Source organism: Parasteatoda tepidariorum, chromosome 1 (assembly GCF_982258835.1).
Source record: "Parasteatoda tepidariorum strain Cologne lab strain chromosome 1, Ptep-v5.0, whole genome shotgun sequence".
NCBI lineage: Eukaryota > Metazoa > Arthropoda > Arachnida > Araneae > Theridiidae > Parasteatoda > Parasteatoda tepidariorum.
In genome coordinates, this window is record NC_141755.1 from 23,059,736 (window position 1) to 23,127,717 (window position 67,982).

Here is a 67,982-nt window from a genome sequence, read left to right on the forward strand (position 1 = left end):
GAATTATTTATAATAAATAATTTATGATAAATAATTAATAATTAGTTGATTAATAATCGCTTAAAGTTTATTAATAATTAATAATAATTAATTAATAATTGCTAATAATTTTTCTTTTTACCATTACAAAACTGTTAAAGCCTTCCAATTACACATTTAGAAACAATAATTTTATTTTATCATAAATATTGAGACTAATATTATGAAATGATAAATAATTTATAATAAATAATTAATAATTTTTCCTTTAAAAAAAATAAAACTATCAAACTACGCATTTTAAAAACAATAAATGTATCATATCATAAATATATTAAGACTAAATATTATATGATAAATAATTTATGATAAATAATAAATAGTTTTTCTTCTTATACACATAAAACAATTGAAGCCTTCTAATTACACATTTTAAGAACAATAATTTTATTACATCATAAATATTATGATTAATATTATGATATAATAAAAAATTAATAATTTTTTCTTCTTATAAATTTGAAACTATTAAAGCCTTCCAATGCCACATTTTAAAAAAACAATAAATTTATCATATCTTAAATACTCGTTTTATGACTAAGTATCTGATATGAATGTGTTTGAGATATGAATGAAAATTTGAAACCTAACATGAATGAAAATTTCATTTCCTGTCGCTAACCTTACAGTTAGGTATTAAAGCAAGTTCTCAATATAGATTTAAAGCAAAATAAATAAATATAGAGGATATTTTTGTAGATACGTAAAGTTATTAGAAATATATTAAATAAGTAGCCATTTCAGATTTTAACACAGAGTACCTATCAAGTCCTAATAATTATAGAACTAATGAGATGAATGCTGAAATATGAATTACTGTGATGCATGTTGATCTTTGATATTCAGAACTAATTAAAAAACTCACGTGGGTAATCATCTAGTTTAGGATAAATTAACGTGTTAAATGCCGGGATTTCACCCAAATTTTACATTTATGTGTTTTATCGATGATGCTATAAATTTTTAATTTTTTACTTTTCTGTGATTAAGGGAAAGTGATGACTGTTAGAGAACACGAGGGAACTATGAGTGAAAATAAACCCACACAGCAATTAAATTTAACTCATTTTGCTGTTTTAGGATTTGCATTGCATTGAAAATTTCAATTTTTATGAAACAAGTTGCATTTTTTGTTAAAAAAATATTACATTTTGAAATGCTCAGTTGGAATGGAATAGGACTGCAACAATTTTACATAAAACTTTATGCCTGGACACCCCTGTTGTAAACACAAATTGCCAGCAGAGATTTATTTTAAGTTTGAAATTGATTGAAAAAACATGGACAAAGAAATTTTTATTACAATTTAAAAAAAGAAATTAGATTAACTAATAAGTATCTGTGTTTACATTTTCATCATTTTTCGAAGTCAACAAAAATTGTCAGGAACGAAAAACACAAAATTCTTTTAATTAAATAATTAATTAAGAATTAAATATGATTGATTCACATCTTTTCATCATCAACACTTGTTGTCTGAGGCCAATGAAATCCTTTTCAGACTAAAAGACATATATTTATACTTGTATGAAACGTTTAATTGATAATTAAAATTGACTTAAGCTTACCAATCAGCTTTTATTTCATTTTTTTACGACAAAGAAATTTATGCTATTAAAAAGTTTTTTTTTGAAAAAAAGAATAATTTGATTTACGTCTTGAATGTGAGAATTCAAGCATGTGATTTATTCATGTATATACATACAGTGTACAAAATAAAAATTAACACCATGAATAACTTTTGATTTAATAAACGGATTTTCACACATTAGGACTCTATAATTATAGTTAAAAAGGCTAGCCTTAAACGTGTTAATTAATTAGTAACTAAATATATGCAGATCATTAGTTTTCCATGAAATAGTATCTAATTTTTCGGTTTCGGAAGTTGTGAAAATGAAACATTCGCCATGCTCATAAGCCAAATCTCATATATACTTTATCTTGTTTAAAAAATTTAAAAATTTCATACGGAGTAAGGTGTTTATAGGATGTCGAAGGCATTCGGGAAGTTTTGAAAAAGAACTGAATCTTCTTCGAATCTCCCTGAATCCTTTATATATAAGTGCAAAGGATTCAGGGAGATTCGAAGAAGATTCAGTTCTTTTTCAAAACTTCCCGAATGCCTTCGACATCCTATAAACACCTTACTCCGTATGAAATTTTATATATAAGTGCATATATATGAAAGTATTATATATAAGTGTATTTTTTTATATATAAGTGCAATTTTATACTTGTCATTGCCTTTGACCTTTTATCTGATGCTTTTACTTTTAACTGTCTGTATTCTTTATGTTTTGAGTTGTTGCTGTCCACTCTTGGACCTGTGTTCAAGCAGTCCTGGCCTATGTGCTGCTTTGTGCAGCCAACTAATTGCTGATATACGTAAGGGTTTGTATAATAATATAAGGGTCCGTTGACCTCTAGACTTAATATTTTCTTAATTTATTAGGATCCTTTGACCTTATTTAAATTCGGTGGTTCCCCTTTTTTGTGTTTTAAATGTTTAATTATCATGATCCCTTGTGGCATATTTTGAACAACTTGTAGTGTATCCCTTGCTGAAATCAAATTATCGGGCTGTTGCCATGTAACTTATAATAAACTGATCTGAATTTTAACAAATGCCACGGTGGGGCATCGCCGGGTTCCCCGACCGGCACTGATTGAGCCTGCGCCCCCTCTTCTGGGTGGGCCTGCCGTGGCGACGGTACAGATTTTTAACGCATACCCTGAATTAATAGGGTGGGTCGTTATATATATTACATACATATATAAGTGCAAAAGTTAAGTGGTAAAAAAAACACTTTTATCTAATAACTTTTGATCCAATAATCGGATTTTCACATACTAAGTCTCAAACTTTACAGAGGTTACCTTAAATTTGCTTATTAATGTATGAATACGATATTTTAAGTTACGAAATCAAACACAAAAACGTGTTTCTCTGAATAAACAAGCCTTTTGGTTTTCAATGGATTCGAATTTCCTACTCTCAAAATAAGAGGTCCTATATTTGAGTCCCAATAGTAGGCAGGAGAGCGACTGAAAGTTTTGGCCCTTTAATGTTAATTTCTTTTTGCGCATTTCCTTACATCTCGACAGCTTGATAAATGAATTACGAAATTTTTGCACCGCAATTAAAAAATTCGTTTATGATATCTGCAGATAAATGAACATTGTCTTGATTAGTAGTTTCTTCGATTGAAAAATTATTTCTGAAATTTAAGCGAAACTCATTCTTTTTATAAAATAATTCTATAAAGAGAAATCATTTGGAATTAAAATTCAGTTAAAGTTAGGTACTTCAAAAGTTGAGATTATAAATTTTTAACCACCGTTAAAAACCTTCTACTTCAAAAAATGCTTCCTCTCTCAGAATATCTAAGAATTTAGACTGAGATCCAGAAATGACGAGCAAAATGGAAAATCAACTACAGAAATAATACAGCGGAAAGCGATTGAAGTGTACTGTTTTTTGTATTTTACTCAGGAAACCAGTTATTATTTACTTCCCAAATTTCAAAATTCGTTACAAAATTCATAAAAAAATTAATAAAAAAAGAAGGAAAGAAACTTTGCTAACTAGGAAAAACTATAGAATAATGTTTTCAATATAAGCACCATTTGCAACAGCAATGAGTCATAGCCTGAGGGCAAAAGTAACAGACCCTCATGTTGTTACTTTACTTGGAATAGCCAGATATGCAGCAGAAATTATTGTTACACAATACTTTACATTATGCTGGTTTATGTTAACGAGTTATGTTCATATTTTAAACTTGAAATTTTGTTTACTGTTCATAACGCTGCAAACTGTAAGTTTTTATCCTCGTCGAACTTTTTTCATTGATTTTTCAAATCGTCAATTATTTTTTAAAAAAATCACAAAAAAGCTAGTCGTAGAATTTTAAATTTTTCCAATTCATTAAAACTGAAATTTTTGAATATTAACTATACAATCATATAACTCCAGTATGAAAAATAATTTATCCACATGATCATTTTTTATTTCACAAAACTTCAATCATCAAATCACAAACTTTTAAGAAAATCAAAATTTTTTCAATAAAAATCATGAAGTTAGTTTTAGAGTTCGTTATTCGGGGTACTGAATTGGAACACAGGTTCTCACTTCCTGCGAATAAATCAACCCTTGACCGCATTTCTTCACGTATGGTTTCCAATTAATGCAAAAAATGAAGAGTTTTTTGCTACTCGGGTGACGATAGGAGCCAATGTCTACTGGACATTTGAACCACTTGGGAATTTCTCCAGTTACTGTGATTATGCAATCAAGATCATCGTCATCGCAATCATGATCTGGAGGGGTTGGCTCTGGAGGAGTTGGTTCTGGAGTTCCTTCGTTTGGAGTACTGATTTCAGGAGGTGTGGATTCAGGCAGCAAAGGGGTTGAAGCAACAGTGGTTTCACCTGGAATTCGTAAAATTGTTTCAAACATCAGAAAATAGCAATCATTATTCTTGAATATTAACGATGGAAAGTGCTACTGAAAGTGTTGTTCATTCACTCATTTCTTCGTTAAAATCAAAAGTTTCCTTTTGTTATTAAAATTAAATAAAAAATGTTTTCCTTAATTAAATATGTTTAAAAACGAATATTATACAGTGACAGCATACAGAATAGAAAGAACAGCATAAAATCTTAATATGAATATCAACAAGGGGGAAAATTGAAGAGCTACGTGGATGAAAGCCATAATGAACAGTTTTGAAAAATTGAGATTTATCTAGGAAAAACCTCAGTTTAGTCTTGGTTAACAATATAAGATTCGTTTCATACAAGATCGTTTATTTTGCAAAGTCTTTTAATTCCAAAAATATCTCAGCGGAGGAAAAATCCTCTGCTTTTGAGTGTTTTTGGAGGGTCATTGGTAGCAAACTAAAACGAAAAGAATGTGAATGTCATGATGAATACAGCTTAAATGAGTTACACATGATAATATGAAAACTTTATTTGCTTCAGAAAATGAAAATATGAAGATGGTAATCAAAGTCGACATGTTTCGAGCACTCAAAAATAGGAGCCTATTCTCAAGCCTCGCTTAACTCGAATGGGTGCTTATTATTGATCACTCGAGGCATGTCGACTTTTACTACCATCTTCATATTTTCTGAATTAAATGAAGTCTTTATATTATCAAGTATATTTTTCTGATTCAGTTTCACGGAATTAAGAATTAATTTTACGAATTAATTAAGAATTAATAGACTTAGCTCTTTGGACGATTATGGAAAAAAAAATATTGGCAAGGTATAGAATTCACTTCCTTTCGTCAGTAAATTCTCTAGCCTTAAATCATTCATCCTATTGGCTTTCAATTTATTGAGTTATAAGAAAAATAAACTTTGATAATTTTTCAAACATTGCAGAGGTTCAGTTAAAATTTATTAGTCGAATGCGGTATATGTTGGATTTTTTTTTTTTTTTGAATTTCATTAATAATCCTGTTCCTTTTTTTAAGATGAAAATGAAGTACAGCGTTTCTAAGAGAATAACCATCGCCAAGACCACCTTATTCTCCTAATCTTAAATTTGTGACTCCTTTCTGTGGGGAAAGATTAAAAATGAAATTAAAAAAAAAAAAAATTGGAAAAAAACCTTGTTAAGTTTAAAACTGCCGTTTATAAGGTCAACACAAGCATTGATGTCTCAAAGTTTTGCAAAAGTCTGCAATTCGTTTGCCGCAGATTAATGACAAGCACTTAGAACATACCATAGTTTAAATCAGAATATTTATAGTTACTTTTGAAAACAAAATGCTAAACTTCAAATTTTCAAAACAACTCAAATGTTTTTGAAAATTTTATTTTTCATTTCATATACCACCCTGTGTTTGCTACCTGGGAATGTTAAATACACCTAAATAATTGCTCTAATTTCCTTACTCTATTTTTTAAACATTTCCAAAATTAATTCAGAACTTTAAAAAAAATATTTCAAGTCAAAATATTTTTAGAAGATAGATGAATTTTCAATTTCCCAATGGGAGAATTTATTGATTTGGAAAGCTATTTAAGAAATTCTAACTATTAAGTTAGTTTTTACAATTTAAAGTTCATTTTATTAATTTAAAGCTATTAAGTTAATTTTTACAAGATCTGTGTTCTTTATACGTTTGTTTCATGCGCTTATTGATGAGTAGTTTTTTTTTAAAATTGAAATCTCTCTCAATCGCAAAAGACCATCATACCTGTTGGTCGGTTTCTCGATCCACAATTTACTTCGCTTTCGGGTCTACATTCCATCTTGATTCCATCAAACAATTCATTCTCAGGACAGGTTTGTAATGATGGTTCGAAGGATGAACAAGTATAATATTGGGCACACGCTGTTGGGTGAGGGAACAATCCAGATACTTCTGGACACACGAACACTAGATCTGCAATTAGAAAAACATTTTTTAATAGTTATTTACTAATGAAACTTGTAATATTTTGTGTGATTTTTATACTTTTTAAAAGAGGGCACAAAATAATCGAAGAGTCAAATATTAATATTGTTAATTTCGACAGTATGCCAGATTCAAAATGTTTATCGAAATAGTCAGCTGTCTGCTTCTGAAACTAGAGGTTTGAATCCTAGCAAATGATCGAAATAGCGGTAAAATAATTGTTGTTTATAAATTTAATGTTGAAGTTTCAAAAAAATATGGAAAAAAGAACGGGATAAAAATGCAGTGCTCTCCTTTTTTCTAGTCATTACTTTTTTGGAGTATTTTAATCTGTGATAAATAGATGACAGCATAACACGTTCCCGCCATTACATACATTACACTATTTTAAACGTTTCTGCAATGCCATAAACTAAATACAATGTTTTCTCCCATTTGGAATGATTTTTGAGTGGGAAATATTGTCATTGAAAGCACAAAGGAAACGATAACTAAGGAAGCGACATTGCCTAGATGGCATTGAGAATTTATTAACAAAGATAGTATCTAAAAAGCATTCAAGTATAAGAATTAATTTTTAATTCTTTTCAGCATTTTAAAAAAGAAATATAGATTTTAAGGAACACTTGGAGCTACTCTCTTGAGTTGTTATTGTTGTTTTCGTATTCCTGTTTAGGCACAGTGGTACGATTGTTCTCGTTTTCCAGTGGCGCCATCTATGGCCAAAAATTCAACTTCCGCCACACCTGTTTATAGGGCGAACCCATTCATTCATCCACCGATCGTAATTTTGACCTGAATCAGAGAACGATCGATCTCCAATCTAGTATTCCCAAAAGGAGCCGGCCAGGTGGCCGAGCGGTTAGCGTGCCTGACTGCGGAGCCAATGGCTGCGGGTTCGAATCCCGCTCTGGGCATGGATGTTTCTCTCTGTGCTGTCCTCTGTTGTGTGTGATGTGTGAATGTGGCCCACCCTATGAACGGGTTTGTGGCAGTGTGGCGTGGGTAATGTTGCTCGCCTCCGTGACTTAGGTTCACAGGTGCCCACTGGGTAACGCTAAATGAGCAACACTTCCGGCATCTTCCGAGGCGAAGAACGAGAGTTCAAGTGCCTGCCGTTATTAAAAAAAAAAAAAAAAAAAAAAAAGTATTCCCAAAGGTATTGATTTGCTATGCGAACATGAAGGACTTTGTAAAATGACAGATTTAACGTGGACGAGTCACCACTTTCTACACGGGGAGTCTTCGGCAGGTGGGGTTCGAAACCAAGAACTCTCGGACATGGGCCCAGCACCCTACCAACCAGGCTATCCCGGCCACTCTCTTGTGTAAACGGACGTTGCAAAACGTAACCGACAAAATATTTACCTTCCACCGTAGATCCCATTTCATCGGGGGTATCTTTTCCTTCTTCAAGTGTTGTTGCTTCTTCTTCTGAAAAGGAAATGCTTTCAATGTAAACAGGGTGTTCTGTAATTATCACCATTAATATATATTTTTAGAATCCTTGTAAAAATGAAATAAAAAAATATTCATCAGGAGGTGTAAAGGATCATTTAAGCGGCGAAAAATATAAAACGCTACTTTTTGCAACTGAACAATTTACATTTGATTGCTGATTAACAAAAGAAATCTTAGTATATGTTTTCTTCCAAGTATAAATTAACTCAGAAAGAAATGTTTCCTTCTTGGTTAAACTTATTTATATCTTTATTTGTATGATATTTTTTCAATAAAATTTTATAAGTGCGTTAGAAAAGTCTTAAGCTCTAGTTATACGCTAACAACGAAATAAAATCAAATATGATAATTTCAACACGTCGGGTTTTAACTCTGTTGCTCTCTAGATTGGCTTCAATGATAGTAATAAAGTTGATACTACAAGTTAAGAGATTGATAATTTTTGAACTAAATTTCAAATGCTAATTTTTTTTATTCGTCTTACTTCCTGTACATTTTCCCACTCACTTTTAATTTCAAGTTTTTAAGTTTTATGGTTCTCCCGCATTAAAACATAATGTCATGTAAATTTGAACAACTAAAACAGTGTCAGTGCCTCTGATGATTTTTTTTCAAAAGTGAGATATCTTTTGTAATTATATATTTTACAATATCTGATGAAATTGAGAATTCTTGGTTTATTTTCTTTAATAGCATACTTAGAAATGACTAAGAAAAAAAATGCTCGCATTCATTGCCTATTTTTTTCCGCATAAATGAATTTCAATATAAAAGGGTTAAAGATAGTGGAAGCTATGGTAAGTTTGGTAATTTATATAAAGAACAACATACCTTCCCCTTTGTCACAAACTGCAACCAATATCGACATACATCGTCGCCTATTCTTATCGAAATGGTGAAATGGTGGACAAGGCATGCGACGAGAAAATCCAGCCATACAAATATAAAACTTAGAACAATCTTCTATATCAGGGAAAGCACCGAATGAAGCAGGGCATTTGAACCTGGCGTAGTAAGGATCACCTGATTCGATATCTGCTAAAATAAGAAGAAAAGACATCAATAAACAATATCACATTAGTTTGACAAAAGTGCCAATGGTAACAACTACTGGGTGACCCATCGGTAGGCCTCATGAAGAGCAACTACGAGGTATTTTAATGGGTAGAAATCATGAAGACAACTATAGGTGTTTCATTGAGTATGCATCATGAGAACAGCAATGGACAATTAGTCAAATCTTCATTTCGTGACATGCCTACAGTCTGTCTATGGAAAGAACCCCCTCGTTATTCATCTGGTACAGTGGTAGTGACTATGATTACAAGGTTTAACTATTTCTAGTAGGGGTGTTAGGTCAGTATTTAAGACAAGTTTTGGCTCAAGTCGGAGGGAGAAAGGGAATCAGGGGAGAGAGAAGCTCCCCTCTTTGAAATGTGCTGTATCTTATCTCCATAGCAGCAGACAACAGCAGGCATAGTTCTTTCCATAGACAAACTATAAGTTAGCTGTTAACCGAGCTCAAAGCTAAAACGCAAATATTTTCGTCAACACCTTTGTTCTGAATGTAAACAAAAACCGGTTCCGAAGCGTGTGAAACGGTTTTTCCTTTCCTCAAAAGTACTCAAAACAAATTTCGTGTTATAATAGAACCGAAGCTGTAGACTCTCTTTCCTATCAAGATGAATTTAAGAAATATTGCTTATGATTTTTATGTCCTTTAGATTGCCAACAAGGAAAAAATGTAGATTAGTTGTTTTTAAGCATATTCTTCCTTATAGTGTAGTTATCTTTTCTTAAATAACATGTTTGTATCATTTAGTGTCCCAAACGAGGCAAATGTTTATAAAATCAACTACAGAAAAAAGAAAGTAAATAGAAAAATAAATAGTTCGCAACTATCTGTATAAGAAACTAGCTTCTTCTCGTCGAGTTTCAAAAATAGTTCTAAAGTCTATCAACAGGTGGCGATATTAATTTTAAGAAAAATCTTATAAAACGATATTTTAACAATAACCACCATTTGCGTCAACAACGTTGAACAACCTGAGGACAAAAATAGCAGTTTCCAGTGTAAATATTTCGTTTAGGAGTGTTTTAATGCGCGGCAGAATACATTTTTATACAGTCTTTTACACACAGCAGCTCCATCTGTTGACGAACTTTTTTAACTAATTTAAAATTTGGTGAGAAGAAATAATCGGTTCTCCAAATAGTTTGCAGTAAACTATATATTTCATTTCTCTTTCATTATTGATTTAAATCGTTGTACTTTTATGAAATATCCGGTCATGCAATTTCAAAATACCGCAGCTATCAAAACCAAAGATAAAAAAAAAACCCAAATATTTTATTTCGGAGCATGCTTGTTTACTATCGAAAACAACATGTATATAATATTATTACTAATAATAATTAATTATAAAACTATATCCTTAGCCCTTATAGTTAGTAAAACTATATAATAAGTCCTTAAATTTATTTTCAGTTCTAATAAGGATCTCTTATTATTTAAGCTAAGTTTTATTATTGATTTTTCACCAAATTTTTATCACAAGCTAAACAAAAAAAGTTTATTCGATAATCATGATGACAAGCGGAAGAAATCAGAAAAGATAGGGTTACAAAAATTTTAACCTTCTTGCTGATAAGCAGTTTCATCTGAAATACCTTTATCATTCACAACAAAAGCATCAACGTTTAGTTTGGATAGATAAGCGCTGATAAGAAAGAATACCACTGAAAAAAGAAAATAATACACGTGTATTTAATAGTTTAAGAATATGATACAGAAATCAGTATTATTGTAAATAATATTAAAAAAAAACATATTTCGAAGTAAGCTTGTTATTAAAAATATAAACTCGCTGGGTGCTTTACATTTACCATAATTTTAAGGGGAGAGGGGGCTAGTTTGAAATTTTTTTTACAAATTTGCCAAAAATACCCTATTAAATATTATTTTCAACTTATGAAGTATTTTTGCAACAATAATTTGGATGTTTTATTGCATTCCTGTTTGTATGTAGATGTTAAAAGTTGTTTTGTTTTTAGAAAAATGTTTGTATAAAAAGGGTTGTTTTTGTCCACAAAAGCCCTCTTACCTGAGGCTATTGTGGATAATCTTGATAGCTTCTTACAGTGGAATTTATTACAACTCAGAAAGTTGTATCTGAAACGAAAATGAAAATAATTTCGATCTAATCCTTATTGAGGAATAAATATTGACATTTATTTATTAAAATATAAATTTATAATAGAGAATTTTACTATATTAAGAAAGACATTTTGAACACAAATAAATACATTTGAAAATCATTATTCAATTTGATTAATTTGATAAATATTTTGAATTTTTTTATTTATTTCGTCGAAAAAAAAAACTGAAATGTCAATTTTAAACATGTTCTGAGCTACAATCGTGGTTGCTCTTTCAGTTTTTGGTGACAAAACTTTGGTAACTATTTTTTTCTTGAAATTTGAAAAAATGTTTTTTTTTTCTGGAAAAATGAAAGATCCATGATTAGAATAAGTATAGTCATCTTGAGTTGTGGTGGCTCAGGAGATAGAGCATTCGACTCTCAATGAGGTAAACCGGGTTTAAATCCTAGCGATGGCTGGTCAATACGAATTACCGGCTCGCACAGACCACAGTGCTGACGAAAAGTATCATCAGTGTCTGACGGATCATGGGTTAGAGTCTCCTTGCTGATAGGAGAACCGTGGGAGGTTTTCTTGGTTTTCCTCTCCATGTAACGCATTTGCGTGTTTGTTATGCAAAAAAGTCCTACATAAAGGTAAAATCTCACCCAATATTTGATCCTGTAGTTCCCTTGTCTTCTGGATTTTGTTCGAAATTACAAGGCTTGAACATTGGTAGCCGTAAACTCAAAATCGGTTCAATGACGGTTGTAAAATAAAATAAAATAAAACTATATCCATCATTCTTAGAAATTCCTCATACTCCCCAAACATATATCTAGATCCTTAAATCTACGAATTCTCTAACACTATATACTGCTTTAATATTATATATATATTTTTAAAAAAAACTTAACTAGCACAAAGTCATCAACTCTTGTTGAGTCATTGTTATCAAAACATTTCAATCTATTTATATCTGTCTAATATCATTGAGATTTGAAAATGAAAATAAAAACAAATAAATAAAGTTGCGGATTTATAAATGAATTTTTTTCACTTAAAGCAAAACCACCACCAAGTAGCTCTAAAGCCATGTGTTTGCACTAGGCTCACAAAGACATATGTTTGTTTATGCCTAATGCTGATAATTAGTAACTATGCAGAGCAAAAGTTAAAATTGATTTAAGAAAAAAGCAGCATGATTTATAACATATTATCACATTCAGTTAAAATTTGAAACTTGCTTTACATGGAGAGGAAAACCACGAAAACCACTCATTGTTAACCTGGTTGCAAGGGGACTCTAACCCTTGATCTGTCTACCACTGAGAATATTTTACGTCAGCACCGTGGTTACGTCATCTAACCAAGATACAGTTTCCCATTTCACGTCCTGCGTTGATCTTATTTCACGCAAGGTTATTTGTCTTTGTCTGTTAACCTGACAATTCTATGTACACGTCGGCGGACTCGTTTATTAAGTGCACGTGATCAGCCACTGTTGTCCATGGTGTCCATGGTGGGAGGGTATGGCGGAAATTAGGTATTCACGGTACACTCTTGACACTGTAGATGCTTTATAACCGTCGTTGAACAGTCGTATCTAAACTCGGTTCAACTCCGTAGCCTTGTAATTTAGAACTCAATCCAGAAAACAAGTGAACTCCTGTATCAAGTAATGGGAGAAAATTGCCTTCGTGGAGGACTTTTTGATTAAACTAAACCGCATTTGCGTTACATGGAGAGGAAAACCAGGAAAACTCCTCACGGTTATCCTGACAGCAAGGGGACTCTAACCCATAATCCGTCTTCAACTGAGGATATTTTACGTCAGCACTGTGGCCAGTGCAAGCCGAATGCAGAATTTGAATTGACCAGTCATCGCTGGGATTCGAACCCGGTTCACATCATTGGAAGGCGAACACTCTATCCTCTGAGCCACCACGTCTCACACATTGTAGGCACTTGACAATTCCTTAATAATGTCCGAAATAGAATGTTCCATGCGTCAAGCTTCAATTATCATTCCACGTTCAAAGTCTGTTAATTCTCGTCTTGCGGTCATAATTGCACCAAAAACATTCTTGAATGAATAACGCGAACACGAATCGAATAGTCTTGTCAGTGCACAGCCCATATATACGTTTTGTAAGCGATACTACTACTATCTATATATTTGCATGCTGCTATGCCATAACTTTTGTCATGACTCTTGTTAGTGTATATAGGTATAAATGGGTAAGTGTTCTTTTTATACATAAAGTCCTTATAACTTCAAAACTATTTGTCCGATCATCTCCTGTTTGTTCTCGCCTGATTCAGTTCAAAAAATACATTGTAAGAAATTCCTTTGTCTCGATAATTGTCGGGCATCGATGTAGAATGTTTAAATAAGAATAAGTCAAAAAGGTACTTTATATGCATAAAACCTTTTGCAACTTTTTAATTATTACTGTTATTGATAATACGGTATCATTCGATTCAACGTAAAAAAATGGAAACAATAGTTAATTTGTTTAGATCAAGGGGTTGAGTACAAAATTGTACTTGATAAGTGCAAGTATAAACTTGTACTTAATGAGTGCAAGTATAAACTTTTACTCTCTTTCTTTTTCTTCATGAAATTCTTCTAAACTATTTATGGATGAGTCTCATTCGTTTTAGCGTAACAAATTGCGTAGGAAACAATAATTCATGTGTCTAAATGGTAGTATAAAAGTGTTAAAGATCTTTTACTGTTTATGATTAACGTATAGCATTAAAACAGTAATTATAAGTTTAATAATTGGCCTTTTTAGAGATAAATATACCGCATTTTAATGATATTTCATTGTTTCTAAACTATTTTTTCTGATGATTATATTCAGAAAAGTAATAGCTATTTTACTAAGTTTATATTTTTGAATATACATAATTCTATTAATTTTTCGCCATTTATACGATTTTCTACTGGTGTTTATAATTTCAAAAAAAGTAATAATAAACTTAATAAGTTGACCTTTTTGAAGATAATGATGCGACATTTTATTGATCTTTTGCTATTTAGATCTTAGATCTTTTGCTATTAGTTTGTAAATTAAAGAGTAATAATAAACTTATAAGTTAACATTTTTAACGATAATGGTACCACATTTTATCGAATTTTCGCTTTTTACTTAAATTTCTGTCGTAATTTACAATTTAAAAGAAGCAATAATGAACTTACTAAGTTGACCTTTTTGACGATAATGACACCCCATTTTATTGATCTTTTGTTTACTTGGTCAAAAGTAATAAGAAAAATTCACACTATCTCGTAAAAATATAACATATGGCAGTGAAAATTGGGAAAAATAACGATATTTAATCAAAAAGATAAAGTATCACAGAAGTTGAAAGCCGTAATTTTCTAGCAATTTCGTTTTTATCATTTTATTATATAATTCATTGATTTTGAAATACAAAAAAATGTAACAATCCATTTTGATATGTTTGTTTTTCCCAAAATATTTGTTTTCACTTTTTAATGTTATTTCGCTATACATTTTTGATGTTTATAAATAATGTTAGTCAAGTCCATAATAATGATCTTAACTTGATTATATTAAACTTGTTCAATTTGTAATAAATCGTAATTATTCCAAATAATTGTAATTCTTTTTTATAAATATTGCAAAATTAAAAAAAAAAAAGATTGAAAAAATATTTATGAAAAATTCTCATTCGCAGCTGTAAGCTATCATTATAGTGGGAAAGCATTTATTAAAACTGAGATGGAACACTAAAGAAAAGCGGGACACAAAAACCTTCATTCTTTCAAATTTTTTCTTTTATTGAAAAAAAATTCTATTATTTTTCGTTTAATACATTCAATTTTTGTACTTTTATTTTAATTAGAACTCGAGATGTGATTTAATTTCAGTTTCGATCTAATTTAATTTCTATCAATGTGCTTGATGAACTTAAAATAACTTTTTCTCATGGCTCATTTTCTTTCAATTTTGAATTGATATATTTCATAAAAAATTGAAGATAATTGCATTGATTTGTCACCAGGAAAATAGGAAAACGTGTTTAGATTTGTACACATGTATTTTTGAAAATTTATTGACCTTTAAAAACTGAACTTTTTACTATAAAATATTGAAAACAATCATAACAAAAATGCTGAAGACCATTTAAAATATACAGATATTAACGTAAAATAATTTAAAAACTAGTTCTCTTATAATAGGTTTAATTATATCAAAAATTAAAGACATCAATTTTCTAAAGTTTTTAATTTTCTTTAAAAATGTGTCAAGTTAGATTTGTAAATATTTTGAATATACTTATCATATAATAAGACAGAACAGAAATTTTCAAACAAATGCATGTTTTTTAAAGAAGTTTCAAAAGTGCATCCCGGACCACTTTAAGAATAAACGAAAATTGGTGCTGAGAAATTTTTTAATTGGAAACCAATGAACTCTAGACTCAGGGGAGGACCGAAAAATGCGATGGTTAAATGACATAATAAAAGATTTAAAAATAATGGAACCTAGAAATCCAAGTCTAAACGCTGAAATCCAAGCCCGATGTAGGTTATAGTGACATAGAAAAAGAAGAAGAAGAAATGGAACATCATGAACTTATGGTAGATCTTCAATCTAATATATTTATTATTCATAACTGTTAAATACTATTTATATACTTTTCAAAACTAAAGGGCAAGTTAATTTCCTCTATGGTGCGTTTTGAAGTTTGAAAGATTTAAATCTGATTTAAAGCAAAGGGTCATTTTTTTTGCCACATTTTATGTTCCAAAATATTTTTGTATGAGTTAGAGAATTGGTTTCGGAATGTTTTCTACACTTCATTATTAATAGAATAAATAATAATTTGATATTCACGTATTCATTTTGAAAATTAAAGCAATGCATAAATTTAAATTTTAAACTTCGGTTTTAGTTTAATATCATATAATTTTACATAAATACAAGGTTTTTGAACTTTTTTTTTCGTCGTATGCCTGTATAGGCAGTGGGGGTGTGATAGTTCCTGTTTCTCAGTGGCGCCATCGATGGCCAGGAATTCGACTTCTGCCACGCCCTTCACACAACCACAACCCGTTTATAGGGCGGGTCACATTCACACAAAGGAGAAAGGACATAGAATACACAGAGAGAGAAAGAAACATCCATGCCTTGCCCGGGATTCGAACCCAGGACCTTTCTGATGCAAGGACAGCTCCCTGCCCCCTACACAGGCCGGTCGACTTTGAACTTTTTTTACCGCATATTATATTCTCATTTCACAGAAAAAATGATTCGTTAATACAAATTATTCGTCATGGCAGTCATTGCCCGAATCCAAACCCAGAAAACTGATCGAATGTTCTAGCCTCTGTACCATCTCGTCATACAATGCAAAAATGTTTCAAAATCAGAAAAAAAGTCAAATAACTTTTAGAATGCAACAAGATGGTACAAGAGTGAGGAAAAAACTTCGTCAAAAACTTAAAAAGTTTTATCAAAAACATCACGTGATTTCGTGACGATGTGATTGTCAAAAATAACAAAATACAGATCAAGGATTTCTGCATAATCAGAAATGATTGTTTTAATTTATGATAGAGCAAAACTTTTCCAATTAAAAAGGTATATCGATATTATTTATGATATAAATTCTATTAATAAATAGTTTTTACAGACGAAGCATTTTCATCATACTTTGAAGGTTTATTACATCAAGTACCTAATATTAAAAAAGTAAAACATCTTAAATACATTTGCATTTAATATGATAATAACATTTAGAAATAGAATATTTTAAGCACATTATTGGGTTTTCAACTAGATTCTTACCATTTCTCTTTATTTTAAATTTTAACATTCAGTTAGTCATTATATATTTTGGGCACGGATATAATGTTTTATAATATTCGAAAGCGGATGTTTTATTCTCCAACTATTTTCTTTGTTTGAGTAAGTTCATGCTAATTTTTAAATCATTAAAATGGAATATAAAGTTTAGAAAAATGTGTAAATTTGGCTCCTGTTCCTTTCGAGTTTAATCAAAGATTGTTCGTAACTTTTGTGCTGCGTTTGGAAAGAGTGTCATAACTAAAAGAACCGTTCTTGATTGGTATGCCAAGTTTAAAAAGGAGAATTTTGACATCAAAGACGCGCCTAGTTCGTGCCATCCAGTTGAGTTTGATAAAGAGTGATAAAACCAACTTTCGCACGAAAATTCACGTCTAACTGCAAAAGAATATGGAATGCTTTCTTCAATATGCAATGCTTTCATTATAGCTACCCCTCAATGCTTTGTAAGAACCATAGACCATAAAGCAAAACTATTGATAAAAACGAAAACTAAATATTGAACTAAATATTGAAAAAAAAAACGGTGGGGATTTAGTTGCCAACATATTTATAATCAACATATTATATTTATAATTTACATTAATGCACATATATAAATTATATTCAACACTATAATTTATAAATAACTATTTACTGTATCATTGGTCAAAACATGTATTTTCTTATTAAATAAAAATGTTTAAGGTTTTCTAATTTAAGTTTGTTTCATGCCATTTTTTAAATGAAAAATCTTATTTTTAAAAAACTTTTTATTTAGAGTTCTTCAAATTTTTTTTTTATGAGAAAGTTTTATTACAATAATTATACGCAACAATGTCAATACCCGACTCAGTTCTCAAACTTCTCGAGTTAAACAATTTTAGCATTCAATCTGTATTAAAAATTCGAAATAAAATGCAATAAAATTTTTGAATAAAATTTACTAAAAAATTCTATACACCTTTTGATTTTGTTAATGATTTTTAATAATGACTCATTATTGAACTAAGTATTCCAAAAGAAAAATGCATATAGTAATTCAATTTATTCAAATTGTTCAGAGAATGTAAATTTTAAATGTCTTTTTGCTTGTGTAAAGGTATATTTTAAGGTGGAACACAAGTTTCCACTTCCTGAGAGTAAATCAAGTCCTGTCCACATTTCTTCACGAATGGTTTCCAATTTATGCAAAAAATGAATAGTTTTTTGCTACTAGGATGACGATGAGAGCCGAGTTCCACTGGACATTTGAACCAACTGGGGATTTCTCCAGTTTCAGTGATTATACAATCAAGATCATCTTCATCACAATTATGGTCAGGTGGTGTTTGTTCTTCGGTTGTTGTTAACAATGGAGTAGTTATCTCAGGAGTTGTAGGTTCTGGAGTAGAGGGCTCTAACGTAGAGGGCTCTAGAGTAGAAGGCTCTGTAGTAGAGAGCTCTGGAGTAGTTGGCTTACGAGAAGTGGGTTCTGGAGTTGTAGGCTCTGAACTTAATGGCTTGGTGAAAGGAGTAGTTTCACCTGGAATGAGAATTGTTAAAAAAACAATTTTAAAGTTATTTGAAAAATTTTATTTTTTTAAACAATCTTAGGAACAACGTTTTCATAATGCCTGTTTCCTGAATTTCTAACTTCGCAATTTGAAAAGTTTTCTTCGTTTATACTTTAATCCCTTAAGGGTTCAGGGGAAGATTTGTTTGGTTTTTCGCATAGAATCATACGTTTTTTTTCTTTGTTTTTCAGTGAAGAAACATTTCTCATCAGAGAAATATAATGAGAAATAACCTAAGTGATTTCACATATAATAGCAGCCTAATGTTACGAAAATAAGCAACAAGTTTAAAAATACTCTGCCAAATTTAAACTAATAAAAGCTTAAAGACATGCATAAAAAGAAGAACAATTGGTATGTTTCGAGCACTTATTCTTAAGATGAATAACACGTAAAGGATAAAAATATAACAGGTTTGGGATAAGCAAAAGCACTATTGCTAATGGAAAAAAAACGCGGAGGTTGAAGGAGGTAAAATTTTCTCCTCGTTTTGCGACCTTCGTCCACCATCGTAATCTCTGGCTCCATGATTTTTATTGTTTTGTCTCCTAATTTTTAGTTTTCATACATTTCCAATAAATATTTCACAGGTTTTAGCAATTTTGGGCAATGGAAGGAAACAAATTGTCATTCATTAAAATTATTTTTTGTTTGAGACAAAATTTTATTTTTTGAGACAACTGCAAGTGAAATAAGATATGAAAAATGAAATAAATCTATGCCTAGTAAGAAAGTAGAGATGAAAAACGTGAAGAACCGAATTAAGGTTGAAGTTGAATTTCTTGAAAGCTGTATTTTTCTAATACATGCTAACCTGACTTCATCAATAGCAGAGTTTTCAGGGAAGAAAAAGTGTAAACGGCGCAAGAACTCTAAAATGTCCAGTAAAATCCACCTTTACAATGCATTCATAATATGCAAACCAAAGATGAAAACAAAAGAGCATACATTTAGGGGCAGTAAATTAATATTTTATAAAATTAAAAGTAAAATCTCGAAACCTGACAAATCACAATGCAAGTAGCACATGTAATAAACAAAAAGGCAGGTTTAATCGCTCTAGGAAACAGAGAGAAGTTGAAAATGATTACTGGAAACAACTTCAAGTTTCAGCCTCCAATTAAATCTACTATGATATTATAAAATTTTGTATTAAATATTTTTGTGTATTACATTTAATTCCCACAATGGCAATTTGTCTAATTTTATTAATGTTTTTTTTTCTTTCCTTAAATATTGTCTTACGACCCACCATGCGTATACGTTTTTTTAAATTTTCGATGAGGATTCTAAAATTTACTATTAGCTTCTTCCTTCTCACTCCTGTCAAAATGACGAGGTGAATTTTGGCGTCTATTTCTTGTGCCCGTGGTATTTCTGGGCAGCAGTGTTTAAAATTAACAATTATGATTTAACGTGCCAAAAATATTATTTTTACACCCGGAATGTTTATTTAGCTCACCAGATGGCAGTACCAGACTATTTCTAATGTCTCTAGAGATAGTTAGTTTATTTTAAACTAGATGTCAGCACTAATCAAAGGTAAAAGCTAAATATTTATCCAAAAAATTAAAAATGAATGCAGATATTGTACATGTACTTAATTTTATCTCCTTTTCTTGAATAAGAAATTGGCACTTTTTCAGGCTATTTTCTTCATAAGTGTGCAACCATTATCGCTGTCTTTAAAGAAAACTCTTTAGATCACTAACCAGCTGGAAAAAAATTGGGTGGGGTTTCGGGTTTTTTTTTTGAAAGATAGTGATCAGGGCATCTTAATGTTTTTAGTTAAAATATAAATTCTATTTCATTTAGATATCTCGTCTTCAGAAATCTTATTTGATTGTAAAATGTCACCATACTTGTGGGTCGGTTCCTTGATCCACAGTTCACTTCGCTTTCGGGTCTGCATTCTTTCTTGACTCCATCAAAGAGTTCTCTCTTGGGGCAAGTTTTTAATACCGGTATGAAGAAAGAGCATGCGTAGTAATTGGAACATTCAGTTGAGTGATCAAATGATCCAAACATTCTCGGGCACAAAAATGAATGATCTATAATTGGAAAATTGTTGTCTAGAATTAGTATCGTTGGTAAAAAGGGAAATAAAGTAAAAAATCTTTAAAAATAAGTATTTGAAATCTGAAAAAAAAAACAGGGAAAATTAGAAAAAAAATAATGATCCAGATTTTTAAGGTATTATACTAGAATAAAAAGTGTTGGAACTAGAGCAATATGCACTCTTTTTGGCATTTTTGTCTTTCCTTAGAATTATAAACAAAAATGAAGAAGTTTATTTAAAATAAAGTAAATTTATTTAAAAAGAAGTAAATTTAAAAAAAATTAATAGCTATTAACCTTTAAATGCAGCATTCTTATTAAACATATTTTCCGTACTTTTTTCATTATTTTGTATTAATTTAAGCCAGAAAATTCGAAAATAATGTATTTAACATTTATGGTCAGGAGATACAGCACCGGTGTTTTTTCTACGTTAAATGTAAAATTAAGTTTTTTTCTTCAAATTTGCACTTGTTTGCAGTTACTTAAATCTAAGAGAGCTATAGGAAAATTATATGAATATAGGAAAATGGAGATTGTATGAGATTACAGTTTATTGAATTTTAGATTATTGAATATAGAGATTGTACGAATTATTTGTTCAAAATACAGTTCCTAAATAGCATCAAAATGTAGATATTTTTTCTCTGTAATAATTGTCAAGAAATCGGTAGAGATTAAAAACTGTTTGAATTATCCAATACCATTTTCTTAGGGATGAAACTGAACACAAGAAAAATATTTTTATCGGGTACCTTTTTCAGTAGTTATTTTTTCATCTGGATGAGTTGTTTCCTTTCCTCCTGTAATAGGAATATTGTGTATAATTGAACACAAAAATAAGAAACTTTTCTTTACTATATAGTCTGCAACTATATGTAGTACGATAACATTATAGAACTTTATTTAAAAACAAAAACTCCTTTAATCTTATTAAAACTGTATTGTGTTGACTGTATGGTGTTGCATAATCATCGCACTTAATATACCAGGTTAGGCACAAGCTGGATTAAAAGAAATGACCGGAACTCCGACTATCTGATACCCATGGAACCAAGAGTTCTTGCGATCAAAATCGTAAGATAATGGCAGAATCTTTTCAAGTGGATTTTTAAAATGTTCAAACATAAGTATAACATTAGGTGTTCAACGCATAAACTTTAAAGCTAATTTATTCAAATTATAATTGTCATTATTTTTGTTTGTAATTATTTAATATCAGTTAAATATTTCTAAAATGTTACTGAAAACATTCATGCAGTCAGCTCTTTAATTTATTATCTATGGATAATATAACTGTAATGATATATTTACCAATCCTATGCATGGGAAAATATTGAACCACTCTTTTTTTTAAAAATTAGATTGCTTTAAAACAGATCAAATTATTAAATAAAAGTTTTAATTTAAGGCGCTTAATCCCGGCATGAGATAGCTTTGGTTCTGAGACATGGAGATATGGTAAGTCTCAATTGAATATATTTGTACGAAAGATTTATAGGAAGCAAGACATATAGGAAGACTAAGTAAAATAATTATAATAATAATAAGTGTAGTAGAAGACCGTAAAGAACGGAAATTAATAAATGTTTTTTGAACTGAGACATAAAATGCATCAATAGATTAAACTGGGCTTTCAACAGTCAAGCACTCTTAAATCCTTTCATTCGGCAAAACTCTATATCAAGCATTTTATGAGACAAAACTGGAAAGCGTTGCTCACTTCTTGTATTTCTTCAAGAAAATGGAGGAACAGCTTAGAACAGGGTATTGCCGATAAGCTCCGCAATAAAGCTGTTGCAGAATTCAGACTTGCTGTGGGCCATGATTACCTGGCGAACCACCTATGCCGCATCGGCATTTTCCCTGACCCAAATTGCCAGTTATGCTCGAATAATGAACCTATGGAAAAGAACCATGTATTAAGATGCTCGGCTCTGCGTGGGGACTCTGAGGTGAGGCGCTACTGAAGTGCCCGACATCTGTTAATCAGATAGTGACTTTTTTCTCTTACTTGTTGTTCACTGTTTTTGTAAGAGTTTGTCATTTTCTTTTGCCATTAGAAATATAAAAAAGAAAAAAAAATTAAACTGGGCTGCTCAAGTTTTCAGAAGGAATGATTTAAACCTGCTGAAGGACAAGGAGGAAGAAAACCTAAGTTCCAATAATTGACGCAGCTGAGAGAGAATTAAAACTCTAAAGGTTAAGGAACGGAGGACAATTATAAGCGTCGTTGAACAGCCAACCCAAATTTTGGGGTTACGTCCACTAATTTTCAACTCCGTAGCCTTGTAATTGTGAATCCAATCCGGAAGACAAGGGAACTCCTGAATCAAGTATTGAAAGAAATCTGCCTTAGTGAAGGACTTTTTGATGGAACTAACCCGCATTTGCGTTACATGGAGAGGAAGACAACGAGAATCATCAACTGTTAGCCTGACGGCAAAGGGACTCCTATGATCCGTCTATCACTGAGGATATATCACGTCAGCACGGTGGTCGGTCCAAGCCGGATGCGATTCATATCAACCATCCATTGCTGGGATTCGAACCTGGTTCACCTCTTGGAAGGCGAACGCTCTATTTCCTGAGTCATCGCGGCTTAATAGAGGACTATTGTCCTCCAGAGGCCCCGTACAAAGTGAATCTTCTGCATTATCTTTGCAAACTAATATTTGTCTGCGATTTCAAAGCAGTCAGACTGAGATTATAAATGTAAAAATTCAGATTAATCCGACATGCATATATATATCAAAATTTGCAAACTTAAGGTCTTTAAGAATTATGCATAAAAACTTTATATTGTTTATCTTAATGTTAAATAAGTAATAATTAATAACAATGATACTAAAAAAAAATTGAATGAATCTCTATATTGTTAAGTTTGCAATTAAGTAGCAGGAGGAAAAAAAAACTTTACTTTTTGTTTTGAAAAATTCTCTCAATTCGGGTTTTTAATTTTTATTAGAAACAAATTTAGTCATGTTAAAAAATAAGTCTCATTAATTTCTCCCCCATTTATTTGTCTGCTTTTTTAAAAAGAAAAAAGAAAACACACAGATGAAAAATAATTTGCAGAGCTGCTTTAATAATCTGCAGCCCTCGGTGCTGTGCTGGAAGGTTTCTGCTCTCAGGCTTGCAAGGTTGCTTGGAAATCTTCTTAAGGGAAATCCTTGGCTCTCACTGGGCTGTCATGCTACTAGTGATGACGGTGAAATTTAATTTTGAAACAGTCAAATAAATGTTTTTGCATACTACGAGCATATAAGTAATATATTTAAATTTAAAATAAATAAGTTCAAATACCAAAATCAAAACTAAATCCAAACATGTAGAATGTAAACAAAACAAAAGTAAACGAAACATGAATGCATAACAAGAGTTCATCAGGGGTACCCTACACGCATTTAGGCTCCATGCCTTCAGAACGAATGCATGGAGTTTAAGAAAAAGTCTTGTTAAGCATTCATGTTCCTTTTACTTTTTTTCTGTTTGATTATACATTACTGTTTTGGATTTTATTTCGATGTTGGTATTTAAACTTTATAAACTACTTATTTATTTTAAATAAATGATATTAAAAGACAAATTTTGGGCATATGCTGCTTCAGAGCTATCCTGCGTTTTCTACAGATCTGGGTTTTCTACATATCATTTCTGCAGCTTTTTATGTAATTTTGAATTTCGCAATAATATTTGTTTGAGTTATATACTTACTGAAATATCATACATTTTAATTATAAAAATATTTCTACTCATTAAGAGAAGAACATTATTCCTGCAACAGCTGTTTTGGTCCAGGGGTTATAGAGGTTAGGGTTCCACATTTTTGTGAACAACGGTACGATGGGATCGACAATGCAAGCCAACCACTTTTACTTCCTAGACAAACTTCTACCCATCCATTAGTATCCATGTGTGGATACTATATATGGGTGCCCATCTATGGACCATCCAATCCAACCCCATTTCTTCACGACAACATTTCAAAGCCTTGACGACAGATCTATGGAGGCTCGTTAAAAATGTTGTTCATTTTAAACAATATCTACTGAAATTACATCAAGTTATTTGGACAATTGCATCATGTTATATGGAAACTGCATCAAATTATATGGACAATATAGGTAGGACAATGAGTGTTGTAAAATATTAAGAGTTGAAAGCAATGAAAAGGATACCTTTTCCTTTGTCACATATGGCAACTATAAATGAAAGACATTTTCTTCTGTACTTATCGAACAGTTTGGCTCTTGGACAAGGCAAGCGTTGAGGTATTCCAGCGACGCAAAGATAGAATTTAGAACAATCTTCAACGTCAGAAAATGTTCCAAACAGCGATGGACACTGGAACTTCTTTTTCCCATTGAATGTGTTCAAGTTGGGGATTCCTAAGAATAAAATTTAAATATAATATGTACATAAAAGCTCATTTCATTTCGTTAATCTTATAAGAATCTTTTTACATTTCCATTTCTTTACAATTTTATTTACATTACAATTTTATTACAATTTTATTTAAAATTTTATTACAATTTTATTATACAAAATAAAAATAAAAATTATCACCGTTTTTACCAAATTGCGGAGAAAACCATTGAAACATTGTCTGAAAAAACGTTTTTATTTAAATTTTTTTTTGCATCAAGCATGCATACATACCACAGCTATGTTTTAAACGAATGCATAGTACATTGCATAGCACATACAAGGTACATTGAAATTTTAAATGTTGACTTCTAAAAATTAGAATTTTTAATGTTCTTGAGTGTAAAAGCTTCTTTAATGTTTATACGATCTAATTAAATATTGATAGGATTGAAGCAATATAGTAATAAGCCACACTTCTTTACAGGCTATATATTTACATCGAAATATTTCATAATATTGTTTTTAAATAAGTACTAAACAAGTTTCTGCAATTTCCTGAGAATAACAGCATAACTTGTTTTTTACTAAAAACGATCTCGGAAACAGCTTGAAAATGTGGCTCATAATCATATTGCCTAGAGTATTTTAACCTTATCGTATGCCTATTGCAAATCTTCATTTTAAGTGTATTATGTTACACGCAGGATTTTTTTAATGAGTAAAAAAACAATAATTGATAAATTAAATAATATACCTTGATCAAGTTATTTTTACTTCCATGCTTAAAAATAACTATTTTTTGGACAATTCTTCGTATAATGAAAATAATCAAGACGTAAAAATTTAAATTCACTTGGAATGAAAGCATTTCATATATGAATTATTTCATTTAAATGTAAGCCTGTTGTTAATTTAAGCCACAACCTAGTCATTATTAATTTTAAAGAGAAAAAATTAGAAACTTCTCGCTGTAACAAAAATGTGCAAAAAAATTTTCCGAATCATTCTATGCATAGCTTAAGTCTCTGATTTTAAAAAAAAATAATCAATATAAAAATCCTAAAATGTAAGTATTTTAAAAATTCTTGAGTACACATACACAAAAACACTGTTTTATATTTACATTGACAATATATTTATAAATGTGAAAAAGAAAGATTAAATAAAATGTTTTAACCCAAACCTTTTCGGCGAATAACAACTTCATCTGAGTTAGTTCCATCATTTAACACAGAGGCTTCAGTGTTTACTTTTGATAGATAAATGCCGATTAGGAGACATATTACTAAAAATAAATAAAATAAACAAATAAATAAAGGAACAGCAACACATCAAATTATATCTTTTTATTTCATATTATTTTATAACCGTCGTTGAACAGCCTATCCTATTTTGGGTTTACGACAACTAATGCTCAACTTCGTAGTCTTGTAATTTTGAACCCAATCCAGAAGACAAGGGAACTCCTGTATCAAGTATTGGAAGAAACGCATCTTCATGGAGGACTCTTTTGTGGTACTAATCCGTCTTTGCTTTACATAGAGAGGAAAACCACGAAAACCTCCCACGCATTAGCCTGACGGCTCGGGGAATCCGTCTACTACTGAGGATATTTTCCGTCAGAACTAAGGTCGGGGCGAGCAGATTGCGAAATTCATATCGACCAGCCATCGCTGGGATTGAACCTGGTTCACCTCATTATAAGACGGACGCTCTATCCCCAGAGCCACCACGACACAAATTATATCTTTGCTGGATTTTTGAGAAGACAAGAAAATGTATAGCTGGTTGAAATTTTAGAAAAAAACTTAAAAATTTAAGAATCTGAATTTCTAAATTTCTTTCACCGTGATCTACAGAAGTTTTTTTTATAATTTTCTATCTTTTTTTTGCTAATGGGTCTCATAAATTATTTTTAGCAGAATTTCTTATCTCATTCACATTGCGCATAAACAAATATTATTATAGTATTTCATTTTAACAAAGATAGTTCCATTATAAGAGTAGTACTTTATTTACGTCTCAGTAGAATTTCATGAAGGTCTAGGAAACATCTATGAGGATTATCCGAAGACATGCCATCACAATTTCGATACCTTAAAGAGAGGATGAACCCCCTCTTTGGTAGCCTGACGACCTGCGCACGAAATCAAACACGTGTCATATTGTTGTTTCTAATGAAACTTGGAGAAGCAAAGCTCGCTAGCCGTTGCTCTTGAGAATTAAGTCAGGAAGGAGCGCATTTCGTTGGATAAGAGAGCACCACTAGGGTGAAAGTGGGCCTCAGCTCAGAGCCCTCGAGATGGAAGGCATCTCATTTGTTGAAGCCACTTCCTCAATTCAGACGTAGATCTGAATGAGAAGAATTTTTTTTCCAAATCCCTTTACTTGTGATACTGTTTAGAGACCGACAACAGGACATTCGATTCCACAGATTTTGCGATCGCTTATATCGCATGTACTTAATGGGTCCTAGAAGCATCAAGAATCAAACAGCAGTCCCTCCAGACCACAGTATGCTCTAAGCATTAGGATACCACGGTCGCACGTTACGATATAACAGTTCAATGAGTACCTATACCGCACACTCTCGATCCCTTCGCAGGCTGATTAAAGTGGTCACCCTTTACTCGCTTACTAACTGCTGTCAGTTTTTGGTGTTTTTATTCTTCCTTCCCTCAAAAGTGGTTTTTTAGATTTAAATATTAATACACTAAATGTGCACACACACAATGATTTCAATTCTTTTTTTTTCTCAATGTTTCTGAAAATGCATATTTAGGAGTTTTTCTTTATGGAATACATTTTTGCATACTAAAATAATAGAAAGAGTCAAATATTTTCTGCGGAATTTTGAGGTTTATTGTCGAGCGTCATTAGGGCAGTTATTTTCTGTCCTTAATCAAAGCATTTTATTAAGCGAAAAATTATAGATTTTTTTTCGTTTTTTTTTTATTGATGACCTAACATTACTGGAGAAAAGCAAATTCATGACTCGAAAATATGCTTTAAAATTACTGTTCATGAATTAGTCATTATATCGTAAAATGCAACACAAGTTTAGGATTTGAAATAAAAAAAAATCGAATGATAAGTTCGTCAAAGTAAATGTCCTTGTATTTATGCCATATACTTATTTTTGATCAAAATATGGCCGTGAATTCATATTTTAACCTATACTTTAAACTGTATAAATTGTTCAAAACGAGAAAAATAATCTAAATTACATCGAAATAATCTGAGTAATTAGTTCCAAAACGCTTTAATTTAGTTTTTCAAAATCAAAGTGTTAAGGTATCATACTAATGCCACAATATATTCTACAGCATTGTATTCAGTAGGTTTTATATATTTTAGTTGTAATTATAAATAAAGTTCTTATATCGGATACTTCAAAAGAAAAGAACGTAAAAACTTACTAATTTGACATTTTTGTAAGCCCTGAAACCACATTTTTTAAATTTATTCTAACGTTGCCGATTCGAAAGTGAAGACATTTACATTTTATCGCGTGAAAATCAAACCATATGGCACACAGATTCAAAAATAAATATCAATATTTAATCAGAAAGATAAAACATTGTGAGACTGGAGGACTTTGAACATATATAGATTTATAATTTTATTCCATAATTAAAAAGATTCTGATTCTCATAAATTTCTTGCCATCATAATTTAATGTGTAATATAATAAAAAAAATACTTTAATTTCATTATGTATATCTGGAAATATTTATCATTGTGGAACAAATACATTGTTATACGGTTTCTAATTTCTTTTAGTAATCAAGATTTACAAAGTAAGATTTACAGGATCTTCCGCTACTATATTCTAAATGAACAATCAATACCTGATATTTAAGCCCCTCCATTGAGCTATAAGAATAAAAGACAAAGGAACTCATTTGTTTAATCATTTTGTGCCTGACGTCATAGATAAAAATACGTTCGCTTTATTTCAAATAAAGCAAAAGTGGTAGCACAAGTGTTTTATTATAACAGTTTATTTTACGGAAACAAGATAGTTATATCTACAACACATACTAATAATATATTTAAATGCACTGATAGAATTTTCTCTCTTAAAATTACGGTAAAATAACCGGTTGCAGTCTGTCCATCCGATTAGCCGTGAAGTTTACGGTAAAGAACATTTTTTACCTTTACAGTTTTGAAACCGTTAACAACAAGTATGGTTATAAAACCATGAATACAAAACTATACTGTTTTTAACCATTTACAACTAGTATGGTTTCAAAACAGTACGAAGGAAATTTAACCGGACGTAAGAGCTAGATTTCTTGTTAGTAAATGCATTGGAGAGTGCAAGAGACTGGAAACTTTTCACGTGTTGCAGAGAATGAAGGAAATATTGTGGTGTCACCGCTGTGACTCGAATTCCAATTCTGTCTGTCATGACTTTAATAGATTAGCCCTCTAGGCTATAACATGTACGCAATAGCAAAAACTAATGGGTTTTAATAGGTGGGTTTAGTTGGTGCTATAAAATTCTGGTTGTTTAACCGTATTAGAGGAAAACAGTTAATAAACATTTTTTTTTTTTGCAGTTGACAATTTGAATACCATCTTATTTATGGTTACTTGACTGTCTTATTTGAATGTGGTAAAATAAAAATTAAATAAATTGTTATTTATCCATTTTTCTGAGAAATTTTTAATAGTAGGGAAACAGGATTTAAATTAAATATACGGTGCTTTTTTAATGCAGGAGTGATAAGGAATTGCAAAAAATATCCATTTGATATGTGCAAGCATGTATCATTTCTTTGCATAGGTGTTTTTTAACCATAGATCACTTCTTACAGGTTAAGCACTATTGGATTAAGTGGGCTTTCCAAGACGATATTTTAAGATGGAAAGCAACTCGTTTGAACAAGTATCTGAAAATTTCTACATCTTCATAGGCATTGAAATACTTTTATCCTTAACTCTTTATTAGATTTAAAAATATAAAAAATCCCTCCAATAAGAAATTCTCAAAATTATTACCTATCATTTCTTTCTTTTTTTTGACTAGCAAATTTTTTAGAGGCCTTATCCCATTTAGTACTTAACAATAATATGTTATAAACTAGTCCAAGGAGGGGGAATTTTCTTTTGTGGCAAAATAAATTTTCACATATTGGAAAAGTGGAAATGAGTGGAAGGGATTACCTTTTAAAACGACTGCATTGGTATAAAAATCAATAAAAATAATTCAAGAGAAATATATCACCGTATAATGATCAGCCTCTTTTTCTAAATTATTCAGGTCTTGTTGAAAAATTCAGCAGATAGACAGATGCTTTTATGCATTGGACTTTTATCAGTTTGAAAACAAAGAAACGTGTAAAAGTATCGGTTATCAGTATAAAGGAGCAGCTTGATGTACAGTGCGGAAAATAAAAAATGGAATAGTAAGGTATACAATTTTTATACATCATTTTAAAGAATGTAGTTTTACATAACATATTACAAATTTTGAGCAAAATTGGTCAAATATTTCCTGAGAAATTTTATGTTAAAAATATGATTTTTTAAACATTTTATCGGAATTATATTTCCTAAATTGCGGCTACCCCCTATTTTTCGGAGTCGGGAATCCGAATTCTTCGAAAAAAAGGTACATTTTTTCAGAGAAAGTACGCTTTTGTAACTGATTTCGTAACTTAAAATAACATCTGCACTAATTAATTAGTTTATTTGTGGTCATCCTCTCAAACCACTGAGATTGTGTCCTAGAACGTGAAGATTCGATCATTAGATCAAAAGTTATTCATGGTGGTCCAGTTTTCTTGCGCACTGTACTGTGTGTAAAATATTTTAAATACTTCAGATTTAATAATCGGAGTGTAAAATACTAAGATGCAATCTAGAAAAAGTGGTGCCAATCACTCAGTCAAGAGAGTGGGCGAAAGTATTTCGCTCCTGATAAACCAATCTCTAATTTTTTTCACACAATTGTAAAACTCGTTTATTGAATTATATACTTTTTATAATTAAAATTTTAATATATATTTTTTATTATTAGGTAATTTCAATATTGAATTAATTTATTATTATTTAACTTATTAAAATATTTTAATTATATTTATATTATATTTATATTAAAATATTTTTACTTATAAAAATATTTTGAGTTGTAAGGTATACAAATTTAAATAGGAAAATTCCAAATTCGAATGGAATTGAGCGAATAGTTCTTAAGAAGTAGAAATTTAGAAGGTAGGGGAGTGTCGGGTACCCCGCCCAGCTGTAACCCCCCCCCCCCACTGTCAATTTCATATGTATAGAATATTTCTTCAACTCAATGGGCCATCGGACATTAATTGTTATATTAAAAAAAGATTATTTTCAAAGTTTCAAGTATTTATGCAGCTTTAACATGGTAAACTATAGTTTTGAAAATATGTTGAATACAGTAGTCATGAAATTAAGAAAAATTGGTTGAATATTTCGATTAAACTTCATTTTTATACTAAAAAAATAATTTTTTCTATACATACAGCATTAAAGTATGTAGTCTTAAGTTTAATTTGCACAAAGAATGAAGTTTATATGTAAAAAATTGTTCTAGCAATTACAAATTTACAAAAAAATTGGATTTCGGGTAGCCCCCCTCGCATGAATGTCGGGTATCACCGCCGAATTTTATTTCGTCGATAAATGTACAGTTGCAAAGATTATCATTTTATTGCTGCAAATTTGATCGTTATATGCATTTTTAACAGCAAATATATGTTTTAATATTATATGAAAGATAAATTTATATATTTAAAAATGCAAATTAAAACGAGTTTATAACAAGAGATCAATCAAATAAGTTTATATTGAAAAACAAATATTGTTATTAATTATTGTTAATTAAATTAAATTATTCTCTTTAAATATTTAATATAATTATATATATTAATATTATAATATATTAATATACATTAATAATAATGAAAAGTATGACATTTGTTGTTATTAAATGATAGAATTCCCTAAAAGTATATAAATATGTAATAAATAAAATAATTTTATGATAAAAATGATAAATGAGGTTTATCTATTGTCAATACATTGGTCATTTTCATTTACAACTGAAAAAACATTCAAAAAACATAATTTTTGTAACTGGTCGGGGCTACCCGACACATTTTGAAAAGAGCTGAAAAACATGTTTTTTTGAATTTTTATTTTTTTAAGTTAAACTATTCTTTTTTAAATATAAGCAATACTCCTTAAGTGGGTGGGGCTACCCGACTCTCCTCTAATTAAATAAATTGTTGTTGCTGTTGTTGTAATAAGCCTTTAAGGCAATGGGTGCTAGTGTTCTTGCTTATCAGTGGCGCCATCTATGGTCAAGTATTTGAATTCTGCCACACCCGTTTAAAGGGTGGACCTGTTACTACATTCATTTATTCATCCACAGATTGTAATTTTGACCTGAAGCAGAGAACGATCAGTCTCCAATTCAGTTCCCACAGAGGTATAAATTGTTAACGGAACATGGAGGACTTTGTAACCCGATAGATTTAACGTGTGCCAGTCACCATTTACTGCACGGGGAGGGGAGTCTCTGGTAAATATTTTACTTTTTTTATGTTATGCTATTATCCTTTTTCAAATTATTGAACATTAGTAGTGGTAAACACAACAAGGCTTTTTCAACCACGTTTATTAAATAAACGTAACATGAAATCCAATATTAACTTAGAATCAAGAATTAAAATCAATCAATGAAGTTATTATTAACATTGTAAATGCACGGAAGCACAACAAAGGGGAAAAAGAAATTTCAAAGCAATTTACTTGGAGAGGTTCAGTTGAGAAAAAAAATGCTTTTATAAAACTGAAAAGGATAATTTGATTTTATCATAAAAATCAAATAAACATTAGAGAAATTAATTTAAAATAGTTAAGCTTGTGAAAGAGGGTAAAGTAAAAAAAGTAATTTTACCTTGTCAAAGCTTTAATTTCTAAGAATGCAGCAAATATAATGAAACTTTTTTAAATGAAAAATCTTATCAGGAGCTAAACTATTTAGGAAGTTATGGGACTCATTTATGTCCACTCAACAGAAAAAAATATTATAAAATTAAACAGAGTGGAAAAAAAGAAACACAGAAAAATGTTAAAATCTTTGATTTTCTGCATAAAATTAATTTTAAAACTGTATAAGATAAGCTATGCTGCATACTACATGTAACACAAATTTTCACAACTGGATAACGTGAACGTATTTTCAACTAACAGCTGGCTTAGTTGCAGTAATATAAAACGCTAAAAAGGAAGTAACGTATCAATTTAGCAAGATCTGATGACTTATAAATGAATTAAATAGGTATTATTTTTAAAATACTACTCTTTATGTACAGTGCACACACACGAGAAAAGAACAAGAAAAAAACGGACCACCCTGAATAACTTTTGATCTAATGATCCGATGCTCACGTTCTAGACTCAAGCTGAAAGGCTCGAGGCAGTGATGCTAATTAACTAGTACCGACGATATTTTAATTTACGAATTCAGACACAAAAACGTACTTTCTCTCAATAAACAAACCCCCCAAATCTAGGGTGTAGCCGCAATCTGGGAATTATGGTCCCAATAGTTTGGTCAAGAGAGGGGTCCAAAGTTTGGACCCTTAGTGTCATTATTTTGATTTTTTGCTAATTTCGCCATATATCAAGAAATTTTTATGTGAATTGAAAATTTTTTGCACACGTTTATAAAATTTAATTGTCCAAACATTTAATGCTAATTTTTTTTGCAAATATGCATTATTTTTTTATTATTTTAATTTATTATAATTAAAAAAAAATTTGAATTGGAAGGCATAGAATTTTCTGCATCATATAAAAGTTTGTAATTTTACATGGTAATTTACATGGTTTGTAATTTTACATGGTAATTTACATGGTTTGTAATTTTACATGCAAAATACAAAACTTGAGCATAATTGCTTGAATGGTTCCAGAGAAATCGAATTTTAAAAAAGTCGTACAGTTCGTACAGTCGTACATATTCGATTTCTTAGGAACTTTTCAACTGATTTTGGTCGAATTTTGCATTTTGTAATTAAAATTACGTAATTTAAAATGATGCAAAAAATTGTATACCTTACAACTCAAAAGCTTTTCGATTATTACTAAACAAAATAATAAAAAATAATGAATATTTGCTAAAATTATTATTTGCATAGAATTATCTTTTGACAAACGAATTTTATAATTGTGTTTCAAAAATTTTTCAATTTGTTTAAAAAGTTTCCGAGATATAGCAAAATACGCAAAAAAAGAAATTAATATTAAGGAGTCCACGCTTTGGACCCATCTCCTGACAAAACTATTGGAACCATATTTCCCAGATTGAGGCTACCCCCTATATTTTGGGGTTTAGAAATCCAATTCCATCCAAAAAAATATATGTTTATTCAGAGAAAGTACGTTTTTGTGTCTGATTTCGTCACTTAAATTATCGCCTGTGCTTATTGATTTCATTTTATTTTATAACCGTCGTTGAACAGCCGACCCAATTTCATGGGTTTACGACTACTTACGTTTAACTCCGTAGCCTTGTAATTTTGAACCAATCCAGAAGACAAGGAAACTCCTGGATCAGTACCCCCAGAGGTATTGATTTGTTGTGGGAACATGGAGGACTTAGAGACTCGACAGATTTAACGTGCATCAGTCACCATTTACTACACGGGGAGTCTTCGGCCGGCGAGGATCGAACCCACGACCTCTTGGATATGGGCCCAGCGCCCTACCAACCAGGCTATCCCGGCCTGTGCTTATTGATTAGCATAATTGAAGTTACCCCCTCGAATCGTTAAGAATTGCGTCCTAGAACGTGAACCAATCTTTAGATCAAAAGTTATTAATTGTGCTCCATTTATTTTTTTGCGCACTGTACATACATTTAACATACAGTAAACATATAATAAATTAACAAATAAAAATTATAAATTAACAAACGTATAATAATGAATTAAGAAACATATAATTTACGTTCAGCAAACTAAACGAATACACACAAGAAAATGAAGCGGTAAAGATATTACCTGCCTGAAAATTTCACGAGCTTCAAAAATATACAAAAATGAAATGACAGTCGACATGTTTCCAGCGAGTCAAAAAATGGGTGAATATTTTTGGTGTGCTTGAAAAATGTCGACTGTAATTTCACTTTTATATATTTTTGAGGAGTCTGAAGCTTTCAGTTAGGTAATAAATAGTTAACTAGCTTGAATACATAAAAATTTTATTTGGAATTTTATTTCAATAATAAAAACTATTTAAGTCACGGGACATCAAAAATACAAGTTTTTTTGTAAATGACTTTTATACAGTTATGTATATGTATAATAATTAAATTTCTGTATCCACCCATATTAATATTCTTAAATTTGACGTGATAATGATACTTAAAACATAATGATACCTAATGTGAGTCATAATGATACCTAAACACAAAAAAAAGTTTCCTCGAGTTTTCATTAAAGCAAAATACATGCTTTTTTGGAGATAATTTTCATACAGAATTTAGCTCTTATAACATATTTGAAATGTTTTCCGCAAAAACGATTCTTTTGAAATTTGTAGCTGAAATCTTAAAAGTAATTTTTTTTCAAACACATAACAATTTTAAAATTTATAAACACAAGAAACATTATTTCTACATTAACTTTATTTTAAAAATTCAACTGTCTAATTTAAGATATAAGCACGAATTGTAACAAAAATGCAATTTCCATGTTCGCTTAAAACACGTTCTCGTGTTTGTTCGCATATAAACAGAATATAATTTTTTTAATTCAAAAACACGCAATCACTTTAGCTTTATTTAAGTTGAATTTTGTGCAAAAAATACAGTGTATCTCTTAAAATGTTTTTCACGTTATATTGTGAAAAATAAAAATTAATTTCTTAAAAATGAGTAAAAGATATGAAAGCAGAAAAGCATATCTTTGCGATGGTAAACACCTTTCAATACGCAATTTGGAAAGTTTGTATTCAACAATGGCTGACATGTTTCATTCCACACCAAGTGTTACAGCATCTGATGAAAAAATAGTTTGCTTTTCAAAATAACTTTCATGCTATCCGGGGTTGACAGCTTTGATGGAAATTCAAAAATTCGAAAATATTTCTGCATATTTTGCAAAATATGCTTCATTTTCTTGCTCATTTTTTCTGATGTCGATGCGATTGTATTGAATGCAATTTTTTATAATTACGTTCCCACATATAGTATTGCTTACTTTGCTAGCATTATCAACAGCACACTTATTATCATTATGTGGCTGCTTATAATAAGGAGAGAGAGAAAGATTTGTTCTCTTCTTTCATACATGCAATTTTGGTATTTGACTTACTGTTCAAAAGAACGATGCAAAATACCATTTGCAAATGTTTCTATACTTTTTATATTCGTATCAGTTCAAGCCTATTTTTTAATAAATACATTCCTGGTTCGAACTGAGATGGGAGATAGGTATCACAAGTACTTTTTAGATACTTTCATCCTATCGGAAACGGCAATGAAAGTATACTTATACTTCAGGTGGATAGAGATATGCTTGACGCACCAGTTAACAACAGGATTATTTACCGTTCTGTACTGCACCATTTGTTACCATTTTTCAAGAATATTATCGAGATGGCGAAAGAGATTAAAGGTTGCATTACTTTCAGATAACTTAGAAGGAATAACTCTACGCACTTTTAAGATATACTCACTTCTTCTGGACTTTGCCGAAGAGTTTCAAAGATTCTTTTCAATGCCTTCTCTTTTGTTTATAATTAACTCATCTATAACCCTTTTTACTAGCATAGCTTTTGCTCTCGGGACGAAAATTTTTTTTGCTGATCCTAAATTTGTTATACATGAGATGAGGTCGATGATATTAACCGCTGTATATTTGTTTTGCGTGATGGCTGCTGGTTCGCAAGTTACACTTCAAATTCATGAAAATAAATTGTTGTGCCGTCGTGTTCTGGAAGCTTTCAATGAAAACCTCCATCGTTTAAAGTTTGCCAGAGCGGCTATAAGGCAAATACGAACAATCACAAATATATCTAGTTTTGTTCTTTCTGCGGGAAACATTGTTCCTTTCAATGGAAGTATGACTTTTGCAATATTTGGAATCATTTTGACTTATAGTTTGCTCATACTTAATGTAAGAGGAAAAAAATAAACTTTCTTTTTATGACTCGTGTTATTTAAAAAGAAAATATTTATTATACTTAATACTCGACTTTTATGAATAAAAAGATTAAATATTCCATTGAGTTCTGATAGCTTGGAAATTACCACATAACGTTTCTTCAAGAGGTGCTGAATCCTTCTAGAATTTGTTGCAGAGTTACAAAGAATAATTTTACCATTGCCATTTTTGTTCGTAATGTACTCATCTGTGTCCTTTTATAAACTAATCCTACAGCAAAAAAAATATTAACTAACGACAGCTCTATTCAACATGCCGTCACATCAATTGCAGTTTACACTTTCTGGCTAAAGGTATCCAGAGCCCACCTAAAGAAGTTCTGTACGATGAGTACAACTAAGGACGTTCCTGGACAACGGGTGTTGAGGGGATGTTTTTCCTGGTTTAATCCCATTCCCTCAGTTACTATGGTTAGAAACACGAACTCTGGTATGCATAATGACATTCTGGACAGTAACACTTTCCCAACTGTATGGCAATATTTCGTTGAAAGCCAATTTTTGTTCCTTATGGATAACTCCCCCATTCGAGATTCTGCATTCGAGATTTCTGCATTCGAGATTCGAGATATCTTAAATTCTATCATCTTAAATTCAGCCATATTTTAACGAAATGGGCGTTCTGGATTAGTTTTTTAAGAGACCCAATTCAAATCTCATCGAGCACCTTTGAGATCAATTAAAGCACAAATTACGTTGCAAGCTGATTCGACCATTTTTATTGCCAGGACTCACTTCAACTGTGACGGACGCCTGGAAGTCAATTCCTGTGAACATCTAACAGAAACTGAAGGAAAGTCTCCCGAGCTTTTTGCAGGCTGTCACCAATGCAGAACAGGAATCAACATCATATTGATAATGCCTCAAGATTTTTCTATTCCGTACCACTGGATGACAGGAAATTTTTATCCAGAGATTGTATACATTTGTGCGATGTTTGTACATTCTCAAGTTGCAGTTAAAATGTACGAGGGATTTAAATAAAATAACGACAACAGACTTGGAATTGTTTGATCACCGTATAAGCAAAATTACATAACATTTTTTAAAAAAACTCCTTTTTATTAACTCAAATTGAAACAAGTCTTAATAATTCAAATAAATTATTATATGACATTATTTAAAGTTTACTGTCTTTTGCCAGGCCTCCGGAAGTCGTTAGATACTGTTCGTAATGTGTTGCTTGTTAATGAAAGTGGTGGATTAGTTACTGATTAGCTCATAAATGACAAGTCTGGAAATCGGATGCAATGTAAAAAATTCCGGATCAAAGTTTGGTATAAAGACCGGCACTTTGGGTGCATCATCCGTAAAATCCTTTTTTTTTACCGAAAAAATTTTGTGCACTAAATTTACGGCATTCTTATTTATTTAGAGTGATTCAACAATTTTACATTACTTTAATGGTAAAAATTCCGTTATAAATTTTTTTTGTTGTTTCGTAACATGTTCCGATAAAAATGGATTTTACAGTAAAAAGTACAAGCACTTTGAGTGCTGGTACTTTTTTACCGTAATTTGATCCGAAATTTTCTGCAGTAATTTATCGACGCTGCATCTCGAAGAGACCACTCACGATGTCAATGTAGTTTTGAGAAATGGAGGAGAAACATGTGTTGTCCCTCTACGACCCGCACAACAAATGCTTTATTCCGAGAAGGTAGCTTACACCAACACCTCCTAGAAGAAGGAAGGCCTCAGCACGGATCTATTTTGTAGTCCGATGTGACGAAGTTAACTGAGCAGTAGATGAAAAATAAGAAAGATTTCATTACGTTCGGGGTACTAAGCTGCGCTGTGGTTGAAATTACGAAATACGTCATTACGTTTGGACTACTAAAGGATATTTATGGTAACCCGTGCTGAGGGCTGCTCTTTTCTAGGAGGTGTTGGTCAACTTCCATTCTGCCACCTAACCATCAATTACCGAGAGTAAGTTTTGTTTTATAAAATGTTGTGTTTCAAACTAAATACCATATTTTGCTTAGAGATGTGAATTTTCAATTGACATATATTATATCCATTCTCAACTCTAAAGGCAATTTCGCAGTTTGGAGTTGCAGATAGGATTTCTTAATTGCCCAACCAGTTGCTCGTAATAGGGTTACCTTTTTTTGTTACTTATCTTAACTTTTGGCAAATATTATTATTCTTTCACGCGCTGTTTTTATCTCATATTTTCTCAACTATGTTTGTAAAGGAAAGAAAAGTAAATTACAGGCTCTCGAGAATTGATAGTGATTGCTTATTCGATAGATTTTTATTCAATAGTTTTACTGTCCATTTTCTGGTTGAATTTTCGGGCTATCTTGGTTGAGCACACGTAGCCAGCAATTCATTTATTAGGTCACTCAGAACTAGATTTAACAATGTTTGTTTAGTTAACGGTATATAAAAAAAGTAATAAAATATTCGAATAAAATCAAATACTTGTTAAAACAATAGTAAAGAGATCACACAATAGTTTATGTTTTCGTTATAAAAAGTACAAAATTTAATTAATTAATTAATATTAATAAATTCAAATTTATCTTCGTTATAGCGGAATCATTAAAAAACACAATTTTACATGTTTTTAAAATGATATATTTTGAGTTCTTAAAATGAAGTGATGAAGCCAAATATGGCAAATGTAGTCCATAGAAAATGCTTTTCGATTTCATTCGACAAACTGATTTTGGCTATTTTAATTTCAATTTAATGTTATTAATCTCGATTTAAGATTTTGATAAAATTTTTGTTGTTTTCACGATGTGGTTAATGTGCAGGTGGTTAATGTGTGTGTGGTTAATGTGCATAATGTGTAGGTTACGACAGATCTATATTTAAAATAGATTCTTAAAATGCATTTTAAGTTCAGTGATTATGGATCATCAAATATTAACTAAATATAGGTTCTAATACTTTAAGAGATGTTTAGAAACGAAGAAAAACATTTGGCAAGTGAACGAACTGGTAATAAAAAAATATCTATATTGAATATCAAGCGACGAAATATATACAAAATATGGACTAATTAAAAGAAGGGGGAAGAGTAGAGAAGAAAAAAAACCAGCATAATGAAATGAAAATTAATTCCTTTAATAACAAGAAATATTAAAGGACCCAGCACAAATCTTACGGAACAAATCTTGACTAAAATAGGTTCTTGTTGTTTCAGAGAAAGACATTGCACAAAGAATAAAAAATTAATTCCTTTAATATTTTATTTTATCAGTCGATGAACAGCCGACCCAATTTTAGGTTTACCACTACTGATGTTCAACTTAGTAGCTTTGAAATTCTGAACCAATCCAAAGGCAAGGAAACTTCTGGATCAGTGCCCCCCTGATGTATGATTTGTTATGGAAACATGGATGTCTTTGTGACTCGACAGATTTAACAGGCATCAGTCACTATTTACCACATGGAGAGTCTTTGACCGGCGGGGATCGAACCCACGACCTCTTGGACATGGGTTCATTGCCCTACCAACCAGGCTATCCAGGCCCCTTAATCCCTTTAATAATAAGAATTATAAAATGACCCCCTACAAATCTCATTGATCAAATCTTAATTGAAATAGGTTGTTAAAATTTAAGAAAAAGACCCCGCGCAAGGAAATAAAAATTTATTCCTTTAATAACAAGAGTCATTAAAGGAGCCCGCACAAATCTTATGGATTAAATCTTAACTGAAATAGGTTCTTGTAGTTTAAAAGAAAGACACCGAACAAGGAATAAAAAGCTAATTCTTTTAATAATAAGAATTATAAAAGGACCACGCACAAATTTAATGGATCAAGTCTTAACTAAAATAGGTTCTTACAGTTTAAGAGAAAGGAAATAAAAATCTATTCCTTTAATGACAAGAGTTATTAAAGGAACCAGCACAGATCTTATAGAAATTAATTCTCTGCCAAATTGGCTGAAAATTTAACATGTTCTTGATCGAAACATTATGAGCAAAAGTTTTCGTTGACACAAAGTCTAAAAATGAATAGTTTTCGAGATACGGAATCAATAAATAACAAATATAGGCATGAGAACTAAAATATACATAAGATATATATATACACATAAGAAATCTAAGAATCGGTCACTATGGTGTAAGATGCTTGAAGTTAGCTTGCTCACGGAATTAGACATTGGACAGTAGCGTACACATTGCGAGTGTTATATGGTTTTTAGGATATGCACGGTTTTTACATCTAAGAAGTTAATAGAATGTATCTATGACACAGAGAATAGACCAACCCAACAAAATGTAAATAATATTAATAATTGAAGATAGTTATATGCTTATGTGCAACTACTATTAATTTTTGGTAAGTGAGAACTTTCGATCAGAATGTTTTGAACTGCAATACATTAAATTTTTGCAGTCAATTTGATACAGAATTAATTTCCTTAAGATTTGTGTATTTTTTTAGAACACTTATTTGAGCTAAAGTATAAAAAATAAACTGTTCGACTGGATACTCGTTCTGAATAAAAGTTTATTTCCTTCCTCCTATTTATTTCACAGGATCTAAGAACTTCTCGAATATACTTTGCGGAAGGAAGAAAACTGATTATATTTGAAGAAAAAAGTACAAAAGAGGAAGAAGATTTCATCTTTTTTACTCTTATCATTTATTAAAATGAACTGTGGTTTTGTTAAAAAAAAATTTATGCATATTAATCATGAGCAAGTGATATTTTAAATATGTTAAAAACATTTATTTGCAGAGAAATGTATTCATTACTATTCATTAAACACATTACCACAAATTATGCTACTCACATATTTCTTTACATTGTTCATAAATATACTCTCCCATAGTAACTAAATTATTTTCAAATAAATATAATTTCCATGTAATAATAATCCTGGCTGGAATTTTAATGACCTAAAAATTGTTAAAAAATGCAAAAAGGGGGAAAAAAAGTCTTCAAAAATCAAATAATGTCCTTTAAATATTCGGCGCCATGTTTACTATTTGTGATTTTTGAAAAAAAAATATAAATAGTAATCAGCGTTTATAAGTTTGATAAGTCGTAATTAAAATAAACAATAAAACAAAATGTAACAATAAAATAAAATTCAAATACATACCTGATAAAGATAAATAAGAATTTATTATTCTTTAGTTACAATCTTTATAAAAAGTAATCTTTTAATCTTTTTGAGCTGCATAAAATGCTTTTTAATATTGTTAAAATCGAAAGAACGCCTTTTGATTAAAAGTAAATTATCCTGAAAAATTCCGATCGAAATCAAAATTTGTTTCTAGAGTATATTTGAAACAGCAAGATTCCATGCATAATTGGCAGATAATTTATAAAGGAAAAAATTAATCTGCAAGCAAATTTCCACAAAATAAAAAACACCATAGTTGATAACAATAGGACTAAAAATAAAGAAAAAATAAAAATGATCAAAAGAGTATCTATAATTCTCCATAAAGGTTAAAAAATGTATTTATCATCAACATCCTAGCCCTGATAATAGTAATGAGTAAAAACGAAAAATTTTAAAACTACATTTGAAAGGAGAAGAAAATAATTCTGCTTTGATCACAGCTTTCTGTTTTGATCAACTTTTAGGAAATGAGCAATGATTTTCTTATATAAAATTATTAACAAAATGCTTTTATATAAAATTATAATCACTATACTATTCATTCAAAAAAATGTTCTTTGCTTCTGTAGGAAATATCGACCTTCAGGAAATGAACAATAATGATTGAGGAATTATCACCACCGGAGTTAGTGAGTGGAATATTGTAAGAAAAGAAAAGCATGATTCTACCTGTAAATTATGAATTAGTAACTATTATAAATTATGGTAGTCATGAATAAGAAAAAAACTGTGCAAAAAATTTATTGAAAAGTCTTACAAAAATGACGTTTATTCTGGAAGGCTAAGACATCTCAAGAAATAATTCTTTTTAGAGAATAGCATGATATTTTTACAGCTGTTGCGAGTTCAGAAAAGTTGTTCCTGATTAAGTTATCTTAATAAATGAAAATGACGTAATGCGTGAACTTGAAGATAAGTAACAGTTTCTTAAAAAAGAAAAGCTTTTATTGCTTGATTTTTTAATGTTTAAGAAGTTGCTTTTAAGCTGCAATGTTTGGGTTCATAAAAATTTGCAAAAATTGAAAACTGTTCGTAGATTTTTGAAATCATTTTTATTTAGGTTGAAAAGTCTCGCAAAATTGGTGATTTTCAAAATTGCTCATTACCTCTTAAAATATTTAAGTCATTTTCTCCTTCGATGCTTTTTTTTTTTTTATTCATCGGGAAAATAGGTGTTATTCTAGGATTTCCTCGTTCGCGTACTTTTCAACTCGATCAACTTCAATACCGTAATCACAAATAAAAAGTTGCAAGTATTACAAAAAATTAGGTTTACATAAGCATTAATAAAAAGACAAACACAAGATAAAAAAAAAGGCAAAAAGAAGAAAAAAAAGAGAAGACTATAGTTTTGAAACTTCATGGAGACTTTTTTTTTCAGACGGAGTTTCATTCCCGACTGAGTTTTTTCGTTTATTTACGCATGCGTGAATTTTAAATGTTTTTACATAATATTAATTTTATGTATTTTTTTTTGTCTTTTCATTATTATTTTATTCGTAATTACTATCTTGGCCGGTGGTTTTAATATAAATATGAATACTGATGACGGAAATAATATTTAAAGATATTTTTTTCTCTGCTTATATGCTTTTGTAAAGCAATTGTCCAAGTAAAAATATAATTGGTTTTTCTCTTGTCAGTCAGAGTTTTTTATTACAATGAAAAATTAGAAGAAATATAATAAATGAAATCGATTCAAGTAATCTTTAGGATAGTTTTATAGCATTTAAATATCTTATTATTTGTGTCTAGCAGATTTTGTTTCATACCTGAAATATGATGAAATACACTATAAAAATTGCTAAATATTAAAATGTATCATTTTAATGCAATAATTGGGCATAATTCGAAAGCAATAATCATCATCAATTGCTCGACAGTCAAGGGTGGGCCTTGGCATTTTTAAAAAGTTTTTTTTCCAGACTAGCCTTTCTCCTGCAAGCGTTTTCAAGTTTTTAGTTTGTAAGATCAAAGGTCTTCTTCTAGGCTCCCTATCCAAATTCAGCCTGCCTCTTTTTCGTGTGCCAACTGATCTGGCATTGAAAACACTTTTTGTGTTACGGTCTTCATTCATTCCGATAACGTGGCCTGTCCATTTTATTCTTTGTCGTTTAATGAAGTTAATAATTTCAGATTGAGGTTATGAGTTGTAAAGTTCTAAATTTGTTCTTCTTAGCTGCACACCATTTTTTTGAATTCCTCCAAAAATACTTCTCAATACCTTTCTCTCAAAGGTACCCAACATAGCCTTATCCGCACAGATTATGGTCCAGGTTTCACAAGCATATGTTAAAATTGATCGTAAAAGATTTTTATATAAGGAAACTTTTGTTTTTCTATGAATTACATTAGATTTTATGTATTTTCGAATTCCATAAAAAACATTTATTGACTATACTGATTCTCTTTTGTATTTCTGTTGTAATATTGTTCCTGTGTTTCAAAAAATAATAATCAAGTTTTATTACAGCATTTTTAAAATGTTTTAGCGCATTTTTGAACAATTTTTTTTTCTAAATGCACATTTCTTTACTAAAAATCGTATTTTCTACCACTATTTCAAGCTCGGCTTACAGGAAATTAAAGCACTTAAACATTGGGTGTTTCCCCTGTAGAAATAGCAATAAGTAACACTTTTCAAGTTTTTCATATTTTCCTCGCTTTAATGCACATATAGGTTAAAGTAAAAAAAAAACATACTCATTATTATTATTGTCAAAAGTAAACAAATAGTTGACTGGATAAATAAAGACCTTGAATAATGTCTTACATCAATTACGTGTATAACTTACATAAAATACAACTAGAGATATTTTAAAAAGAATAATAGACTTCTAAAAGATCTTGGTAGAAGTATACAATGCTCTTTTAGAAGAATGCCAAAAAAATTTAATATGGCAAACACTATCATAAGTATAGAAAAAAAAATTCTTGCGCCTGTAATTTTCTATTTTTGTTTGCGTTTATTTTTTTAAAAGTTGTATAACCTTTATTAATGAATTTTTAATTGCAGAAATTTATAAAAAATAACGGTGTGTTTTTAACTGATTTATACATCATTGAAATGTAACCATATCAGCTACGCCCAGCTAATACGTGTTTAAAGTGACATATCCGTTTTTTTAAAGATCTGATTTTTATTGGTTCGTTTTTCGAAGATACGTATTTAAGATCCGGTGTAAGATCAACAAGGTTTTCTAACTTTTTATCAGTTCTGAATAAATAATCAATTCGCAAATTAACGTCAATTATTTGTTTTAAACGTTATTTTTCACCGTAGCGAACGAGGCCAGGCATTTTCAACATTGAGTAAGTTTATGTATTATTTAATATTATCGTTAAGAGTGGATGGAAAAATGTTAATAAATTAAATTGTGTTTCAAAAATATTTTTAGAACACGTTAAAAACGTTTTTTAAGCTCTTATAAATGTTTTTGTGATGCAATTGCGGTATCACAACATTGCGGAACTTTTATGAAATTAAATATTTAATACAAGTTAATTATTTATGAGCAATGCTAAAGAAAAAAGTTAATGCAACAAAACTCGAAAAAGAAAATTTTTTTAGAGAAATATTTTTTTTAATGAAAATTACGCTATTTTAATAAAAGAGGGTCTGTCAAAATGGATTGTGTCACGGGAGATTGGAATTTGAATCCAGAAAGTGAAACGAAGAACAACATTAAAAGTGTATTAAGATATTCATCATTAAGTTAGGAGGCAGTATAGAAGAATAAAATTTAATAATGATTTTATCGTACATCCCTTGCGCTTTTGTAAATTTGTTAGATGAACAGTGTTTTTATTTCATACGTGAAAGTTTTTCGACATAAAAAGCCTTAAAACAAAGATTTTTAACAGTGAAAACAGAATAGCAGATACATCAACGTCAGGGAGTTAACAAAAACATTTATAAGAAATTTTATAAACGTTATTGTACAATGCACGAAAAAAAAACGGTAACTTTTGACCTAGTTATAGGATCTTCATGTTCTAGAACTCAATCTAAACGGGTTGAGCTGGTGATTTCAAATATGCTAATTATTTTAGATCCATGGTAGGGCAGGAGACGGAGTACGCTACTTCCAATGACGTGCAACGGGTTCGTATCCCAGCGATGTCTGGTCAATTCGAATTCCTTACCCGGCTCGCACCGACCACAGTGCTAACGTAAAATATCCTCAGTGGTAGACGGATCATGGGATAAAGTTCCCTTGACGTCAGGTTAACCGTATGAGGTTTTCGTGGTTTTCCTTTCCATGTAGCACAAGTCCGAGTTAGTCCCATCAAAGAGTCCGCCACAAAGTCAAATTTATCCCAATACTTGATTCAGGAGTTTCCTTGTCTTCTGGATTGAGTTCAAAATTATAAGGCTACGGAATTGAATATTAGTAGTCGTAAATCCACAGTAAGGTCGGCTATTCAATAACGGTAATGAAATATAAAATATGCTAATTAATTAATGCAGAAGATATTTTAAGTTATGATACCAGATACAAAAACGTACTTTCTCTGAATATAAACATACCTCCTTTTCGACGGACAGGATTTCTAAGCCCCAAAACATAAAGGGTAGCCTCAAATCTAGGAAATATGGTCCCAATAGTTCGGATAGGAGTTCGGTTCAAAGTTTGGGCATCTTAATGTTAATTTTACTTTTTGAGTATTTCACCATAACGCGAAATCTTTTTAAGCGGATTTAAAACTTATTGCACAAAATTATAAAATTCTTTAACCCAAAAATATTCCATTGCAAAAAATAACTTTGACTAAATATTTATTATTTCATTTAAAAATAGTCGAAAACGTTTTGAATAGTATGAAATTTTTACATCATTTTAAAGAATGTTTGCTCATATTTTGTATCACATGGCCAAATGCAAAATGTGAGCAAACTCGGCTGAATAGTTTCTGAGAAATCAAATTTTAAACAAATCGTAATTTTTATCATTAAAATTGTGTCGATAACGTAAAGATCCGATCATGAAATCAAAAGTTGTTTAGGGTGATCCATTTATCGTTTTGGGCAATCTGCATTCCATACATTAAATACTTTTTTGACATCGTTTATAGTGTTATTAGATTCAGGATAAAAAAAAAGTACCAGCAGTTAATCGAATTCTGTTACTAGAACTTTTTTTTTAAATATTTCTTAATTAAATGATAAAAAAATTACTAACAGTTAATCGAACTCTGTTATTAGAACCGTTAATTTTTTATTTTATATTATTATTTTTTTATTTTATATTATTTTATATTATTTTTATATTTCTTATATTTTATATTATTTTTATATTTTTTATATTTTATATTATATTTTAATTAATTTTTTTTTAAAAAAAGAAAACAATAAAAGAAATCTTCATCCTCAAGAAAGTTATGCATTTGTATGTTCTTTAAAGAAGATTTGCTTAAATCGTACCACTTTTTAAATTTTTATTAGTCATCGATCATTAACAATTACATTTGAAATATTTTAATAATAAAATACAGTCCTTCAGCTACTTATATAATTTTTTGGTAACAATGATTACACAATAAGTACTGTAAGTTAAGTGGAAAATCTTGTTTCTCCGAGAGTTATTACACAATGAAAATTAGCTGTACTGGAGAAATTGACTAGGGAACAATGGTTTCTATCCAAACTTGCACAGCCGTGGTGGCTCGAGATAAAACACTCGCCCCCCAATCCGGTGATTCGGGATACGTGGTTTTCCTCTCCATATAACTCAAAGGCGAGTTAGTTTTATAAAAAAAAGTCCTCCAAGAATGGAAATTTCTCCCAATACTTGATCCAGGAGTTCTCTTGTCTGAAGGATTGGGTTCAAAATTACGAGGCTATTGAGTTAAACAGTGGTAGTTGCAAACCAAAAATTGGGTCGGCTGTTCAACGACGGTTATATAATTATGAAATATCCAAACTGGCATGCGTTGGTAGTTGCAACTAGAACTTAGCGTAAGCAGCTAGAATATTTAAATTAGACGGAACATTTATTCGGTTTTTACCCTGAAAAATGAAAATTTTGTACTAGGCAATAAGGTGAGTAAAGATGATTCTAAGATATTCTTCAAAACGAATTTTTACGCCAACTACACACTGCTTCCTTTAACCCAGTGCGAAAAATAAATAAAAAGAAAGCGGTTCCATCTGTCAAGTTTTTTTCAGGATTGAAAGGACTATTAATAACCCATTAACTCAGGTAACACAGAGGGAAAGCGTCCCCCCCCCCCCCAAAAAAAAAAAAAAATTTAAACACTAGTGTTCGTATAAAGGCTGTTAAATATCAAGATTTACAGTTCCTGAAAAACTTTTTGGAGCAAACGGAGTCACGAGAATTTTATGAAAAATCACCGATTTTGAATCAGTCTCATGAGAAGAAAAGAAGAGAGGCAGAAAGAAGACGACAGTGATACATGTGAGGAAGTATCCATTGGGGAAGGGGGGGATTTTGTGGACAAAACGGTTAACATTTGAGTATATTTTTACAATTTCATTCTTACGCTTGCTACTGAAAATTATCAAAACTTGAAATTAATTTTTTCCCAGAATCAACTTTGATGGACATAAACCATCCCCCCCCCTTAATCCTGTATAAGGACACAGTAAACAAAATAGTTTCTCTTCTGTAAGAACTCCCCTCGCCACAAAGTCTGAGGCCGTCTGCTGCTACGGTAACAAGAATAGCTCACTTCAGAAAGGGTAGCTTCTCTTCACTCTAGGGGCTAAAGAAAACGATTTCCTCTTTTCGCTAACCTAAGCCAAAACCTGTCCTAAACCGTGACCCCACACCTTTACTTGAAATAGTTATATCTCGTTATCATAGTCACCACCACGAGTCAAGACGAATGGCTAGGGGAGTTCTTTCTTGAGACAAACTATTCTCTAATTTCCACACCTCTCCTGTCTGGAATTTGAGATGAAGACCCCTTCTCGTTTTTCTGAGCGTATAAGGGCTCATAGAGCTAGTGTATCCTATTGACTAGACCAGTTAAGATAAGCAAAAACATCAACAGGATTTAGCAGAACTAAAGCAATATTCTTATTATCAAATACGACGTAAAATTTTTAAACAACCTATTCTGTTATGATCTATTTATTCTTGGCCAAAGATCGCACCCCTTTGCCTTAATGACAGACGACAAAACAACATAGTTAGGTTCAATCTGCAATTTATTATAATTTTGTATACTTGTAACAGTTCAAAAATTTTATTTCACATTTCTTATTTTGCTATGAAACAATTGTTTTATCATTGGGTTACTAATGGTCTTCTTATTCTCTTAATTACAAATGCCCCATATTATTGGTTGTATAACTGGTTTCCTAAATTGTACAACTTGTAGACTTTGTGAATGCAATTAACTCTTAGTAATTACTGCACAAATATTAAAAAAAAAACTAAGTTCCTGTATTTCATTATTAAAAAATTTTAAATGTAATTATTAGTGATTTGAAGCTTTTAAAATTTAGAATAAGGAAAATGGTATGATTTTGGTAACTATCTTCTAAGATTATTTTATAAAGTACAGTAATAATAAAATTCAAATAATATATTTAATATAAATTTATAATATCGGGTTGTTCGGAAAGTAATTTCGTTTTTCCAACAGGGGATTTAATTGTATTTTTCGAATCCAACTTCACACTTAAGCCACATTATCATTATATGTTTTGAGAGCTGATATAGCAAGGCTTGTGGGTGAAAAAGTTCAATTAATTCTACGCAGTAGTTTTTGGCTGGTGCCCTTTTAAATATGGAGAACAATAAGCAGCATTTTCGTCATATTTTACTTTTTTTCTATAGAAAAGGTAAAAATGCTGTTTATGCCAGAAAGAAATTAATCGATGTGTATGGAGAAGATGTGTTGACAGTACGCCAGTGCCAGAATTGGTCTGCGAAATTTCGATCCGGCAATTTTGATGTCGAAGATACACCACCACGTTCTGGAAGGTCCGCTGAAGTTGATAAAGACACGATAAAGGCATTAGTTGATGCAAATCGGCGAATAACAACACGTGATATCGGTGAGAGGTTAAATTTATCGAATTCAACAGTTTATGACCAATTGAAAGTCCTGGGTTTAACTTCGAAGCTCGATATATGGATTCCCCATGTTCTCACACGGAGAGAAATTTGTGTCGTCGCGTTGACGTCTGTGATTTGCTTTTCAAACGTCACGAAAATGATCCATTTTTGAAGCGCATCATTACTGGGGACGAAAAATGGGTTGTCTATAACAATGTCAAACGCAAGAGATCGCGGAGAAAAAAAGGTGAACCGGCTCAAAGCATTTCGAAAGCCAATATGCATCAAAAAAAGGTGATGCTGAATCTTTGGTGGGATTTTAAAGGAATAGTTTTTGTGAGTTTCTACATGATAACACAGCACTTAACACAACACTACTGCCGTCAGCTGGACAAATTGAATGACGCTCTTTCACAGAAAAGACTAGAATTAATCAACAGAAAAGGTATAGTGTTCCACCAAGATAATGCGAGACCTCATATGAGTTTGGTCACTCGCCAAAAGCTTTTACAGCTTGAATGGGATACACTGCCACACCCACCATATTCTCCAGATCTGGCGCCTTCGGATTATTATTTGTTCCGGTCACTACAAAATGTTTTGGACTGTAAAACCTTTACTTCAAATGAAGAGGTCAAAAATTACCTGGATCAGTTTTTTGCCAGCAAAGATCAAAATTTTTATGAGCGTGGTATAATGCTACTACCAGAAAGATGGCAAAAGGTATTGAACCAGAATGGCCAATAAATAATTTAATAAAATATTTATTCATTATACGAAAATTGTCTTTCATCCCCCCCCCAAAAAAAAAGAAAAAAACGAAATTACTTTCCGAAAAATCCAATATATATGAAATATATTATTAATATATTTAATTCGAATAATACATTTAAGGAAAATTTAAGTAGATTTTCATTTTTTCTGTTTATTTTTTTATCGTTCATTTCTGCTGTTATGGTTGTTTAATCTTTATTTTGTAATTTTTATTTTTAAGGAATTTTCAATTCATCGGATTCAGCTGCTGATATCTTTTTTATTTCAACGCATCTGATAAATCCTAACGTTCCAAGTAGAAATTCGTTGTGAAAGGTGCTTTGTTCACTGATATAAGTGTAAGTTCGAAGTAAATATTTGGAGATTTGCTTTTACTAGATATTTGATTAAGCTTTTTATTAATGATTTACTTCCTTTTATTTCATTTTTATTACAGTATATCTATCCATAATATCTATCTATCATCAACTATATAATCAATGTGCTAATTTTATACATTGGGGCTATGAAATTTAGATTTGCCTTTTTTACTAGAGTTGAAGTTTTTATTTTTATATGTTTTAAAGTAAATATTTACTAATGCAGTTTATTTCTTCTTTTTTTTTTACTGAATTAAATACTTAATATCTGAATAATAATCATTAAACACACATTAATGCTCATATCTATTCTCAATATTATTCTTTGAAGAAATAGAATTTTCGCTATAGCTATAAATTATTTTTATTTTTAAATTTCTAAATTTTTATTCCTTTTTTAATAAGTAATTTTTTAATAAGTGCCTCATTTTAATAAGTAATAGCAGGCATCCCATGCATATATTTATTCTCATATAGTTATTTACCATTTAAAAAGTTGGATTTAATTACGAAACGAAAGCAAAACGTAATGGCATTCACGGCACAATGATTCTACACGAAAGGCAGATGGGCACGGGCGGCGAATTGACAAAACATACCGTAGATTATAAACTAGGCGATTGCAAGTGAAATTGGCGATGGATTACGCGTAAATGTGGTGGGAGAACGAAATTACATTAACCTAAGCAGTGAAATTCGATATTTTTTTCCTCCTCCTCGACTAGCCATGATGAATAAAAATAACTCATTAATTCATTTTAGTAGAGCATTAAAAAAGAAAATAAACTTTTTATTCTTAGGGTCACGTTACAAATAAACTGTATTTATATTTTATTAAGAGCAATAATTTATATTTTATAAAACGATCTAGTTTTTTGATATAACAGATTTAATTTTTTTTACAAGAATTGTGTTTGTGAGGAAATAAAAATAATTTATTATTGAACCAATGACAAAAAATAACGTAACATTTTAATACCATGTTTTATTGGAACGCTATTTTAAAGAATTAATTCTATTTAACTTTTATTGTAAGAAAACATAGAGTACAACCTGTTTTAATTTAGTGATTTTCTCTCTGTTAAATCAATCTTGATAAAAGAATAATGTAAACTTTTTTATGAGCATTTTTTTTAGAAATTAACAAAGACATATTATTTACTATAAAAAAAATTGGAGTATTCAAAAATGTTATCACGCTTTAAAGTAAAAATTTCTTGCAAATGAAAAAATCGATATTTTTAAAATTTTAAAGTAATCGGAAATTCGTTAGTGAAAAAAGAAATATGTGAAATAATTTCAAGAGGGAAAAAATGTACAAATGAAGGGATTTTTCTTCAATGACTTATATCGCGTTTGTTTTATTACTAGAAGCATTTATTGTAAAAAATATTTATTTAATAACTTTTTTTCAATGGGATGAGATCTTGAACTTCGTGAAAAATTGACTCAATTCCTTAATGTATATAAAAGTCCGTAAATACTTCATTTATTATGGAGGTCATAGATACCTTGATACTCTTTCAGTATAACAATAATAAATGCAATTAATAGAAAATGCACAATTTTAAAAATATATTTTATTTACATATATTGGGTGTAGGCTATTCTGCAACGATCATACGTAGCATAAGTTTATAGATTCCTAAATACTGTTATATTAATTAGGTAATTAAAAACATAATTAAAAAAATAACAGAATAAAAAAATAACATAATTTAAAAAATTTTCAACCTTTAATTGAAAACTTCCTGTAGTCAAGTATTAATAATAATTATAATTTTTAACAACTTTTTTAAACAACAATTTTTAATTCTCTAACTAAATACTATCCTTCATATGAAAATATCCGAAAATTTATAAAAGAAAAACTATATTTTAAAATTGAGCCATTGGTGACAACAGACGTCAGATGTATATACTGAGTTTAAATAAATTATATATTATAGAACTCACATTTAGGACTTAGATCAATTTATTATCAGTTCATAAGAGTGTTTTTTAATAAATAAATGTAGTGATTTTTTGATTTATAATTGTAAGACCTGAGTGTTTAATGTTAAGTTATGTTTCCTTTGAAATAATTTTTGAACTATGCAAAGCAGGGCGACATTCATTTCAACTTAAAATGATAAAAACTTTAAATGAAATACTTTAAGAAAAACACCTTCTAAATAAGATTTAAATAAAAGGCAATCACTTCGCCTGAGTGATTTTGTAAAGAATTCTAAACTTTTTAATTTTACAAGTTAGGTGAAAAGTAAATATCTTACAATAGTGGTAGAGAATGAAGGAAAATCTAAATTAAATGAACATTAAAACATTGAGTGCAAAAAATTTTCAATTCACTTAAAAGTTCACTGGAAAGTTCCCAAGATATGGTGAAATGCGCAATAAGTAAGGTTAACACTAAGGGGTCCTAACATTGCATTGCTTTCCTGACCAAACTATTGGGATAATATTTCCAGATTGCGGCAACCCCTATATACTGGGGATCAAAAATCCGAATACGCAGGAAAAAAATTTCTCAAAGTAGGCTCGTTTCAGTGTCTGATTTCCGAACTTAAAATATATTGTCTGCTATAGTTAAGCGGCATATTTGAATTCACTCTCTCGATCCATTAAGATTGAGTCCTAGAACGTAAACATCTGATCATTAGATCAAAAGTTAGTTTTAGATTTTTGTTTACTGCTCACTGTACACTAAAACGTGATTTTTTTTTCTTTTGAAATTTCGATTTTAATGACATTACTTCAATCTCCTTCGGGTTGTGCTTACTTTATAAATTTAATCTCAACTATATTTTTCTCTTCACTTTTAAACTGTCAGGACTTTTTCTCCATTTGTAAATTATGAAAAAAATTATTAATCTGATTGCGTAAACAGTGATTCATTAAAATTGGACATTCTCAATTAATTCCTTTCAATAGTCATTTATATTATTAATAATATACACAAAATTATAATGAAAGAAAGTTTGATTAGAAATTTAAAAGTTTTTGCTGCTATAATTAGGGAATTTCTATCGACAAAATTCAAGTAATTTTTTTTCGGAGCAAAATTCATTTTTATTTAAAAGGGAACAATACTGACTTAATATTTATACGATAAAAGACTCTCTAATCGCTGACACCGATGACAGGAGAAATTTTCAATTTTTTCTTTTCCACAAAAAGTTTAAAACTTAAATTGTTGTTCTTTCATTATAAAGCAATCGTATAATATTTTCGTATCATGTAAAACTTTATAACGAAGTTACTTATCTACCGTTTTGCAGTTATAAAATGAAATAATTATTAAATTATACTTGCATTTTAAAATGTAATACTCAATTGTTCAATGAATTTTACGATTATTATTATAAAACTGCGTATAATAAACATTTTAATTAAAATAATTAGTACAAAATAGCTGCTAAAAATTCTCTTAAACATTTATAAATATTATACATTTATAAATTTCAGCTTTTCGCATTATTGCTAAATAATCTCTACGTCGAAAAATATTTAAAGAATTTCATAATAACAGAAAATTAAGCTTGGCTTAACCCCGTCCCGCCTCCTGTGGGAGGCAGATGATCCATTGAACAAACATAGTGTAGTTTTTACAAGTGAAAGATGATAAATATAATGGCAACTATGAACAGAAGTAAAGATGATCAGTACAATAGACAAAATATGGTTTTTACAGGTGAGTGAAGGGGTTGTACGACGCAACCACACTGCTCAGTGAGCAATTATAGCAATTACACTAATAAGTTGAGACATATGCGATGATGATGATTACAGTGGAAAGCATGAACAGAAGTAAAGATGATCAGTTCAACAGACATAAGGTAATTTTGCGATGTTCCATAAGGTAATGTCTGATTGACATAAAGTCCATCTAATTGCAATGATAATAAATACAGTGGTTGGTTGGAACAAATTTAAAGATGGTAAATACAATGGGAATTATTAACTGAGACAAAGATGGTCATTACAGCAAGAGTAATGTGATTTTACAAGTGAATGAGGGGGTTGTGTGACGCTGCAACAGTGCCCAGTAAGCAAGTATAATATTTACAGGAGAAATAACAGAAAATTAAATAAAATTTTAAAAATGTATAAAATTTAAAAAATAATAATTTAAAAATTAAAATAATAATTTAAAAATTTATAAAATTTTAAATGGTTATCGAGCAGAACCATTAAGTTTAATTAATGAATATAGAATTGGAAACTAAGTCTATAATAAACAATAAAAAAAATTGTTTTTAATCTTTTAAGTAAACAAACTTTATTATAACACTCATTTCATTATTAAGGATTAAAGGTTATTGTGAAATTATTAATTCGAATTAGTGGATGAGTAGGAAAAGAATTTCACTACTCGAAATACATTAAATGAAAGTTATGAAACTATAGAATATGTAATAATGTGTAATTTTTCTATCTTAGTTCTATTACGACCTTTTAAAAAACGCTAATAAACACAATTTAGTCAACAGATACAAACGATTATGTCGGCGCTGTAACAAAAAAATACTCTTTATATTTTATTTGATGCAGAAGAATCAAATGAAGACCCACTTAATTGAAATGTCGCACCCATATCTTGTTGAATGTTATGCGATACCGAAAACAAAACGAAATCATAAGCACACAGCTGTTTGGCAATTTGCGAGAACGCTCCTTTAACGCCAATAGAAATTTTCGCCAACCCTTTGCAATCTACGGTATGTTTTGTCAATTCGCGCACGGGCGACGTAAACTCGTGAATAATCGCTAACTCCCCGTTTTTGACGAAAACAAAAGTAAACGTTTTTTGCTTAAAAATAACTAAATAATTAGTACTCATCGAAAAATAATAAAATGTTTTCTTGGTGTTTTGAGGAATTCTGAATGCACTAATATTTTTAAAAAAATTGAATGTAATTGTCCAATGGATTTAGTAAAAAAATGCATAACTTTAAAGTAAATTTAACAGAACAAATGGTTTTTATGCCATGCTCTAAGTAAGAATGATAAAAGTACCAAATTTTATCACAGTTTATAAAAATCTGCTTCGGTAAGAATTACCGAGTTTTCTGGCCTTCCCGTAGTGCCAGAAATATGGTAGATTTTACCATATTTTGGGTTTTTTTCCCCTCAGACCTATTGTTGTTGTTGTTGTAGTTCATTTACGTCGCACTAGAGCTGCACAATGGGCTATTTGCGACGGTCTGGGAAACATTCCTGAGGATGATCCGAAGACACGCCATCACAATTTTGATCCTCTGCCGAGGGGATGGCACCTCCGCTTCGGTTGCCCGACGACCTGCATGCGAAGTCGAGCACTTTACTGTAGAACAGTTTAACGAGGATCAATACCGCACGCACACCCTCGGTCCCTACGCAGACTGATCCAAGTGGTCACCCACCCACACACTTACCGCAGCCAGTGATACTTGACTTCGGTGATCTGCTGGGAACCGTATCTTAACGATCAGTCCACTGCGGGACCCCTCAGACCTATATTTTAAAGTTTAACTACATGTTAAAACTTCTGTACATCAGTAACATTGCGTTATTATATTGCGGATAAAAATGTACATTTATGCTCTTGTATATGACGGTATTTATACTTTTTAAATATATTTCAGGGGTCCATCGAAATAGTAATGATGCCACCCAAATGTATACTCATAGCTATGGGTGTTTTGATTGCGGGCTCTTTCCTTTCTGGAAATACTTCTGCAAAGCCTTTAGAGCCGGAAGACAGTGAGGTTGATATGGATGATTTTAACTCAGGTAAATTTTACAATGAAAATTATTTCCACCAATTTGTCAAAAGAAGTTCATAATTTTAAAACAAAATCAAAACTGAAACTAAGAAGTAAAACAGAACGTTTTGTTATTCTCTTATTATAAACAGAATAATTACAGCTCGATAAGTAGTTAAACCACTGAATCGGAAAATTTCTGACATCAAGACAATGTGACGAATTAAAATTTTGAAAAAAACCCTCTTATATAATCAGTGAACTGCAAAAATTAATTTTCCAATACAGTAAAAAACAAGATGGTGGCTGCATAGCTTTTTTGATTAAATGTTCCTTCTTGAAGGATGTAGAGGCAGAATCAAAAGCATATGCAATTTTTGTTTGAATGAAAAACAAAGTTCTTTCAATTATGTACAAAGTATGTAAGTTACTACATAAGTATGAAGGACATTTTTTTTTTAAATTTACCAATTCGTTGCACTAAGAAAAAAAATCAGAATCATCTTTATCAGCTGGATGCTGAAGAAATAGAATAGAAATAGTTCAAATATTCTTTCCTACCTGGATCTTATCTATTTACCAGACTTCGATACTGCAAATCTGCTTCGCTTGTGTTCAAAAGAAAACGAACTCTAATAATATAACAAATTTAATGAGAGGACGGACATTACAGAAAAACGATCTTCTTTCATCGAAGCTATAAAAATCAAATTGAAACAAAATAAAAACATTAATATTCATAATATACATTCAGTCTGAGCGCCATCTGTTGGCATTAAAGTTAATCTGTTTCAGATGCTTAACCAAAATTAAATAAAATCTTCGTAGTGAGGTATATGAGTAAAAATTGAGTACTATAGAGCCCGAATTATCGCTTTTCTCCATTTGCCAAAACTTTCGTAGTAGGCTTAACAAAAAAAAACTATAGGAGTTATTTTTAATATTTTTTAGAAATTACGCTAAATGTTTTAAAAATGGTCCAAATAAGTAATATCTTTAATTAAAATAAAATTTGACTATTACAAAGAATATTAAATTAATAAGCTTAATGCTTACGCATTTGTAAATAATTAGCGCTTTCCACCAGTACTATGTTATTGTGTGCAAAAAATATAAATACTGATGATTGAGCTCTTTCCTTATCTGAATAAGGTTTTTCAAAGGGTTTGCCATAAGAATTCTTTTAATTATTTAAATTCTTATTGCATATAGTATCTAAACAAAACTCGAACTTGATCATTCAGCGGTGTTACATAATAATAAAATTTTGTGGAAATGTTGAAGAGTTTAGGAAAATATAGTGGTTATACTTATTTCAACGGTGACATTCTTACACCAAATTGTTGTTGAAAATTATTTCCAGACAGATGATTAAAAAAAAAAAACCCTCTAACAACATGTCCTTTCTCCAATGAAAATTCTTTTCTGAGCAATTTAGAATCATATTTTTGTGGCTTATCATTATATTGCCCTTCGATTTAAGAAAGCAACTTGGACTAAAACCGTTTTCCATCTCCACTGATAATCAAACCTATCTTCTATAATTATTTTTTACCAATAATAAGAGTAATTGAATCAATATTACCTTGCACTTACTTCCAAGGATATTTTTTGTCTACGCATGAACAGAGCTAGGAACAGTTAAAAAAGTAAGTTATAGAATTCATAATAGTTTTACATCTTATCTTTACTTGGTTTTTATGTAAATATATAGTAATTTAGAACTGATAGAGGGGCGTGCCCCCCCCCTTCCATAAAAATGGCCTAGCTACTCCAATGATTGATCTGAAAAACTGCGTGAACAAAGATCTTGATTTCATACTTTAAAAAAAAAAAAAAAAAAAAAACTTAAATACTTGTTATCGACCTCTCAAGGTAATTTGGGTAAATCGTTTTTTCTTTTCTTCCTTGAAATTTGCTTTAATACCTTAAAAAGTTGTGTAAAATTGTTACGAATAAGAAAATTTCGAATTTTTGCACATCCTCTCTCATCCCACTAATTATGTTCAGAAAACTTCCAAAAGCGTATTTCTTAATGCTATATCTTAAAGCTATTTCCAGTCGGCCTAATTTATTCGAACATATCTTTACCAATTCATTTGAAATTTAAATTGTATAGCTAAAATTACATTTTTTACAGAATTTCTATTCTTAATTGTAAGAGTCGTGGTGGCTCAGGGGATACAGCGTTTACCTCCCATTGTTTATAACTAGGTTCGAATCCCAGGAGTGGCTGGTTGAAACGAACTCAGCTCCCGGATCGCATCGACCACAGTGACGACGTAAAATAACTTCAGTGGTAGACGGAACATGGTTCAGAATCCTCTTGCAGTCAGGCTAACCGTGGGAGGTTTTCCTCCTCATCTAAAGCAAATGCGAGTTAGTTCCAACAAAAACTCCTATCAAAAGACTACTGGATTCAGGAAGTTCCCTTATCTTCTTGGTCGGGTTCAAAATTACAAGGCTAAGGAGTTGAACATTGATAGTCATAAAATTAGAATATCGGTTGTTCGAAGCATGCACTTTCGGACAGTCCTATTTCTCCTCAGCTAAGATAAGCATATATCTTCTCGGCAAAAATCTGACCATACTGTAACACGCTACCTCCGCCTTTGCTTCAATTTTGACTTTTAAAGTAGTAATCTAACTTTGAGAATTTCAGGAGTCAAGTAAAAGATATAACTTAACATAAAACAAAAGTTGCATTAAAAAATTTATTTAATAAAATTTTGAAGAAGATTTTTTCTTACCCTAAATTTCATTTTTAATCCAAATTTGAAAATTTTCTTCAATTGATTTTTTTAAATTGTTATTACATTTATTTTTTGATTTAAAAAAAATATAAAGGTGATTTCAGTGTTTTGCGTAAGCATTTCTCATACCACTTCAACCACCATGTCAGCAAATCAAAAATCTCTCATCCATTTTATATAACATTTAAATGGCCCACACATTTCCTGTTATAAACAATTTTCAAGGACTTTTGTTTAAGAACGTTGATTAAAATACAAACTCATTTTTGCAAAAAAATCAGTCAATAAAAAATAAGTACATATCACGTATTTTTATAGCTATTTCTCCACATTGAAACGACACTTTCTGTTTGTTCATTGTTATGCATATACTATATTTTCATCCTCATAATACATATATAGTGTACCGATAAGACTGTACTTTATATGTATTTTTAAAATTCTTATCCAAGATAAAAAAAATAAAAAACTGGGAGTCTCAAATTAATATTCAAGAGAGGAAAAAGCAAAAACCATATCGAAATTTCACAAATTACAGTAAAAGAAAAAAAGGAAAATGTAACAAATAATAAGACAGGTTTAATTGGAGGTTGCGTTTTTAACAATCGTCAATCAACCTCTGTCCGTTTCTTGAAACAATCAAACATGTCTTGTTATCTGTTACCTCCTATACTGCGATTTTTCAAATGACGATAGCATTTTTTAATATATAATAAAATATTCATTTACGACCCCCAATATGGATACCTTTTTGTTTTTATTTCCGATAAGGATAAAATGCATATTAAGTGTAGTTTTTATGGAATACTCTACATATTGTTTAATTTAACTATCAATTACTATTTTAGACTATTCATCAGTTGGCATCGACAGTTTGCCCGAGGAGAATGAAGTAAGTGACGATGAAATCAAAGAAGCAAAAGATGATGTGGATGAAGATATAATAAATGATAGTGAAGTAGAATATGCAGAAGAAATAGGAGATGAAGAAACGAAAGAAAGTGAAGAAAAGTCTGGTATTGAAACTGAAGAGAGTGAAGAAGAAGAAACGGATAAAGATGAAGAAATAGATATAGACGAAGATTCAGAAGAAAGTGATGAAGAAGATGATGATGATGAAGTAACAGAGAAAAATGAAGATGACGATGATGACAAGACTGTAGAAAAAGCTGAGGGCAAAGTACTCTTTACTAGTGATGATGGAAAAGATTTCGTTGAAATTGTAGAAATTCTGGATGAAGATGATAGCCAAAAAGAAACCAAATCAGCTAGTTGGTATGAAAAAATTAAGCAATATCTTGCTACTAGATTAGGATAATAGAAAATAGAGCAATAAAATTCCTAAAATTGCGTGAAAAGTAATAGAAATAGATTTTTTTGCAAGAAAGAGTGGCTAAAGGGCAATCATTATATATATATATGCAAATAACATATTTAAAATTTAAAAAAATAATAATAATAAGATGAATGTAAGGAAAAACAAATCGCTTTCAAACAGAATATTTGTTGCGGCATATATCTCACGTAATTAACCCATCTCAAAAATTCAAAGAAAAAGTTCGGCGCCTTCCAGAAATAAATTTTTGAAATATTAAACTTTTTGACTTGCTGTAAACACAGTTTTTTTGAAAGTTAATAAAGTATCACTGAAAACAATTCATAAAATGTTAAAAAGTAAATTTAAAAATGGGTGAAATAATTACTGCTTGAATATACAAAATTAAATAAATTGTCTCTTTTCTTATATCTGCGCTTCTCTACCTTTAAAAATTAAAACATAAATCGTTAAACAACTCGATTACTGGAATTTCATTTTAGTCAAGTTTTGTAATTAAATAAATTTTATGTTAAATATTTAATGTATTGTACCAATATCTTGCCGATATAAATTTAAATATAATGCTGATAATAAGAAATACTGTATTCATCATTTTGTCACTTTTAACGCTTTTTTTTAAAATTCTAAAGTATTATTTAAAGATGAGACCATGCTTGTAATTTTATTTACAATAAAAATAAAATGTATGTAAATAAAAATTGGAAACTAAAAAGGACTTTAAAGTGTTTTTCAAACAAATAAACTTTTAAATTAGAGTTAATCATACATAATATTGTTTCCATAAATATGTTATTCCGGTTTACCATAACCAGTAGAAGAGACTATCTATTTTAAAACTGGATTATCCCCAGAATAGAGAAGAAAAATCGAGGGAATTTCTCATACTGATCGAGAAAATATTTAGAACGCAGCACAAATATAAAAGAAATACAGTGGATATTTGGTCAGAATATTTCAGGGCTGAATCTCGTCGGGACAAAATATCATAACATAAAATTTTGTCTACACAAAATATCATAGAACAAAATCTAATCTAGATGAAATATCTTGGCACACAATCAAGTTCAGACAAAATATCGTGGAACAGAAACTCGTTGAGAAAAAGAATATTATGGAACCTAATCTCGTTTAGACAAAATATCGAGGAATAGAAAAAATATCGTGAAACAGAGTCTTGCAAAAGAATCTCTTACGGACAAAATACTAACAAAATTCAAATAATGCGTTCATCTTAGCTTCGTGTACAAGTCATTTTTTGTCCCAAGACAGGACCACGGATGATAGGGAGTTTACTGTTTAGCATATATTATAAAATACAATTTGAATATGTCCTATTTTGTAAGACATTAAGACCCATTAAACAATTTTTCGTTTTATAATAAATCAACCAGAACGCAGTTTTTTTTTATTTTTATAATGTATTGCGATTGAATATTTTTAGATTAACTTTTACTCTTAAAATGACACCTACAGGAAATAGCAGCTAACTGATGTAATTTGAATATCGAACATGCACAATTATTTTTTATCTGCAAGAAAAACTAACAGAAAATAAAATCTAAGATACGACGGATGAATGGAAGATATAATAGGCTAAGAAACACGCAAAAAATAAATAAAATATAATGAAAGAAAACGTGCTAAATTAAAAATGGATCGAAAATTTTCGTTTCACTATATGGATACGTATCATGCAACTCTAAGTTTTTTTTTTTAAATCATTAATTTAAAGTGTATTAATTGCATAGTTGGTTTTAGGATCGAGATAGCATAACATAATTGGTATGGCGGATAAGATATTCCCTAGAATAGCTATACCAGTTTTCAAATTTTCGCATTTGATTGTTAAAAATATTTTTTTAAATTTCCATGTTGCTTTTTTATAGAACTTTATTTAATGCGGTTTTTAGTTACATATAGTTTTCGAACTCAAAAGATTTTAATATATTTGAAAATCAAGACAGAAACTAACGTACCTCCTTCTTCTATGACTCTTCACACGCTAATGGCGAAAGCTTAACTTATATCTAACTGTAATACATTTAATTAATTAATCCGAAATATGTCACATTTTACCAAGTCATCAAAATGCAAGATATTTAAAAGTTATTAAGGAGTTTTGAGTTACTAACCAAGGGCAACATTTGAATTTAAAAAAAAAAGAGAAAGGATTACCAACTTAAATAATTTTGTTCTAAATCGCATTAGGAGTATAAAAATTTTTTTAAAATTCCAAGTCGTACAAATTGATTGAGTTTCGAGTATTCAACTGAGATGGTTCTTTAACAGGCTCTTCAACTTGCAGTACAAGGTGATCAATATGATGAAAGGAATTCGCGACCCATCAACCCCGAAAACCTCCAAAAACAAAGAGACGCAGAAATTAAGCGAGGCAGGTGGGAGGTAGTTGGAATGAAATGCATCTTATGCGGCTGCTCAAAATGCAATTTGTTGCATTTTCAAATGCTGGAGAATTTATTGGTCAATTGTTTCCAATAACACAGGGTGATTTTTTAACAACTCAATATGTCCTTATAATAATCAATGGATAACAGCGACTGACTGTTTTGGTGATGTTCATGGTGGCTGAAAAACAAAACTGTTCTTAACAATTTTTTTTAAAAAAATTAAATTTTTAAGACTTTTATGCATCCGTTCTTTGAAAAATAAAAATACAGAATGAAATATTATTTAATTACTTTCAAAAATTCTGACTATGGGAGAGTAAAGCTTTGTTTTCAGTACTTCTCTTTTGAATTTATAAATCACAAAAAAATAAATTTAAAATCATAAATAGAATTCGAATTATAACCATCATAAAAATAGCCCACTTATTTTTACAACGGGGCAATTTTTCAATTAAAATAAAATTTCAAAGTATCGGTAACTTAAGAAGCAGAAAAAAAATCGTAAATAATTATCAGATCGTTATTAACTCTGCGTAATCAAGCACGAAAGTAAAATACATATACTGAGACCGCTAAAAATTCTTTTATACTTATTTAATAACATTTTATTAGATTAAGAAATACATGCTTTTAGAACTTCAACTCACCAAAATAAAGTTTAACTATAATCAGTATTGTTCGGCACCGAAAAGTATGCTATTGACCACAGAGAACTCGTGATAGTTGCAGTTTACAGCAACAAAGTAATTTTCCCAATAAATTAGCACATAACTTATTATATTTTAATCTCACTTACCGTTAATTTTTATTATTGACGTACGCAAGGTTTCAGATATCTTTCAAAATACTCATTTGGGGATGTAGCCCTCATATGCCAACCACATTGATTTAGTTGTGAATGAAAACATGAAGAAGGAAAGAGAGATAATTATTAAGGAACGTGCAATAAACTCGCAGTAAAATTTACTTTTGATTAAAGAAAGCAATCAGCTGGCAAACATAACTAATGTTATGTTTGCCAGCCATAGGCTCACCCATCTCGAATTGGCGAATACTAAGAGAGAGTTAAGCGCACTGGTAGTGTTTATTCCAGCGATTCAGGAGAAGGTCCAATAAATCGAAGCAAAAGACAAACAAGGAAAATGAATATACCACTCATTTTATGTTTTATTGCCGTCTTTTTACATTCCAAGTGAATTTTTTCCCCTCCCAAATGTGCATTTTCTATCTATTCTTATTACCGCAATTTAAAATTTTTGTTTTATCAATTCACTCGCCAAAAAAAAAAAAATTGGTTTATATTCTATGTTTTAACTTTCTCCAATTGTGAAAAAGTTAACTCCTCCGCACTATGCTTTCCCGCCACCAGCCTACTTGTCTTGGTTGAATAATATTGGAAGAAAAAAGTATGGGCTGCAGTTTCAATTACGACAATACAAAACCTAAACCTATGAGAATTTTTTTTTAACACATTCCTTTTGAATGGATAAACTAAAATATTTGAACAACTCTTAAGTTCGTGGCCTAAAATTGCTCCCTGTACCAACCCGCTGATAAAATTCCAGGACCAAGGCAAAAACGGTACTTGAATATAAAAGAAACACACAAATTCTTCCTTTCAATGCTATAGATTATCAACAATGTTATTGGTTGAATGTAAGTGTTCATTTGCGATCATTCTTTAGGACGCCCTTCAACTTGCAACACATGGTAATCAAACTGATGAAAGGAATTTACAACCCGTTAGTCCCACAAGAGACTAAAAATGAGGCGAAAGAGAAATTAAGCAAGGGAGTTGAAAAGAACAAAGATGAACTAGCCACAGTGTAAAAGGGTCATAATATTCAGTTTTATGTGTGAAAAGAGAAAACGAAGAATTAATGTTGGCAACGAATAAATACTTATTCGATAAAATTGTATTGTAAATGTTACTCGAAAATCTTTTACGCGCGCTCATTGTACAGGTTTTGGAGAGATTTTTTTTTGAAAAAGTCACAATGGACTCTTTTGAGGGAAAGGCACAGCAGATAATGAGCCAGAATTTCGTCCAAGTAATCAAAACATTTTGATAAGCTGTTTTCTTAAAAATGTTTGTTTTTAATACAGAATATCTTACTTTTGTTTAATATATTTTTAAGAATTATAAATTTAAACTCATTTTTATAAATAGCTTTAATTAAATTTATGATATAACACAACAGCATTGTGTACATATTTATATAGAGAGAAATTTCACATTTAAATCAAAGATGAGGTTGCAAAAAAGAAAGAAAACGTTACTGTTAGTTTGATAATGAAACATTTAAATCACTACTGTCAATAGCAACAGGGGTCCTGCAAACAGCTATATACCCTACTAGTTGCTAATTAAAGACAGCTAGCAAATCACGGCCAACTTCAAAAAATTGTCTTAAAATAATATAAAAAATACATTAAAATTAAAAAAGAATTTTAATCCGGAACATTATTTCTAACCTAAATTTACAAATAACGTATACTTGAATTTAAAAAAATATATAAGAGAAATTGGGATGGAATTTTTGTTTAAGTTAGGAAATCTTAAAAAGTTTTTAAACAATTATTCATAAATTAAAAATATTGTACAGAAAAGATAGTAATTGTAATAATTATATCATGAAAAGGAAATTATAGGCCACATGAGTTATCTCCAAATAGTTCCTCTTTATTTTTAAGTTAGTAACAAAGTATCAATTAGCTTCATGGAATTTTTTTAATGAATGATACTATTCCATTTAAAAGGATTGTAAAAAATTGCTACACTATTATAAGATGAAAGTGATACTCAATTGTGGTAATGAATGCTACTTTTATCATACTAATATAGATACTGTAGTGCTACAGTACCTAAGAGAGGTAATGGAGTATGTGATTTATTTTATTTACTTTGCAAGATCAAAAAAATCCAATTTACTTAATTTAAATCAGGTCTTATCCATTTAAATCAGATTTTTTAAATTGACATTTTATAAACTTAAGTTTATAATTAGTTACATTAAGGGTATCTGCTACAATTTAGATTTTTAAATTCATGACTTATTCCAAGAATTTTTTATGACTTAACGAAGTTACTATTTTCTCCGACAATAACACAACAATAAATTTAAATAAGCATTATAATAACATTAATTGAAATGATAGGTAAAATTAAAACTGTTATACTCTGCATCTTCATATTTATAGATTTTAAATTTAAAAAACAGAGTAAAGAAAGAGTTGAAGCAATAAAATAACTGAAAAAAATAGAGAAGCAAATAACTTTTTTCTTCTGCAGAATTACATTCTAAAGATACTTTTCTTGTTCATCGGAAAGGAAAGAAATACTCCTGATTTCTCATTTCAGAATAAAAAAATTCGCCAATGACTGGCTTGCTTCAGCTAGAATTTTAAATTGATAAAATAAAAAAATAAAAAATAATAACAAATATTCTGAAATCACAGAAGTTTAAAAGATAATTTGGTCTAGAAAATATGTCTTTTCTTTCATTTTTTGAAAGAACACCATAATTTTTAAAGAACACGATAAAAACATTTTATACTTTAATCAAATATCACTCTGAGTGGGATTTTGTTACAAATTCAGATATTTGGAACACCATGAAATTGGGGGGAGGGAGTAAATTTCCTTTTAAAAATTAGATTTTTCAGCAACCTAAATCCATGACTTTTCATGATTTTTTTAAAAAAATAGTCAAAATCATGACAAATTTTGTTCAATACTAAAATCCATGACTTTCCAGGTTCGCGGAATCCCTGTACATCCACATATATATAATTTTGATTGCAATATTATTACAAATAAATAATAACAATACAGTTTTAACCTACCATTTTTTCGATGGATTCAGATTTCTGCCCACCAAAATATCCGAGGTAGTCACAATCTGTATAATAGGGGTCAGAGTAGTTTCCTCAGGAGAGTGGTTCAATGTTTAGACCTCTTCATGTTAGTTTTACTTTTTGCATATTTCACGGTATCTCGAGAAATTTTTAAGCGAATTGAAAAAATTTTGCAAACAAATATAAAATTCGATTATCAAAAGATAATTTCATGCATGAAATAATTTTTAATAGATATTTATTATTATTTAATTTAATATTAGCAAAAAAAAAGCTTTGATGAGTAAGGTACATAATTTATTACATTATTTTAAATAACATTATTTCACAAGACAAAATTTGAGCGAAATCGGTTGCTCCTGAGAAATTCAATTTCTCAGTAACTATTCGACTGATTTTGCTGAATGTATTTTGTCATGTAAAGTTCCATTCTCTAAAATGAAGCAAAATATTGTACACCTTACAATTCAAAATTCTTTCGACAAGTATTAAATACTAAAAAATAATAAATATGTACTAAAAGTT

General features: G+C 30.2%; 3 protein-coding genes across 7 annotated transcripts; 1 reads left to right on the forward strand and 2 right to left on the reverse strand.

Annotated features, from left to right (window-relative positions):
* Window positions 1–4,030: 4,030 nt before the first annotated feature.
* LOC107452065 (protein obstructor-E) lies at window positions 4,031–14,428 on the reverse strand. Of its 2 annotated transcripts, none has more exons than XM_071180116.2 (6): window positions 14,268–14,428; window positions 10,556–10,657; window positions 8,750–8,953; window positions 7,826–7,891; window positions 6,257–6,445; window positions 4,031–4,476 (listed from the first exon to the last, which is right to left on the reverse strand). In XM_071180116.2, exons 1-6 carry the CDS (start codon window positions 14,299–14,301, stop codon window positions 4,142–4,144), a joined length of 930 nt encoding a protein of 309 aa, XP_071036217.2. In that variant the 5' UTR covers window positions 14,302–14,428; the 3' UTR covers window positions 4,031–4,141. The 2 variants fall into 2 exon arrangements, with proteins under 2 accessions (XP_071036217.2, XP_042897546.3); XM_043041612.3 differs by having other exon boundaries at window positions 8,750–8,956; window positions 14,268–14,422.
* A 3,421-nt stretch (window positions 14,429–17,849) lies between these two features.
* Window positions 17,850–28,430, reverse strand: LOC122269280 (uncharacterized). The gene is made up of 6 exons (XM_071180115.2): window positions 28,289–28,430; window positions 26,053–26,154; window positions 24,680–24,889; window positions 21,254–21,301; window positions 20,303–20,491; window positions 17,850–18,409 (listed from the first exon to the last, which is right to left on the reverse strand). The coding sequence occupies exons 1-6, from the start codon at window positions 28,320–28,322 to the stop codon at window positions 17,994–17,996; spliced, it is 999 nt and encodes a 332-aa protein (XP_071036216.2). The 5' UTR covers window positions 28,323–28,430; the 3' UTR covers window positions 17,850–17,993.
* Window positions 28,431–45,357: 16,927 nt separating this feature from the next.
* On the forward strand, window positions 45,358–65,513 carry LOC107452061 (uncharacterized). Of its 4 annotated transcripts, none has more exons than XM_043041536.3 (5): window positions 45,358–45,504; window positions 51,217–51,334; window positions 56,980–57,127; window positions 60,701–61,127; window positions 65,285–65,513. In XM_043041536.3, the coding sequence occupies exons 3-5, from the start codon at window positions 56,998–57,000 to the stop codon at window positions 65,427–65,429; spliced, it is 702 nt and encodes a 233-aa protein (XP_042897470.3). In that variant the 5' UTR covers window positions 45,358–45,504; window positions 51,217–51,334; window positions 56,980–56,997; the 3' UTR covers window positions 65,430–65,513. The 4 variants fall into 4 exon arrangements, with proteins under 4 accessions (XP_042897470.3, XP_087016450.1, XP_071036215.2 ...); XM_071180114.2 differs by lacking the exon at window positions 65,285–65,513 and adding an exon at window positions 63,481–63,644 and having other exon boundaries at window positions 45,375–45,504; XM_087160324.1 differs by lacking the exon at window positions 65,285–65,513 and having other exon boundaries at window positions 60,701–61,903.
* The last annotated feature ends 2,469 nt before the right edge of the window (window positions 65,514–67,982 follow it).

Excerpts from the sequence above, each read along its gene's own strand:
- LOC122269280 (XM_071180115.2), bottom strand. The coding sequence starts at position 28,322 with ATGTGGTTTCAGGGCTTACAAAAATGTCAAATTA. Across the intron at positions 21,302-24,679 it reads CATATGTGACAAAGGAAAAG|GAGGAAAGGAAACAACTCAT; the intron begins GTATCCTTTTCA and ends TTCCTATTACAG. Across the intron at positions 18,410-20,302 it reads ATCAAGGAACCGACCCACAA|GTGAAACTACTCCTTTCACC; the intron begins GTATGGTGACAT and ends TTCTCATTCCAG.
- LOC107452061 (XM_043041536.3), top strand. The coding sequence starts at position 56,998 with ATGATGCCACCCAAATGTATACTCATAGCTATGGGTGTTTTGATTGCG. Across the intron at positions 57,128-60,700 it reads TATGGATGATTTTAACTCAG|ACTATTCATCAGTTGGCATC; the intron begins GTAAATTTTACA and ends TTACTATTTTAG. Across the intron at positions 61,128-65,284 it reads GAAACCAAATCAGCTAGTTG|GACGCCCTTCAACTTGCAAC; the intron begins GTATGAAAAAAT and ends ATCATTCTTTAG.
- LOC107452065 (XM_043041612.3), bottom strand. The coding sequence starts at position 14,301 with ATGGGGTGTCATTATCGTCAAAAAGGTCAACTTA. Across the intron at positions 8,957-10,555 it reads AACTGCTTATCAGCAAGAAG|CAGATATCGAATCAGGTGAT; the intron begins GTTAAAATTTTT and ends TTCTTATTTTAG. Across the intron at positions 4,477-6,256 it reads ATCGAGAAACCGACCAACAG|GTGAAACCACTGTTGCTTCA; the intron begins GTATGATGGTCT and ends TACGAATTCCAG.